This window comes from Lactuca saligna, chromosome 4 (assembly GCF_052625555.1).
Source record: "Lactuca saligna cultivar CGN05327 chromosome 4, ASM5262555v1, whole genome shotgun sequence".
NCBI classification, from domain to species: Eukaryota; Viridiplantae; Streptophyta; class Magnoliopsida; order Asterales; family Asteraceae; genus Lactuca; species Lactuca saligna.
In genome coordinates, this window is record NC_136420.1 from 201120867 (window position 1) to 201192955 (window position 72089).

The 72089-nt window shown below is 41.7% G+C and overlaps 1 non-coding gene across 1 annotated transcript; it reads left to right on the top strand.

The window, feature by feature from the left end:
- The first annotated feature begins 35367 nt into the window (after nucleotides 1–35367).
- Nucleotides 35368–35474, top strand: LOC145044525 (small nucleolar RNA R71). The gene has a single exon (XR_013681473.1). It is a non-coding gene; the product is annotated as a small nucleolar RNA R71 (small nucleolar RNA).
- The last annotated feature ends 36615 nt before the right edge of the window (nucleotides 35475–72089 follow it).

A 72089-nucleotide genomic window follows, 5' to 3' on the forward strand; every position in this document is an offset into this window, starting at 1 on the left:
TCACTATAAACAACGAAGTCTTCAAATCCATCGGGTAGAGAAAGTATCGGTGCCTCGCATAGCTTCTTCTTTAGCTTTTCGAATGCTTCTTTATGCTTCTCACTCCAAGCATAAGTAGCTCCTTTGTGGGTCAAAGCTGTTAATGGAGTAGCGATCAAAGAAAAGCCTTTGATAAACCTTCGGTAATATATATCCGGCTAATCCTAAAAAGCTTCGGATCTCCGTGGGACTTTTCGGTTGTTCCCACTTCATTACAGCTTCAATCTTCGTTGGATCAACCATTATCCCTTCTTGGTTGTCCACGTGACCCAAGAATTGGACTTCTAGAATCCAAAAATCACATTTGGAGAACTTCGCATACAGCTTCTCCTTCTTCAAGACTTCTAACACTTCTCGCAAGTGTCTGCCATGTTCCTCCTGGCTTTTCGAGTAGATCAGAATGTCATCTACGAACACTATCACAGATTTATCAAGGAACGGATTACAAACTCTGTTCATTAAATCCATGAATGCTGCGGGAGCATTGGTCAGTCCAAACGACATAACCAAGAACTCATAGTGTCCATAACGCGTTCTGAATGCAGTCTTCTCGATATCCTGCTCCCTTACTTTCAGCTGATGATATCCTGACCTAAGATCGATCTTCGAGAAATAGCTCGAACCTTGCAATTGATCAAATAGGTCATCAATCCTCAGCAACATAAATCTATTCTTTATTGTTGCCTTATTCAGCTCTCGGTAATCAATGCACATCCTCATGCTTCCATCTTTCTTCTTTACGAATAACACTGGAGCTCCCCAGGGTGATGAACTAGGTGTAATGAAACCTTTGTCCAATAACTCCTGAAGTTGCATCATCAGCTCCTTCATCTCCGTCGGTACTAATCGATAACGTGCTTTTCCAATTTGCGTTGTTCCTGGTAACAAGTCTATACGGAATTCCACTTGTCAATCAGGCAGTAATCCAGGAAGATCTTCGGGAAATACTTCCGGATAATCACACACAACGAGAATATTCTGCATCACCTTCTTTTCCTTCTTAGCATCAATCACGAATGCTAAGTATGATGTACACCCCTTGGTCAAACATTTTCTGGCTTTCATTAGAGAAATGATTCCAGAATTTACTTTGCATTTATCTCCATACACCATAAACGATTCCTTCCCTGGCGGGTTTACCTTCACTATCTTCTTCTTGCACAAAATTTCGACATCATTGGTGCTAAGCCAATCCATTCCCAAAACGATGTCGAAACCGTTAAGTTCGATAGGCAATAATTCATCGTGGAACTTATTCCCATTCAGATCAATTAAGATGTTTTTCATACGATAGCTAACAGGTACAAACTTGCCACTAGAAACTTCGACTAATAAGTCATTATCTAGTCTATCAACAGGCAAAGCTAGTTTCCTACCAAATTCATGTGAAATAAAGTAGTATTTGGCTCTAGAATCAAATAAAATTTGGGCAGGCAATGTGTTTACGAGAAAGGTACCTGAAGCGACATCAGCTTCATCTTTGGCAGCTTCCAGTGTCATCTGGAATGGTCTCGCCTTTGGCTTTGGTGGAATGTTGGGTCTAGCTGCCTCCTTCTTCTTCGGGCAGTCCCTCGACAGGTGTCCCTCCTCACCACAACCATAGCAAACCTTTTTAGAAAAGGTGCATTCATTGGCATAGTGCCCTGGATTTCCACACTTGTAGCATGTGGCTGCTACCTCACATTTTCCATGATGCTTTTTTTTACATTTGTCGCACCACTTCGCTTCGCCTCCACTTCCCCTCGAACCAAACTTCGAGAACTTGTTTATCTTGTTGGACCCTGAAGTTCCATCGAACTTCCTCTTTTCCCCAACTTCTATCCTTTCCAGACCCTTTTCCTTCTGCTGGGCCTCCACATTCTTAGCTGCACGAACAACCGTTTTCAGAGTGGTTGCCATCTTGACTGTCGGACCAAAGTCGGCAGGCAGTCCATTAGCAAACCTCTCAATCTTGGAGAGTTCTGTTGGCACTAGGTACGGAAATAACTTCATCTTCTCATTGAATGCAGTAGGATAGTCATCTATGCTCATTCTCCCCTTCTTCAAGTTTTGAACCTCATTGTTTAGATCAATCAGATCTATCTCTGAATAATACTGCACCCTTAGTTGTTCCAAGAACTCCTCCCATGACATTTTCAAGGCTTCTCCTCGTGGCATAGTATCTGCCAACAACTTCCACCAACTCAAGACTCCAGTCTTCAGTTGTCTAACCGCAAAGACGGTCTTCTGTTTATTGCTACAGTCGCAACTTTCAAATACCATCTCCATTTCGGAGATCCAATCCATTATTTCATCAGGCTTTGGGCTTCAAGAAAGACTTGGCGGGTTGGCGCCCAAGAAGTTCTTGTACATTCGCCCATCCTTGTTGTTTCTCCTTTCCGGATCGTTCCTTCGTTCTCCTTGAGTCCCAACTTGACTTATAATGCGACTATTGTTCCCTTCCTCCGATTGCTCGGGAATCAATTCAGGTTTCTCAATAGGTATGATAGGTTCATCCTTATTATCCTGCAACATCTGTCACATCTCATCCTTTTGTTCGGCTAACATAGCCCGAATCATGGCTTGCACCCCAGCCATTGTTATTGGTTCTGGTGCTGCTGCTACAACAGGTGCTTGCTCAATCACTGGCAGTTGATTCCAGTTTTCATCCGCGTTTCCAACGCCACTCCTTGTTCTCACCATTTTTGATCTACACACCTAATAAGGTGAAATTTAGATCTTCATTCACGATAAGATATTCAAATCATCCTTACCACTCCGAAACGATTACTTGCTAGTTCTAATATCGTATACATACGCTTAGAACCCTAAACACATAAACCTTTAGATCCGGTTGGCAACAAACCGTAGATCCGAACAAATAATATCATATATGGCAACATATAACATTTAGCACATAAAAGCATTTTAGGCAACTTTCCTAAAATAAACTAGTGCTTGCGTCTAAAATTTATCAAACACACATCTCATAATCTCCACTTAGCATCCTCAGCTTAAGTTTAGAAATCCTACAAATTCCTAGTTCGCTTAAACTAATGCTCTGATACCAACTGTGACATCCCCAAAATCACGGCCAAAAAAGACTGATTTTTCATTTATGCTTTTATAATAATTTCAGAGTAAATCCTTTTGATTTGAAAGAGTTTCGGAATTTGTTCCCAAAACAAAACATGATAAAATAATATTTATCAAAGCATTTCATCAAGAGATGCATTTTCATTTATATAATCAAAAGTCGGGATGTCATGTTCCGATACAAACCATAAAGCATAAACGATAACATTACAAGTCATTCAACAAATATATACATATCCAGACTTGTAAACAAAACAACTCGATGATTTATCCATCTTATGCCCTTGCGCCACTTCCTGTAATACAAATAAAACTGAGTGGGTCAGGCTTGGGAGCCTGGAGAGCATATAGGGTTTTCAACCCACAATAAATAAATTATATTTAATTTCACCAACCAATCACTATCCCGATTACCCATTCCTGTTATCCTCACTTTACATCCCTAAAACAACATCTATCTCAAGGGACCTAATCTAGGATTTTCATCGGGACGAACATCACTGCTAAGGGGTTTCCTCAACAATAGATATCCTATAGGCAACCATGAGGGGGATAGAGTACACCGATGAACACATCATTCACAACACCTACAGGTTACGAACCTGCTAGCGTTCCACAAGACTGTCTAGAAAGAGTCTGTGGTCGTTATCCATACTCCGTTGAATAACTAGATCAACAACAACATCGAGGCCTCTCATCTGTTTATTACACACCAACTATCTACCCAACATATTAGTAGATAAAAATATATATTTTCATACATAGTTTGAAACTTGTATAGCATTTTCATTCAATATATATTTCACATAACATATGAGGCACACCCACATATCACGTATTTCATAGAGTATAAATCGTATCTATCAGATAGAAGAAAGTGAATACACATTCACACACATAACCACAAAATTATACGCATAACACGTATTTCGTATAAAATACTTCATAATTATGCGTTAGAAGAAAGTAACTACACACTCACTTGATCAGAGGATGAGCGGACAGCACTACGGCTTACATAAGTAGTAATCCTCAGCAGATCTGGAAGATCTCCACAAAAATCGAACTTCTCGCGGGCAGAGCTTTGGCTCGGGAATCGCACTTCTCGGGATCTTCAGGGCTTCGAAACTTGCTTCGGGGCTCGGCAATATTACCGGGGCTTCGGGATACTTCTGGCACGCAAAACAATGCAAAACGGGAGAAAGAAGAGAGAAAAAGAGCAATTGAACCGGCTGCCCTCGCATTCTATTTATAGGAGGCTAGAGCCTCGGAGTACGCGGGGCATACGCCTTGGTCGTCATGGCTTACGTATCCGAAGTCACTCGAGTGCGACGCGGTGCATGCATCGGGGTACGCTAGGCATACGCGAGTACGCGGGGCGTACCTCGGATCAGATCGGTGATTGCTTCGGATATACATCCGATTTAAAGATTATATATATATATATATATATATATATATATATATATATATATATATATATATATATATATATATATATTAATTATTTAATAAACTTTGAAAATTCATATATTCTTCATACGAACTCCGTTTTCGACGTTCTTTATATCCATGCGAAGGTGAGACTACGCTCTACAAATTTCTTTTAAACTCCGTCAGCTAATTTTGACTTTATTTTTATTATTTATTTTTAATAGGCCGGGACAGAAAAATTTCGTTATAAATTTATAACTTCTTCGTTTGACGTCCGTTCTCGCCTAACTTTTTATCGCTTTGATACCAAAAATGAGATCTTCGATTCTCGTTTAGATTGTTTCGGCTAAAAACCGCTCGATCTCAAATCGAGTATTTCGGGCTGCACACCGCTAAGTCGAAACTTCAGAAAATCATAACTTCCTCATACGAAGTCAGATTTGGGTGTTCTATATATATTCAGAAACCTCGTTTCAACTACTACAACATTATCCAAAGATATCAAGTTTATTTCACACTTGAATTTTGACGCTTATTTTTATTCTTAATTAATCAAACCACACAATTAAGCATTTAAGCACAAAACACATAATACTCAAATAATACATTCTTATTATTTCAAAACGGGTTACAAAGGTTAACCTAGACTATTACATTGCTAAAAATGGCAAGCCAAGAAACATAGGCGTTAGAGTAATGACAAGTGATATGAGCACCTGCTTGATCAAGTCACGATCCGAGGGTACCATGTATCCTCTGGATGTCTCTCTCATCATTGGCAAACCGTAGTTGTGCTTCCTTTCCAAAGCTGTATCCAAAGTTAGCTGGCTATGGCACCACAAGCTCGCTCATCTCAACTTCAGATACATAAACGCTTTGGACACTAGAGAGATGGTCAGAGGACTACCTATTCTCAAGTTCAACAATGACACTCTATGTCCTGCTTGTGAATGTGGTAAGCAATCCAAATCAAGTCACCCCATGGTGATTGACTCTTCAATATCTGAACCAGTTGAGCTTCTGTACATTGATCTCTGCGGTCCATCAACCGTAGCCAGTCTCCACCACAAAAAGTATATATTGGTTATAGTAGATGAATTCACTCGCTTCACATGGGTTTTCTTCCTCAGACTCAAATCCGAAACACCACAAATTCTCATCAACTTCATCAAAGAAATAGAAATCTAGATCAAGCTACCAGTAAGATGCATCTGCAGTGATAATGTAACAACGTAAATTTTAAAAATAATTTTTCAATTCTATAAAACATAATTCCATTCAAGACAACCCAAAAAAATCCAATGTAACATGGTCATAATACAAAACATATGAATCCCAAGATCAATCATATCCAAATCCGCCTGTGTGTATGTACGAGTCATGCCGGCGCCTTCGTACGATCCTCACTAGTACCTGAAACACATTACACATTACATTGTAAGAAAAAAGCTTAGTGAGTTCCCCAATATACCACTTACATACATACGCCTTTCCAGGCCATACTCCACACGACCTTCCGGTCCATGTGTATCGTGGGACTTCCGTCCCAACCCGGTAAACCTTCCGGTCCTACCCGTGTCGACCTTCCGGTCCATAACTCCCTGACCTTCCGGTCCACATCATATTGCCTTCCGGCCCATATCATAATGCCTTCCGGCCCATATCAAGCATAGCATACATATCACACACATAGCGTATACGAAACAGGCAATTCATAGCATACAATGCATATATCTCATAGCATACCAGACCTTCTGGTCACACATAGGTATCCTTCCAGGTACAGTATAGTAAGACTCACCTCTAGTATCTCGGATGATCTCGCACACGAATCTACAGGTCTAGCCCCCGACTAAACACATGAAAAATATGCTCAATAAGAAATGGCTCTCAAAGGGTAGATTAAACCCTTTCTATGATCCTTCAGAAGGGTAAAAGATCATTTTACCCCTCCTTGACTGAAAAGTCCAACTATTGACCGAAATCCTAAAGGTCAAGGAAAGTCAACGATCACAGCTAACCCTGCTCGGCGAGTACACACTTGTCCTCTTCGCCCCTGGTTCTCCGTTGACTCACTGAGTCAACCCTAACTTCCACGAGTCGACCCAGATCGCGAGTTCCGGGGCAACCCGACTCAACTCGCCGAGTCCTACCATGGACTCGGCGAGTACATACCATGCACTCACTCAAATGACCTTCTGAGGTCAGATCTGTTCCTCTAATCCATAGATCTAGCCTTTCCAAGCACTATAATCATGTAAAGTCTCAATCTTGATGCACATGCAACAACCATATGACCAAATATGATGATTTAGCCCTAAATACCTTAACCTAAGGTCATGACCTCCATTGTTCTTCATAAAGCTTGAAGAATAAGGCTCTCTGGACCTCTATGGGTCCAGATCCAAAGTCTCATCTCTAGAAGGGACTATTTAGACCTCTAATAGACTTAGACAAGGGCACAAGAAACCCTAAAACCATCTTTTTTTTCCTAAAATAGAAGAAGGGTCAAAATAATACCTCAAATGAAATGGTCTTAGATGCAAATCCTCAGAATAGCAACCTCCTTTGCTTTCCCTTGGCTAGAACCTCCTTCTTCTTGCTAAACAACACCACAAAGGTCAAGAATGGCTTCTTCTCTCTCTCTCAAAATGCTCCAGCACTCTAGGGTTTCTTTTACTGGACTGGTGGCCACAAATGACGACCATAAGGGCCTTTAAATAGGGCGCAAACCTAAGAAATTAGGGTTTCATTAAACAGCATGGACTCGCCGAGTCCCTCATTAATCAGACCACTTCAATCGCGTTCCAGCTCGACGAGTCGGGGCTCCTACTCGCCGAGTTTCCCTCCAAAAATTCAATATAAAAGAATAAAATAATATACCTGGGAATCCGGATGTTACAATTCTCAGCCACTAGAATTAGACTTCACCCTCGAAGTCTCTCTTAGCAAATTAATCTGGGTACTACTCACGCATTTCTAACTCCAACTCCCAAGTCAGCTCGGACCCCTTCCGATGTTGCCACTGGACCTGAACCAATGACACCTCCTTGTTTCTCAAAATCTTGATCCTCCGATCCCGGATCGCGATCGGCCTCTCAACATATTTCAGGCTCGCATCCACTTGAATGTCCTCTAGGGGGACCACTGCCGACTCATCGGCGATACACTTCCTCAACTGAGATACGTGAAAGGCATCATGAATCTGACTCAATTCCGTAGGTAGCTCCAAACGATACGCTACTCTGCCCACCCTGGTGGTCACCCTGAAAGGACCAATATACCGAGACCCTAACTTGCCTCTCTTCCTGAATCAGATCACTCCTTTCCAAGGAGATACCTTCAGGAGGTCGAAGTCATCTACTTAAAACTCGAGCTCGGATCGTCTCCTGTCTGCATAACTTTTCTGACGACTCTGAGCGGTCAATAACCTCTGTCTGACCTGCTGAATTTGCTCTGTCGTCTGAAGCACGATCTCTGTACTACCCATCACATGCTGCCCTACCTCTCCCCAACAAATGGGGGTCCGACACCTCCTCCTATATAACAGCTCAAAGGGTGGCATACCAATGCTCGAATGATGGCTATTGTTGTAGGAAAACTCTGCCAAGGGCAAGTACGTGTCCTAATTCCCGCCGAAATCCAACACACATGCTCGGAGCATGTCCTCGAGCATCTGAATCGTCCGCTTACTCTACCCATCAGTATGTGGGTGGTATACGGTAATGAAGTGCAGCCTCTTACCCAACTCTTCGTGAAACTTCTTCCAAAACCTAGAAGTAAATCGCACATCTCGATCTGAAACAATCGAGATCGGAACCCCATGCCGCGATACCACCTCCCTCACATACAACTCTGCCATCCTCTCAGAAGAAGAGCTCTCACTGATAGCAAGAAAGTGAGCGCTCTTCATCAACCTATCCACAACCACCCAAATTGCATCGACACCTCTAGCAGTCCTTGGAAATTTGGTGATAAAATCCATGGTAACCTGCTCCCACTTCCACTCGGGAATCTCCAATGGCTGCAACATACCATGTGGACGCTGGTGCTCGGCCTTAACCCTGCGACAGGTCAAGCACCTCTCCACAAACCATGTGACATCTCTCTTCATACAGGGCCACCAATAATCCCTTTTTAGGTCCAAAAACATCTTAGTGACCCGGGATGGATCGAGAACCTTGACTTATGGGCCTCCTCCATCAAGATGGTACGTGCTCCGCCCACAAACAGTACCCAAATCCGGCCCTGAAAATTCATAAGTCCCCGACTATCAGTAACGAATTCTGATACCTGACCGATAACACGTTCTCTCTTATGGTTCTCCGGTCTAATGGCCTCAGCCTGGGCCCCTAGAATGGTGTCCAACACCGGAGTCATCACTGTCAACCTCATACAAACGTCTCGTATCGGGGCGCTCTCTGCCCTACAGCTCAAAGCGTTAGCTACCACATTAGCCTTTCCCGAGTGGTATAGGATCTCACAATCATAATCCTTTACCACATCCAACCATCTCCTCTGGCGCATATTCAGGTTGGGCTGATCCATCAAGTACTTCAGACTCTTGCGGTCCGTGTGTATGGTACACCGAACCCCATACAGATAGTGACACCAGATCTTGAGGGCGAACACCACAGCCCCCAGGTCCCAGTCGTGGGTGGGATACCTCGACTCCTGAGGCTTCAGCTGTCTCGATGCTTATGCTATCACATGCCCCCTCTACATAAGCACCGCTCCCAACCCGGATATCGATGCATCACAGTACACCACAAAATCCTCCCTCCCTTCCGGGAGTGGGAGCACCGGGGCTTCGCACAACTTCTAGCAACGTGTCTCAAATGAGCTCTGCTGCTCCGAACCCCAGGTAAAAGCGACACCCTTCCGGGTTATCTTGGTAAGTCGCACGACGATCTTGGAGAAATCCTTAATAAATCTCTGATAATAGTCGGCCAATCCTAGAAAGCTCCTGATCTCAGTGGGCGATCTCGGCACCTACCACCTCATGACTACCACAATCTTGGCCAGGTCGACCAATATCCCATTCTGGTTGACGAGATGTCCCAAGAACCGAACCTCTCGTAACCAAAAATCACACATGGAGAATTTGGCATAAAGCCTCTCCGACCTCAATACCCCGAGAATCTCTCTCAGATGCTCCTCGTGCTGCTCTCTAGATTTCGAATACACCAAAATATCATTAATGAATACGATCACTGACCGATCCAACATCGGCTTGCACACCCTGTTCATGAGATCCATGAACGCAGCTGGTGCGTTGGTGAGCCCAAAAGGCATCACCAAGAACTCGTAATGCCCATAACAAGTTCTGAACGCTGTCTTTTAGATATCTTCATCCCGAACCCTCATCTGATGATAACCCGACCTCAAGTCTATCTTGGAGAACCAAGACGCCCCCTGCAACTGATCGAACAGATCATCGATCCTCGGCAACGGATAATAGTTCTTGACCGTAAACTTGTTCAACTCCCGGTAATCAATGCACATCCGGTGTGAACCATCCTTTTTCTTAACAAAAAGGATCGGTGCTCCCCAAGGCGAGCTACTCGGTCGAATAAACCCCTTTCCTAGCAGCTCCTGAAGCTGCGAGGATAACTCCTGCATCTCTGGCGACGCGAGGTGATAAAGTGTCTTGGTGATAGGTGCTGCTCCCGGAACCAAATCGATATGGAACTCCACTTGCCTCTCGGGGGTCATACCCGACAATTCCTTGGGAAAAACATCCGGAAACTCTCACACTATCAGAACCTCATCAATCGAAACTGGCCTCCCAGCAGCCATTCGCGTGTCCAACACATAGGCTACGAATCCACTGCAGCCCTGTTGCAAACTCTGTCTCGCTCTGGAAGCCGAGCAAAACGCTGAACCACATCGGGTTCCCTCGCCATACATAGTAAGCACTCCCCCACTGGGATTTCGTATTGTCAACAACTGATGCCCGCAGTCTATAACAGCTCCAAATTGGCTCAACCAATCCATGCCCACTATAACACACACGTCCCCCGTCGCAATCGGGACCAGATCTATCCGGAACTCCACATCGAAGATCTGAAGGATACATCCTCGAATCACATCCGTAGCATACACTTCTCGCTCATCAGCTATGGAAACTCGCAGAGGTCGACTTAACGCCTCTCGACGGATGCTAATGTGCTGACTAAATGCCAAGGAAACAAATGACCGACTCGCACCCGAGTCAAATAACACCAAAGCAGGTACATAACTACACAAGAAAAGTACCTACACATATCATCATATAAGCATAATATCTCAAAAGAAAAGGTAAATACACAATACATACCAGCCACGACATCGGGCGCTACGGGGACCTCCTCCGCAGTCAACTGGAAAGCTCTCCCACGAACCTTCGGAGCCTCGGCCTTCACCGGTCGAACCTCGGTAACCCTAGCAGCAGGTGTAGATCCCTGTGCTGACCCCTGATGCAATTTTCGACACTCAGCCTTCCGATGGCCCGTCTGGTTGCAATGAAAGCAAACCATAAATCCCTTGGGGCAATCCTTGGCGATATGCCCCTCCTTGACACATTTGTAACAAGCACCCGATCAACAGACCCCCTCATGACCCTTGCCGCACTTCCCGCAAGTGTGGCCCTTCTGGCCTCCAGTCCTCGAATCAGCGGACTTGGTCCACTTGGCTGCCGGTTGAGACTGAGCCGGCCGCCGATCCATCCTCTGAGACTCGGCCTCCTCCCTGGCCTAAGTCTCCAACTTAATCTCCCTCTTCTGAGCATTTTCCTGGAGCTCAGCAAATGTCCGGAACATAGTGTTCGACACAAACTCCCAAATTTCCCTCCTCAGAATGCCCAAATACCGACTCATCTTTGCCTGCTCAGAAGACACGTGCTCAGGGCAGAACATCGCCCTCTCATGAAACTTTCGAGTAACCACAGTAACTAAATCATTACCCTGCTTGAGGGTCAAAAACTCCAGAACCAACCGTTCCCTCTCTACCGGGGGAACATACTCGTCTCTAAACATGGCAGTGAACCTCTGCCAGGTCACCGCTGAAATCTCTGCAAGAGTGAAGCTCGCCGCCACAAACTTCCACCAATCCTTCGCCCCCAAGCGAAGCTGGTTCAAAGCGAACCGTACCCTCAGATGCTCCGAACATGAACACGTATAGAATCATCCCTCAATATCAATAATCCATCTCATAGCAGCAATCGGATCCTCTGTCCCATCAAACTCAGGTGGCTTCGTGTTGCTGAACTCATGGAACAACAACGAGTCACCTCCCTGAGGCCTGGTAGCAGCCACAACTGCAGCAGTTGCAGCCTCAGTCACCGCGACGTACCGCTCATCGAAAGTATCTATCAGTGTGGTCTTGGTAGACCCAAACATCTCCGGAATCTCGGCCCTGATCACCGCATCCACCTCATCGCGGATCATCTGACGAGTCCCAACCTCGTCACTCACACCGCTCGCCTTAGGTCTGTGGCGAGTCCCAACCATGATGTCTCTCTCTGAAATATAACACAACAATATCAAAGACTCATTCGAGCATGCTCGCACTCAATAACTTATCCCTACTTGTTCCTTAGTATCCAAAGGATTCTTACTTAGAGTGCGCACTGCTCTGGTGTCTTCGGTAGTACGGGCCCTTATACTACCGCCTACACCGCATCAGCATTCACCCTAAGTCCTCCTCCTTGGATCCCAGATCACAAGTACTCTATATCTCACTGGCATAGGCTACCCTTCGGTAGACCTCTTATCAGCCCCTCACTGCTACCTACTCGCTCTCAAGCATCACATAGCAGCACAATCCTTCCTAGGCTAAGGCATCACAAAATGAGGCCACTCTAGTCCTAATATGAATACCTAGCCAACTCTAGCATACATAATATAACATATCATATCTCATAACACATAACGTAAGGGCATTTTGGGGGTTCACCATTCGGGCGCTGGCTGACCGTACACAATACTCTGCTCTGGTGGTCTCAAAATCTCTTGCTTTTTAGAAAAAATAGTTTTTATCGTTTGAAAATTTTCTCAAATCCTCAGTTTGAGTTCAGTTACGCCCGAAGGTGCATCCGAATCCCTCAAACCAAGGCTTTGATACCAACTTGTAACAACGTAAATTTTCAAAATAATTTTTCAATTCTTTAAAACATAATTCCATTCAAGACAACCCAAAAAAATCCAATGTAACATGGTCATAATACAAAACTTATGAATCCCAAGATCAATCATATCCAAATCCGCCTGTGTGTGTATGTCTACGAGTCATGCCGGCGCCTTCCCACGGTCCTCACTAGTACCTGAAACACGTTACACATAACATTGTAAGAAAAAATCTTAGTGAGTTCCCCAATATACCACTTACATACATACGCCTTTCCAAGCCATACTCTACACGACCTTCCGGTCCATGTGCCTCAGGGGACTTCCGTCCCAACCCGGTAAACCTTCCAGTCCTACCCGTCTCGACCTTTCGGTCCATAAGTCCCTAACCTTCCGGTCTACATCATATTGCCTTCCAGCCTATATCATAACGCCTTCCGGCCCATATCAAGCATAGCATACATATCACACACATAGCGCATACGAAACAGGCAATTCATAGCATACAATGCACATATCTCATAGCGTACCAGACCTTCCGGTCACACATAGGTACCCTTCCAGGTACAGTATAGTGAGAAGAATCACCTCTGGTATCTCGAATGATCTCGCACACGAATCTACAGGTCTAGCCCCCGCCTAAACACATGCAAAATATCCTCAATAAGAAATGGCTTTCAAAGGCTACATTAAACCCCTTTCTATGATCCTTTAGAAGGGTAAAAGATCATTTTACCCCTCCTTGACTCAAAAGTCCAACTGTTGACCGAAATCCTAAAGATCAACGAAAGTCAAAGATCACAGTTGACCCTACTCGCCGAGTGCACTAAGGTGACTCGGCGAGTACACGCCTGTCCTCTTCGCCCCTGGTTCTCCCTTGACTCACTGAGTCAACCCTAACTTCCACGAGTCGACACAGATCGCGAGTCGCGGGGCAACCCGACTCAATTCATCGAGTCCTCCCATGGACTCGGCGAGTACATACCATGCACTCACTCAAACGACCTTCTGAGGTCAGATCTGTTCCTCTAATCCATAGATCTGGCCTTTCCAAGCACTATAATCACGTAAAGTCTCAATCTTGATGCATGATGTGTGTCAAATGATCTAGTTTTAATCCTACTTTTAGTTAATAAATTCAGCACACAAAGGCAGTGAACATGTCTTTTAGTGGTATAGTTGGATAAGTAGGGTGTCGAACTCAAGGAACGGAAATTAATCTAATAACTAATTTTAACTAAGAAAGTAATAAAAATAAAGGGTTTTTCTCTAGTTTTACAAGACTAGAAACTTAAACATAGCACTTAAGCACTTAACTAACAAAAGAATTTAAGCAAATGACAAATTCACCAAATTTAATAAAGGGTTTCTGTTTAGGTTCAACCAATTCACTCCTATGGTTAGTTAAATGATAGATCAATTATTATTGGTTACCAACTATAGTGGTTAGGTTCATGTTCATTACTCCTAACCCTTAGACAATTAATCAATTCAAGTAGTGGCCAATTGTTTAAACTAATTAATTCCCTAGTTCAATTGTTTGGATTAAATAAGATTTGTAATTGGTTAATCAAGTTGGTGTTTCAATCAACCTCTTGTTTGTTGGTTTCTCAAACAAGCTCACACATTAAGTTACCTATTCTCTAATTAATCCTAGTTTCATGTTCATTATTCCTAGGCATATGATTAAGTGTTCACATAACATATGAGGTTAACAACTAAGAGATATTCATGCAGCTTAATTGCTTTCCAATTAACAGAAAATAGTTGTAATTAATGCATAAGGTTCTTTAACAAACTTAGTTTAATAAAATCACCAAATAACAATCAATCAAAAAGTATGATTAAACCGTAGGAGTAACTTGGTCTTCCCCAACAGAAACAAAACGAATTTAGTTCATAGTCATAGCAAAAACAAACTCAAAAACAAATTCAACTAAGCTAAACATGCTTGATTCCTAAAGTTAAGTGGAATGATTAACCTAAATTGCCTTGATTCTTCAATGGATTGAAGGTTAGGATTTCCCAGCTCTCCTAAAGGTTCTTCAATCGCAGGTGAAGCTCCAAAAATGCCAGAAGTCCCTTTCCTTCGTATAATGGTTTGGTATTTATAATTATCACAAAACAGGGTGTACTCAGCGAGTAGTAGACCCAACTCGCCAAGTAGATGCTTGTTATCGGTCTTATACGAGGAGTCTTGACTTATCTTCTGGAATATTCTAGTGTACTCGCCGAGTAAGCTCGCAGACTCGCCGAGTAGCCATTCTTTTGTCCCTCATTCTTCATTCTTTGGTCTCTAATTGCTTCTCCTTGTTCCCTTTCACTTCCAAGTATGCCTCTTGGACTGAAAACAAAATTTAAACACTATTAAGTACCTTTTGTCCACATTATACACATAAGTAGCTAAAATGGACTAAAAATGTGTGCTAAATATATGACTAATTATGAAAATATCAAAATACCTCACACTTGACTTTTGCTTGCCCCCAAGCAAAACTGAATTTTAACACATTAGAACCGCATATGACAACTCCAATCTAACCCAACCATTATGCCAAGACCGCAACGCATGCATTTGTGTCTAAAATTTTCCTAAATACCCCCATACTCTAAATACTCACAATCCTCATAAACATTCGCCCACTCACCCCGAATTATTATCATTTTATGCATCCCTCCGAATCCATTCCCAGAAAACCTCTTAACCTCAAGGTATTTTTTTGAGCAATCCAAGCATACATAATCTAGATAATTACAATTTATAATACCACATTGGAGCTCTTTGGAATTCTTCATTTCTTTGGCATTTGATCTTTGATCTCTTTTAAATTCGCCACTTTGTTGTTTGATTTTTGGTATCTTCAACTTTTTGAATTTCTTTGGAATTTTTGATCTTCTAATTTCATATTTGAGTTTGATGCTCCAAAAATTCTTCAAACTTTTCTTCTAAATTCATATTTGACTTTTTTTTTTCACTCAAAACCCTACATGCTTAAGCAGGGGCGCTCAACTTCAACCTTTATTGGTTAAAGATAACAATTTTCCTAGATACATTTCTGGTACACGATGCTAAACATATTGCATCTTTCAGAGCAAGGTCATGTTTTTGTCCCATGATTTCACTACAATAAGGAAGCCACAAATGCACTAGAACGTATATAGGCTCAACTAAACATTTTGGTATTCATGCAATCATCAACACAATTCTAACATAGAATCCTAATTGCTTTTACCAAAGTTTTCTAAATTAATTCCTAAGTAATATTTTTGGTATGCAACAATTTTTTAAAATTAGCCTAAATTAAGACTCTAAATTTTCTAATATGTGACCAACCCCCTACCCCACACTTATTTTATGCAATGCCCTCATTACATATTATGCAAAAAATAAAAATGCAAACTATAGAGAGAATTGGAATAAACTCCCCTGGGGTAGCAGTCAATAGGTTGATAACTCTTCTATTCAGCTCCATCTTCAACTAACTTTAAACATGGGAACAACTTATCCATGTCTTTGGTGTCATTCATCTTCTGTGGTTTGACAGCTCGAAAATATCAAGGAAAAGCTTCTTAGAAATCTCCAGTAACAATTCTTCACGAAAAATGGTCGAGTACTGCAGTGAAAATGCTCAACACAGCTCTGGAACTCGAAAAAATGTCAATCTACTCGGCGAGTAGTACCGTGTACTCGGCGAGTATCTCTTACTTGCAAATATTACGTGTAATGACCCATGTACTCGCCGAGTAGAAGTTGTGCACTCGGCGAGTAGGCGCTGTATTGCCAAAACTGATCCAGCTTGTGTTCTTCTTGATTCAGGTTTTGAATTTGAATAATTCATTGACCCTTTCTCTAAACCTTTCAGCAGCAACACCCTCCATTACTCTCATCTCTAACGGACTCAACCCTAAGGACAACATTTCGCACTCTTACTTGAACGTTCCTCACTTTCCTACTTCAACCTTGACCCTTAACATTTTAATATGCTTCCCAACCTTTCAATCCTGAAAAATGCAGACAAAAGTGAAAGCAACCAAAAGTCCTAGCAAGAAATAAAATCATCCAAGTTTAACAAGTTGTCCAAATCAAACACCACGAAAATAAATTAAAAACACAAAACAAACATTCTTCATTCTTCATCATCCATGTCGACTCCTCCAGCGCCACTTCCTCCTTCTTTATTTCTTCTTCTCATTCTTTCTTCCCAACTCATAATGTATGGATAGCCGGGTCCGGGTTTCGGTGCGATGTTCATTTGTTGGAAGAGGTATTCAAAAGATTGATTATTGTAGTTGACCCCTCTTCTAATGTCATCCAAGTAGCACCGGTACTCAAGTTGATTCCATCCATCATTCTCTTCTTCCACCGGAATAACCAGTGGGTCTTCCTGTACCCGCTCGCTTCTTTGTCTCACTGGCCTTCCCGGCTCCTCGGGGATAGCCGGCTCATCCGCATGAGGAATAGAAAAAGAATCACCAAATTTTTCCACAATCCTTGTCCTCCTATGTAATGTGGTGTTGAACGGAGGGGGATAAATGACCGTTAATGCCCTTGACTCTTGCAAATCTAGCACCCCAAATGACCTAGCAAGCCTTGTCACAAACATCCCTCCATTTATCTTGGAGTTCACCTTCTCCTTCACAGCCCCTTCTGCAAGATACTTGGCTATGCAATAAGGAAGGTTGCAGAAAACATCTGGAGTAATAATACTCCAAAGATAAAAGATATCAAGGGTCGGGACCTTGTCCCAGTCCTTCCTCATATTGATCGTGCTTGCAACGAACCGATGAATGAGCCAGTGGATCGGTGAACGTACATGACCCTCCTGTGCGGTAGATGGGATGTACACCCGGTTAGCAATAGTATTCCACCAGGTAGAGGCAACCACATCCTCGGGAAGATCTTTGTGGCAATTCTCTAAAAAGGCTTCAATATCTTCATTCAACATGGTGCTTTGCTCATAGATTCCAAGCCTCCATGAAAATTCTGCCATGCTGCATTGTCGCAGCTCCCCACCCAGAGAAAAAGAAATTACATTGGGATTGTAGTACTCACTATCACCTCGGAATGAGATGGTAGCAAAAAACTCCCAACATAACTTAGCATAGACCGGTTCTTGAATTTTGAATAGTTGTAACCAACCATCATATATGATGGTTGAATCCCTCAAAGTGAAATCTTTTACCAAATATGGTGTCAGCTCTTCTTCCAAACTAACTTTCCCCAACCAATCCCAATCCACTGCATTGGGTAAATAAATCTCCTTCTGTTTCAAAGCCTCCAACTGGTTTTTTGCATGGGCTTGAGACGACTTGGATGTGATTTGGCTGAACGAGAGCCACGAAATGTCCCCTTGGCTTCCCCCTCTAGAAGACTGACCCCTTCTGGACATGGTATCTACATAACAATATTAAGAAAGCACAAACAAACAACACCCATCAATTAAAATCGAAATAAACAGATTTGTATACCCTCCTAGTCGTCGAGTTCATGTCCTACTCGGCGAGTAGGATGAACAGCGGGACCAAAATCTGTCGAACACATATAGGTTGTCCAAAACACCCAATTTTTCACAGGGGTTTGCTGTACTAAGTCCAATAATCGCTAATCCAAAAGAAATTTCTCTTAACATCTCCTAATTCATGGTAAAATTAAAACCCTAGAATTTGAGAAAACCCCCAAATCCGATTTTAGACAAAACAGGGGCAAATCAGTGATAAAGCTTGAACCTTTGATGAGTTTTAAGTGTAAAGATCATACCTTTTCCCTTGAACGTCGAGGATTAAGCCAAAAATCGAAGAAATCACAGAAATCGCTTGAAGGAGGCTGTGCACAGCGAGTGTGTGGGTAAAATGGGTGAAAACCCTTATTTCTCAGATTTTATACCACCTGTGAAAGTTGGCTACTCGCCGAGTAGAAAAGATCTACTCGCCGAGTAGAACTGCATTTACGCGTTTTATGGCTTATTTTGGCAAGTACTCGCCGAGTACTCATACCTACTCGGTGAGTAAATCTTGCAGTTTGAAAAACAATTGTATTTTCTCTCATTTTTAACCCTCCACCCACACTCTAGGCATTGCTTGCCCTCAAGCAATTATATTTTTAGAAGAAGACGAATGAAAAAGATCCTAAAACAATTTAAAAAGAAAGTAAAGGAAAGAAAATGCAAACTCTAAACTCGGGTTGCCTCCCAGAAGCGCTTCTTTTTAAGGAGTCATTAGCTAGACTCCTCCCCCTCTATGTGGCTGCAATGCTTTCCAACAACATCAACTCTTCCATTCCTTCATTCATTGGGATTCCTTCTTCATACTTTTTGACCCTATGTCCATTGACCTTGAAAGGTGTTCCATCTTTTGACAATAGCTCTATAGCACCATGTGGAAACACTGTCTTCAACAGAAAAGGACCATCCTATCGTGACTTGAGTTTTCCCGAGAAGAGTTTTAGCCTTGAATTAAAGAGCAACACCTTTTGGCCTTCATGAAATTCTTTATTTTCCTTGATCCTCTTGTCATGCCAATTCTTAGTTTTCTCTTTATAGATCAAAGAACTAGTATATGCATCATTTCTAAGTTCCTCAAGAGCATTCATTTGCATTAACCGGTTGTTCTTGAGCTCCTCCATGTTGAATTTGCACATCTTTAAAGCCCAAAAAGCTTTATGCTCTATCTCCACCAGCAAATGACATTGCTTCCCATAAACTAACCTATATGGTGTAGTACCAATAGGGGTTTTGAAAGCTGTACGGAAGGCCCAAAGTGCATCGTCTAGCTTATCCTACCATTCTTTTCGATTCATCCCCACCGATTTCTCCAAGATTCTCTTTAAAGCTCAATTTGTCACTTCGGTTTGTCCACTAGTTTGTGGATGGTAGGATGTAGAAAATTTATGGGTTACCCCATATTTCTTTAACACCTTCTCTAGTTGGTCATTGGAAAAATGAGTGCCTCGGTCACTTATGAGAGCTTTCGGGACCCCAAATCTTGAAAATAACTTCTTTAAAAACCGCACCACCACCCGACCATCATTAGTTGGCAAAGCTTGTGCCTCCGCCCACTTGGATACATAATCCACCGCCACTAATATGTATTTGTTGCCTTTGGACATGGGAAATGGTCCCATGAAATCGATCCCCCACACATCAAATACTTCGCACACTTGGATACTATGTTGTGGCATTTCATTTCGGGATGAAATCTTTCCCACTCTTTGACAGGCATCACACGCTTTGACAAATTGGACTGCATCTTTAAAAATCGTGGGCCAGTAAAACCCAATGTAAAAGATCTTCTTTGCAGTGTAATGTGCTCCATGATGTCCACCCGTGGGCCCGCTGTGACAATGCTCCAATATTTTCCAGCTTTTATTCCCGAACACGCATCTTCGTATGATTCCATCTGCGCAGCTTTGGAAAAGATATGGTTCATCCCAAAAGTAATACTTTATCTCGGAAAAGAATTTCTTCTTTTGTTGACTTGTGAGATCTTTTGGGATGTATTTGCTAGATAAATAATTAGCTATATTTGCAAACCATGGTTCTTCTCCCACGGTCACCATAATGTACTCGTCCGGAAAATCATCTCCAACTCTATCTTCTTGCAATCGCGGGTTTTCAAGTCTTGACAAGTGATTAGCTGCTACATTCTCCATTCCATTTTTGTGTCGTATCTCTATGTCAAACTCTTGAAGAAGTAGCATCCATCGTATCAATCTTGGCTTGGCATCCTGTTTGGCAAATAAATACTTGATAGCAAAGTGGTTAGTAAAAACTGTTTTTTTAGATAAAACTAATTAAGGACGGAATTTGTCAAAAGCATACACCACAGCTAATAATTCTTTTTCCATGGTGGTGAAATTTTCTTGGGCTGGATTTAAAGTCTTGCTAGCATAATATATGGGTCAAAAGTGCTTATCAATCCTTTGACCAAGGACAACTCCTAATTCAAAGTCACTAGCATCACACATGATTTCAAATGGTAAATTCCAATTTGGTGCAATAATGATCGAGGCATTAGTTAATTTTTCCTTTAGAAATTCAAATGCCTCTAAACACTCTTTAGTAAAATTAAATGGTGCATCTTTTAAGAGTAATTGTGTTACAGGTCTAGTTATTTTAGAAAAATCTATTATAAACCGTCGGTAAAAACCCGTGAGTCCTAGAAAACTTCTTATGCCCTTTACATTAGTTGGTGGGGGTAATTTGGCAATGCTGTCAATCTTTGCCCTATCCACCTCAATTCCCAATTTGGAAACCTTGTGGCCCAAAACTATACCCTCCTTGACCATAAAGTGACATTTTTCCCAATTAAGGACTAAGTCGGTCTTTTCGCATCTAGCAAGCATTAGGTCAAGATTTGTGAGACAATCATGGAAGGAAGATCCAAAAACAGAAAAATTGTCCATAAAAACTTCCATGAATTTTCCCACCATATCGTGGAATATGGCTGTCATACACCTTTGAAAAGTCGCGGGCACATTGCATAGCCCAAAGGGCATGCGTCTATAAGCAAAAGTCCCACTTGGGCAAGTAAATGTCGTCTTTTCTTGGTCCATTGGGTCTATGGGTATTTGAAAATAACCCGAGAATCTGTCTAGAAAGCAATAATAACTATGGTCCGATAATCTTTCTAACATTTGATCAATAAAAGGTAAGGGAAAATGGTCTTTACGAGTGGCATTGTTTAGCTTTCGATAATCGATGCACACTCTCCAACCGGTTACTGTTCATGTCGGAAAAAGCTCATTCTTCTCGTTGGTTATAACCGTCATCCCTCCTTTCTTGGGCACCACTTGGACCGGGCTTACCCACGGACTATCGGAAATGGAATATATAATCCCCGCATCTAAAAGCTTGACCACTTCTTGCATATTTGGGTTTAGTCTTCTTTGGTGCTGCACAACCGGCTTTGCTCCTTCTTCCGGATTAATCTTGTGAGAGCAATAAGAGGGGCTTATTCCCTTGATGTCGGTGATGCTCCATGCTATGGCTCGCTTTCGCTTCTTAAAAACTTGCACTAGTTCTTCCTTTTTCAGATTTGGAAAGGTCAGAGGCTATAATGACTGGATTTTGATGGCCATCTTCAAGGAAGGCATACTCCAAATGTTCTGGTAACTTTTTGAGCTCAGTTTTTGGGTTCTGATTGTTGTACTCGCCGAGTGCAGGTAAGGGACTCGGCGAGTTGGTAGCTGCATTTACGAATTCTGCATTTTCTAAGGATGAACTCGGCGAGTAGATCGGCCCTACTCGGCGAGTAGAGCTATCAGATTGCTTCACCAATTCTTCAAACTCAGCTTCTTCCAGTAGCCTTTCGATCTCCATTAAGTCTTTTTCTGCATCAAATTCTTCATCAAAATTTTTGAACTTGCTGGAATCTTCACTTATGCATTCCTCCAATAATTCATCAAGCATGTCAATTGAGAATGTCGTTTCGTCACTGTTTCTTGCATACTTCATAGCTTGATCTACCCCAAATGTGACTGAATCTTCTCCTACCCGTAAAGTGAGCTTTGAGTCCCTCATGTCTACTATAGCACTTTCCGTATTGAAGAAGGGTCTTCCAAGGATGATTGGGACTTGAGGATCCGCCTCCATGTCTAGAATGATGAAATCAGTGGGAAATACAAACTTGTCCACTTTCGCCAATAAGTCTTCACATATGCCTCTTGGAAAAGTGACTATCTTGTTTGCTAAGTGAATTGCCATGTGTAACAACCCGAAATTTCCGTATCATTTTACTGTAACTTTTTCGTAGTACAATTCGCACAACCAATCGTCATTTCCATTTTGATTTCCGATCTTCCGTTTAATTAAGTCATTATTTAGTACACATTTAAAATGACTTAATGGGTGTCTTAATACATTTAGAAATCATTTTAGCACCCAACTTTAGTGATCGGAATATTTCTAGAAATTACCGTATCGGGTTATGGTAACTAAATCGGGTACGACCAAAAGACTCGTCTAACACCGGTATCGGGTAGAATTCCACCGTGTCCAAAACTTAAACACTATATAAACATGTTTAAGACTTCATTTGAAGCCTTTGGCCAATCTCTCACTAAACTCTTACAACCTCTCTCCTCAAGCTAGAATTAAGATCCAAATCTCAAGTTTTAAGGCTTCAAATCTTTAAGGCAACCTCCCTAACATGTTATTCAACACCTTTAGCCTTCAAATTGATGAATTAATTGAGTTTTGGGACCAAGAACTTGAGTTTACGACCAAGGAACAAGCTTGGGCCGTAAACTCCATTAAATGGGGTTTTAAGCCCTTAAACTCCTTCCTAAACTCAATTGGACTTTAGATATGGCTATGGGACTTCAAGATATGGACTTAGAACATTTGAAACTTTAATTTTGAGCCATTTGAAGGAGTTTACGGCCAAGACATAAGCTTAGGCCGTAAACTCATGTAAAAGGGGTTTTTCATGCCCTAAAACCCTTCCAAATCACTTCTATGGCTTAGATATGAATTATAGGACTTTGGTTTAAGCATTTGGACACTTGAAACATGAATTTTGGGAGACTTATGTGAGTTTACGGCCAAGGCATGTGCTTGGGCCGTAAACTCCCCAAAATTTGACATAAATCCAATTCTAAGGTGTTAGAAAGCCATCCAACACCACCAAAAGCCTTGGAATAAATCAAGGGACCAACCAAAAATACTTTAAGGGCCTAAAACACATCATTTGTGGGATTTATAAGAGTTTACAGCCAAGGCTTGTTCTTGGGCCATAAACTCCAAGATTTTTGGTGTTAGAATGCAAACTAAACACCCCTAAAGCCTTTAGATGAATTTTAGAAGTCCTTCTATGCAAGTTTTAGACCTTGAAACACTTTGTATGACCTTATATAAGAGTTTACGGCCATGAGGAGGGTCTCATGGGCTGTAAACTCCATAACACCTCTCAAATGTCCCATAAAACTCATGTAAAGTCTTGGAATAATCCTATTAATCACATGTGATTTGTTTTAACAACATTTAACACCATTTTCATGAAGATTAAGGAGTTTACGGCCAGGAGCCTATATTAGGCCGTAAACTCCCATAAAAATAATCATTTTGCTGATTTAAATTCATTCCAAGTGTTCCAAGGCAATTTAGATAATCCATTCTAGCAACCCCTATGTCAATTTGAGCCCTTAAACCATCAAAACCACACCCACATGAGTTTACGGCCGTGAACTCATGTATGTGTGTGTTTTATGGTTGTAAACTCTTTAAAATGTTTACTCTTGGGGAGTAAACTCAAGTCCCAAGTCCCTAGTGCCATTACAAGTCCGAAGATGTCACCCGGGTCACTCCAAACGCTTGTTTTGAGGTGTTTAACCTCATTGGAGTGTAATGTTCCATATAATTAGTGAATATATCTCTAATTGTATATATGTGGACATTATATCATTTTACATAGGGTCATCGCGAGTAATCAAACCCCGAACCGACTTATAGCATTCAAAACCGACACGTTTCCGAGTTCGGTGAGTTCATACCCCTACCCTTTTTCATTGTTTTCCACTGTTTTCAGGGGGGGAACACAAGCAGAGTACAACGGAATTCTTGTACTCAAAACATGTTTTCAAATGTGTGTTTCATATTCTTATGCTTTTATAACTGATATTACAACTGATAACAGATTGAACATATAGATCACGTAACATATATTTGTGAAATAAGTCTTTAAACTAGTATGTTTTACATGTATTTCACAAATGGTTTTCCACATTTTATCAGTTAAAAGCACAACATTAAAACATTTGAACATAATACCTCTACACTGTTTTGTCCTCGGTAACACTCCCCACACATATACGAGTGGAGGACTATCATATTATTACTAGTAAATTTGTTATTCCTGTATGATTGGAGACACGTCCTCGGAGAACACTCCACCCAGATTACGCGAGTGGAGGACTACACCCATAACCAGAATCTCTAGTATTTAGAGAGCGTGACTTGAGTGTATAGATCTATACGGGGCTGACTACCCCACACCTGGCTAATAGCTACAACCGAACCGAAATGGTTCAAGGGTGACGAAAGTCATAAGTATGTGGACGACTTATTGCCACATGTGGACTACTTATTGCCACAGGTTTCAGTCTATTGTATGGTTATGGAACTCGCAATTAGGATAACAGAGATTTACTTACAGTAATAATGGATTACTTTATACATCGTTTACATCTTTGACATCTTTTACATCTTTTACTTACTGTAACCAACATTCAGGAAGGTACGGGACTTTCCTGGGGAAAACATAGAACCTAATCACGATTACATCTTTTACATCTTTAACATCGTTTACATTAGATACATACATGCAGGAAAGCATGGGGCTTTCCTGGGTAACATTTAAATAACTAGAAAGAGTAACAAACTGGATAACATTACATCTTTTACAATTTGTAACATACAATAAGGAAAGTATGGGACTTTCCTGGTAACACATGATAAGTAAACAGAACAGTTCAACCAGTCAGATAACCAACTATACATTTTCACATGAATAAACATATTTTCAGTGTACAAACTTACTATACTTTACATTTGTGAAACAATAACCAACGTTAAGAAAATACAGGCTTTTCTTGGTGAACATAACATTTCAGATACAGAAAGGAAACCGATATATTTTCATAAAACAAAACCGCTTATGAACTCACCAGCTTTATGCTGATTTTCAAACCGCTTGTGTTCTCAGGTCAGCGTTAGAACAAGTACCCGAAGATCCTTTTGCTCGAAGACGGTGTATATGAAGATCCGTTCCTTTTGTTTATATATATAATGTATCACAACTGTACAAACTTTACTTTTGAAACAACTGTAAAACTTTTATTATGTAATGTAATGGTTGCTTTACTTTACTTACTATGTGCATTGGATTTGATACTCAACGTGGTAGTCAACCCCGGAAATGTTTTCCGCCTTTGGTTTTCGGGGTGTGACAGATTGGTATCATAGCCCTTGTTTATAGTGAATGAAGTATACCAAACCTTACATGGTATAAAACTATAAACACTAAAGGGCCTAAGTGCTCTAAATTAAAAGTATCTTCAAACTACAAGTATTTTCAAAAGTATATAAGTATACCGAACCGCCGTTATCCGTAACCACAAGTAGAACAGAACATAAGTAAATGGGTGTTGTGTACTACGGTTAAACCTGGGTAGTTATGTAGTCGTGTCTAGGGTCAATATAGCCTGGCCAACTATATTCATTCGAGACACGGCCAACATGTGCTTGGGAGTGACTGTGGTATGTGGCATGCCTAAAACTTACCCTAATATCCCAACATCGAATCATTGTCGTAAACAATTCATGAAATACTATGGGAGTATTTCTCGATCCCGATCCTCTGTAGTAATCCTCATTCGAGTAGTTTTCTGTGATTACTCTTAGCGATAAATTATCTGTTCGATAACTCTTTCCTGCTTTATCGCTTGCTTGAATCATATAACTGTCATATCTATCGATTCAATGTAGAGGACTTACCATCCTCTTTTCCTTGATCTTATTAGATCAATATGCCTCCCCGAAAGAGACCCAACTCAAAGAAGAACGACAATCCTTCTTCGCCGCCACCTCCTCCCCAGTTCAATCTAACATCGCTCCAGACGATGATGACCGCTGCAATGGTGGCAGCTATGTCACAAATGAACCCTGGTGGTTCAGGTGGTGGTACTCAATCTCAAAACCCTAAGGGTAGCCATGGACACCAAAGAGGGGGTTCCTACAAGGATTTCATGAATGCGAAACCAACATCTTTTAATGGCACTGGAGGTGTCATTTCCTTATCTCGATGGTTCGAGAAAATTGAGTCCATCTTTGAAATCTGTGCTTGTGCGGAGTCCGATAAAGTCAAATTCGCAGCCTGTACTTTCGTGGATAAAGCCTTGACTTGGTGGAATGGCCGAGTCAAATCTCTGACCTTACCCGTAGCCAATGCCATGGGCTGGGAGGCCATGAAAGAACTTCTCATTACCGACTACTGCCCCCGCGGTGAAATGCAGAAATTAGAGCATGAGCCCTGGAACCTGAAGATGAAAGGTTCCGACATTGCTGCATATACTTCCCGATTTGATGATCTCGCACTTCTCTGCCTGGGGTTAGTCACTCCTGAAAACAAAAAGATCGAAAGGTTCGTTTGGGGATTATCTCAACCAATAAAGAGTCACGTTTTGGCTGCTCGTCCGGATACCTACGATAGTGCCAAGACCTTAGCACAAATTCTGATTGATCACAGCGACGATGTTAAGGAAATCACTACCACTTCTGAGCCAACTCAAAGGAGTGGTGAAAAGAGGAAATTTTGGAAGAAGAAGAAGGGTCAATCTTCTCAAGGACCATCAAAGAAACAACAGACGATAGCAGTCCATGCTGCTACTACTACTCCTGTTGCTGCTGTTTCTGCCATGGGATCCACAGCCTCAACTCCTACCAGTAAATATGTTGGTAACCTCCCTCTGTGTGACAAGTGTAAATGCCATCATCATCCTGGTCCCTGTTGAGAATTGTCTTGCACCAACTGTGGTAAGAAAGGGCACGCAGTTCAATACTGCAGAACTCCTACCCAATCAGCCAACCAATCATCGGGAGCAGGTGTTAGTCAAGCCTGCTACAATTGTGGAGAAGTTGGGCACTTTAAAAGGAACTGTCCCAAGAAGTCAACTGCCGATAACACTGGAAGGGTTCTAACCATGGGACGGGAGGAAACAGTTGCTGATCCCACTGTTGTTTCGGGTACGTTCCTTCTCGACAACTCACATGCTAGTATTCTTTTCGATTCGGGTGCTCAAAGGAGTTTTGTTAGTCGTGCATTCAAACATAATCTAAAACCAAATCCTCAACCACTAACTGAAACGTTTACCGTCGAGATGGCTAACGGTGAGAAAGAAAGCGCTAACGATGTCTTCATAGGTTGTACGCTTACCCTAAATGATCACCCATTTCCTATAGATCTCATGCCCGTTTCCATTAAGAGCTTTGATGTTATCATTGGCATGGATTGGTTGAGTCCCAATCATGCTGACATTCTTTGTTACAAAAAAGCTATCCGTCTCAATCTTCCTTCAGATCAAACTCTCGTAATCTATGGCGATAAACCCAGTTCCAACCTTCATATCATTTCTTGCATCAAAGCTCGAAAGCTCCTTCGAAAGGAGTGTGTTGCATTCTTAGCTCATGTGATCAACGAGAAACAAGAAGTTAAAGCCCTCGCGAGCATCCCCGAAGCCTGTGATTTTCCCGATGTGTTTCCCGAAGAACTTCCAGGAATTCCTCCCGAACGACAGGTCAAGTTCTGTATTGACCTGATTCCTGGAGCTACTCCCGTAGCAAAATCTCCGTATCGCTTAGCTCCAGCAAAAATGCAGGAGTTATCCAGTCAACTCAACGAGTTGCTCAGTAAAGGATTCATTAGACCGAGTTCCTCACCCTGGGGAGCTCCGATTCTGTTTGTCAAAAAGAAAGATGGATCCTTTCGAATGTGTATCGACTATCGTGAACTGAACAAGTTAACCATCAAGAACCGATATCCTCTTCCAAGAATAGACAACCTCTTCGATCAACTCCAGGGAGCCAGCTACTTTTCTAAGATAGACCTTCGGTCAGAGTACCACCAGTTACGAGTCCAGGAGAATGATGTTCCCAAGACAGCTTTTAGGACTCGGTATGGACACTACGAATTCGTAGTGATGCCCTTCGGTCTAACCAATGCACCGGCTGTGTTCATGGACCTGATGAACCGGGTGTGCCGTCCCTTCTTAGACAAATTCGTCATCGTGTTCATTGACGAAATTCTCGTTTACTCCCGAAGCGAGGAAGACCACAAGCAACACTTGAGGCTAGTGTTGGAAACCCTTAGATCCGAAAAGCTATACGCGAAATTTTCCAAATGTGAATTCTGGATACGGAAGGTAACTTTCCTCGGTCACGTGGTAAGCGAGGAGGGTATTCATGTAGATCCTTCCAAGATTAAAGCGATAGAGAGTTGGTCGGCACCAAAAACACCCACAGAAATTCGTCAATTCTTGGGTCTCGCCGGCTACTATCGACGATTCATTCAGAACTTTTCCAAAACCGCCAAACCTTTAACCACTCTAACACAGAAAGGTGTACCCTTTTGTTGGAGTGATAAACAAGAAACCGCATTACAAACATTAAAGAAAGCCTTATGCAGCGCGCCTGTCCTGTCTCTGCCCGAAGGGACAGAAGATTCCGTTGTCTTCTGTGATGCGTCTAATCAAGGTTTAGGCTGTGTGCTTATGCAAAGAGAAAAGGTGATTTCCTATGCCTCTAGACAGCTGAAAGCACACGAGGTCAACTATACCACACATGACTTGGAACTAGGAGCAGTAATCTTCGCATTCAAGATTTGGAGACATTATCTCTACGGAACCAAATGCACGATCTTCACTGATCACAAGAGTTTGCAACACATCTTTAATCAAAAAGACTTAAACATGAGGCAACGGCGATGGGTAGAATTACTCAGTGATTATGAGTGTGAAATCCGTTACCACCCCGGCAAGGCCAATGTGGTAGCAGATGCCCTTAGCCGAAAGGATAGTGCAGGCCACAAAGTGAGGAACTAGACGATGACCATCCATTCCAACTTACCCATGCAAATCCGAGAAGCTCAATATACAGCCCTCCAACCCGAGAACGTGTCAGATGAAACCTTGAGAGGGATGGAAAAGAAACTTGAGATCAGAGGTGACGAAGTTCACTGTTTCATGAATCGAATCTGGATTCCCAAATCCGGTGGATTCAGGGAAATAGTCATGGAGGAAGCACACAGGACCAAATACTCTGTTCACCTGGGTTCGGACAAGATGTACCTGGATCTTAAGAAACAATACTGGTGGCCGAACATGAAAGCTGAGATAGCTACATTTGTGGGCAAATGTCTGACTTGCGCCAAAGTCAAAGTCGAACATCAGAAGCCTTCAGGTCTACTCCAACAACCCGAGATTCCCGTGTGGAAATGGGAGATGATTACCATGGACTTCATCACCAAAATACCCAAGTGTTCTAGTGGGTACGATACCATTTGGGTAATTATCGATCGTTTGACAAAATCCGCTCACTTCATCCCGATCAAAGAATCATACAAGATGGAGAGACTTGCGCGAATCTACATCCAGGAGGTAGTACGTCTACACGGTGTACCTGTATCCATTATCTCTGATCGAGATAGTAGGTTTACCTCCAGATTCTGGCAATCCCTTCAGAAAGCCCTTGGAACCAAACTAGATATGAGCACGGCGTATCATCCTCAGACCGATGGACAGAGTGAGAGAACAATCCAAACCCTGGAGGACATGCTTCGGGCATGTGTCATTGACATTGGAAAGTCATGGGATACACATCTATCCTTGATCGAGTTCTCGTACAACAACAGTTACCACACCAGCATTAGGGCTGCTCCGTTCGAAGCCCTATACGGTCGTAAGTGCAGATCCCCTCTGTGCTGGGCCGAGGTGGGGGATACACAATTAGCCAGGAGTCGAGTCCCCGACGGTGCTCTCACTGGTCCTGAAATCATCCGCGAAACCACCGAAAAGATCATTCAAATCCGTAACCGACTGAAAGCCTCACGTGATCGTCAAAAGAGTTACACTGATAATCGTCGGAAACCACTAGAATTCCAGGTTGGAGACCGTGTCCTGTTAAAAGTCTCGCCCTGGAAAGGCACTGTACGCTTTGGTAAGTGTGGGAAACTTAATCCGAGGTACATTGGACCCTTTGAGATCCTCTCCAGGATCGGTCCAGTTGCCTATAAACTTCATTTACCTCACGAACTCAGTAACATTCATCCTGTCTTCCATGTTTCAAATCTCAAAAAGTGCCTATCGGATGAAACCCTGACAATTCCTTTAGACGAGATCGAGATCAATGAAAACCTCAACTTTGTGGAGGAGTCGATCGAAATCATGGATCGAGAAGTCAAACGTACAAAACAAAGTCGCATCCCGTTAGTGAAAGTTCGCTGGAATGCCAAGCGGGGACCGGAATTCACTTGGGAATGGGAAGATTCAATGAAACAGAAGTATCCACAACTCTTTTCTTATCCATGATTTGTATCACATCTTATGTTCTAAACTTGAATTTTGGGACGAAATTCCCTTTAACGGGGGGATAATGTAACAACCCGAAATTTCCGTATCATTTTACTGTAACTTTTTCGTAGTACAATTTGCACAACCAATCGTCGTTTCCATTTCGATTTCCGATCTTCCGTTTAATTAAGTCATTATTTAGTACACATTTAAAATGACTTAATGGGTGTCTTAATACATTTAGAAATCATTTTAGCACCCAACTTTAGTGATCGGAATATTTCTAGAAATTACCGTATCGGGTTACGGTAACTAAATCGGGTACGACCAAAAGACTCGTCGAACACCGGTATCGGGTATAATTCCACCGTGTCCAAAACTTAAACACTATATAAACATGTTTAAGACTTCATTTGAAGCCTTTGGCCAATCTCTCACTAAACTCTTACAACCTCTCTCCTTAAGCTAGAATTAAGATCCAAATCTCAAGTTTTAAGGCTTCAAATCTTTAAGGTAACCTCCCTAACATGTTATTCAACACCTTTAGCCTTCAAATTGATGAATTAATTGAGTTTTGGGACCAAGAACTTGAGTTTACGGCCAAGGAACAAGCTTGGGCCGTAAACTCCATTAAATGGGGTTTTAAGCCCTTAAACTCCTTCCTAAACTCAATTGGACTTTAGATATGGCTATGGGACTTCAAGATATGGACATAGAACATTTGAAACTTTAATTTTGAGCCATTTGAAGGAGTTTACGGCCAAAGCATAAGCTTAGGCCGTAAAATCATGTAAAAGGGGTTTTTCATGCCCTAAAACCCTTCCAAATCACTTCTATGGCTTAGATATGAATTATAGGACTTTGGTTTAAGCATTTGGACACTTGAAACATGAATTTTGGGAGACTTATGTGAGTTTACGGCCAAGGCATGTGCTTGGGCCGTAAACTCCCCAAAATTTGACATAAATCCAATTCTAAGGTGTTAGAAAGCCATCCAACACCACCAAAAGCCTTGGAATAAATCAAGGGACCAACTAAAAATACTTTAAGGGCCTAAAACACATCATTTGTGGGATTTATAAGAGTTTACGGCCAAGGCTTGTTCTTGGGCCGTAAACTCCAAGATTTTTGGTGTTAGAATGCAAACTAAACACCCCTAAAGCCTTTAGATGAATTTTAGAAGCCCTTCTATGCAAGTTTTAGACCTTGAAACACTTTGTATGACCTTATATAAGAGTTTATGGCCATGAGGAGGGTCTCATGGGCCGTAAACTCCATAACACCTCTCAAATGTCCCATAAAACTCATGTAAAGTCTTGGAATAATCCTATTAATCACATGTGATTTGTTTTAACAACATTTAACACCATTTTCATGAAGATTAAGGAGTTTACGGCCAGGAGCCTATATTAGGCCGTAAACTCCCATTAAAATAATCATTTTGATGATTTAAATTCATTCCAAGTGTTCCAAGGCAATTTAGATAATCCATTCTAGCAACCCCTATGTCCATTTGAGCCCTTAAACCATCAAAACCACACCCACATGAGTTTACGGCCATAAACTCATGTATGTGTGTGTTTTATGGTTGTAAACTCTTTAAAATGTTTACTCTTGGGGAGTAAACTCAAGTCCCAAGTCCTTAGTGCCATTACAAGTCCGAAGATGTCACCCGGGTCACTCCAAACGCTCGTTTTGAGGTGTTTAACCTCATTGGAGTGTAATGTTCCATATAATTAGTGAATATATCTCTAATTGTATATATATGGACAATATATCATTTTACATAGGGTCATCGCAAGTAATCAAACCCCGAACCGACGTATAGCATTCAAAACCGACACGTTTCCGAGTCCGGTGAGTTCATACCCCTACCCTTTTTCACTGTTTTCCACTGTTTTCAGGGGGGAACACAAGCAGAGTACAAGGGAATTCTTGTACTCAAAACATGTTTTCAAATGTGTGTTTCATATTCTTATGCTTTTATAACTGATATTACAACTGATAACAGATTGAACATATAGATCACGTAACATATATTTGTGAAATAAGTCTTTAAACTAGTATGTTTTACATGTATTTCACAAATGGTTTTCCACATTTTATCAGTTAAAAGCACAACATTAAAACATTTGAACATAATACCTCTACACTGTTTTGTCCTCGGTAAAACTCCCCACACATATACGAGTGGAGGACTATCATATTATTACTAGTAAATTTGTTATTCCTGTATGATTGGAGACACGTCCTCGGAGAACACTCCACCCAGATTACGCGAGTGGAGGACTACACCCATAACCAGAATCTCTAGTATTTAGAGAGCGTGACTTGAGTGTATAGATCTATACGGGGCTGACTACCCCACACCTGGCTAATAGCTACAGCCGAACCGAAATGGTTCAAGGGTGACGAAAGTCATAAGTATGTGGACGACTTATTGCCACATGTGGACTACTTATTGCCACAGGTTTCAGTCTATTGTATGGTTATGGAACTCGCAATTAGGATAACAGAGATTTACTTACAGTAATAATGAATTACTTTATACATCGTTTACATCTTTGACATCTTTTACTTACTGTAACCAACATTCAGGAAGGTACGGGACTTTCCTGGGGAAAACATAGAACCTAATCACGATTACATCTTTTACATCTTTAACATCGTTTACATTAGATACATACATGCAGGAAAGCATGGGGCTTTCCTGGGTAACATTTACATAACTAGAAAGAGTAACAAATTGGATAACATTACATCTTTTACAATTTGTAACATACAATAAGGAAAGTATGGGACTTTCCTGGTAACACATGATAAGTAAACAGAACAGTTCAACCAGTCAGATAACCAACTATACATTTTCACATGAATAAACATATTTTCAGTGTACAAACTGACTATACTTTACATTTGTGAAACAATAACCTACGTTAAGAAAATACGGGATTTTCTTGGTGAACATAACATTTCAGATACAAAAAGGAAACCGATATATTTTCATAAAACAAAACCGCTTATGAACTCACCAGCTTTATGCTGATTTTCAAACCGCTTGTGTTCTCAGGTCAGCGTTAGAACAGGTACCCGAAGATCCTTTTGCTCGAAGACGGTGTACATGAAGATCCGTTCCTTTTGTTTATATATATAATGTATCACAACTGTACAAACTTTACTTTTGAAACAACTGTAAAACTTTTATTATGTAATGTAATGGTTGCTTTACTTTACTTACTATGTGCATTGGATTTGATACTTAACGTGGTAGTCAACACCGGAAATGTTTTCCACCTTTGGTTTTCGGGGTGTGACACCATGCGAATTGGTCTTGGTTCTGGGAGATCAAGCTTCTTGAAGAATGAATATGCCATGAGGTTTACACTTGCTCCCGAATCGGCCAAAGCATGAATGCTAGCCAAGTTGCCAAATTGGCAAGGTAAAGTTAAGCTCCTCGAGTCACCCCTCTTCTTTGGTAGCTTATTTAGCATAGCAGCTGAGCAGTTTTCATTGAGGACTACCTTCTTCACTTCCTCTATCTTCCTTCTATTAGTGAGAGGTTCCTTAAGGAACTTTGCATATTTGGGCATTTGTATGACAGCTTCGATGAAGGGTATGTTGATTTGAAGAGCCTTGATATGATCTAGAAACTTCTGGTACTCCTCTTCCTGCTTCTCTTTCTTAGCTCGGGTTGGGTATGACAATGGAGGCTGGTAAAGATTTTCAGGGGTCTGATCCTTCGGGTTTGGTAGTGGACTCGCCGAGTCCATATTTTGTACTCGGCGAGTAGAGCTATCAGATTGAAGATTTTGATTTTCTGCTTGATTTTCTACTTCCTCCTTCTGTGATTCTTTGGGTGCTTCATTCTAAATAGGGGCCAGAGAAGTGATTTTTTTCCCACTTCTTGTTGTATCTATATTTATGTGCGCGCCTCATGGGTTATTTTCAGTTTTACTAGTAAGTTCGCCCGGTGATCTTTGGTTCATTTGTTGAGCAAGTTGCCCTAGCTGCGTTTCTATGTTGTGGATAGATGCTTGCTGGTTTCTAAGCATGGTCCTTGTTTCTTGAATTGCAGCATCATGATCACTATATCTGTTTTCTGAAGCAGCTACAAATTTGGTGAGCATTTCTTCCAAACTAGGTTTTCTTTCTTGTGTCGGCTCCTCCTTTTGGTAAAAACCTCTTCCTTTCTGCCTGAACTTCTCCCCCTTAGCCTTCTTGTACTCTTCATAAGGGAGCCACTATTTCTTTGGTTTTCGCTAATCTTCATCACATCGGTCTCCACTTGAGTAACAAACTTGCACCTTCTTGATGCCATTTTCATCCAAGTCGCAATCTCTAGTAAGATGAGGCCCATTGCAGTTTTCACAACCCACCCGAATAGCATGGATCGGTTGATCCATTTTATCCATCCTCCTATCCATGGTTTTTAGCATAGCCATGACCGCGGACAAGTCTTCAGTAGCTGCATATGCGGCTCCCCTAGTAACATCATTTCTTGGGTTGTGGTATTCTCTATAGTGCTTAGAGAATTCTTCAATCAATTCCTTGATCACCGGGGGTGGCTTCTTTGTGAGCGGGCCTTGCGAGTCTAGTAACTGCCTGGTTGTGACACTGACTCCATCATAGAAGATGGAGACTTCTTGCTAGCTATTGAGGTCATGGTGTGGGAAATTTCTTAGCAAACTCTTGTACCTCTCCCAAGCTTCATATAGCAACTCTCCAGCTTGTTGTTCAAAGTTAGCAATGGCCTTCTTCAACTTGGCTATCTTGGAAGGTGGGCAAAAGTGATCAATGAATTCTTCTTTCATGTTGGCCCATGTGGTGACTGATCCGCGGGGAAGTGACTTGAGCCAGTCTTTTGCAGCACCTTTGAATGTTACTGGAAGCATGCGAAGTAGCTGAGTCTCGCAAGGCACATTTGGAACATTAAAGTAATCAGCTACATCATTGACTTCATCCAAATGCTTGTAGGCATCTTCATGGTCTTTTCCATAGAAAGGAATTTCTTTATGTAAATCTAGGATATGACCCTTGAGCTCAAAATTAGCAGTCGCGGGAATTGCGGGCTGCACAAGTCCCAATCCATTGTCACCGTGCATCCTCTTTTTCCATTCCCCCATGGGGATTTCATCAATGTTATCCATAATAGCTAACTCGTCCTAAAAATCGGATTCGTGCTTGTACGTATGTTCTTCTTCTTCCTCAGTCTCGTACTCGGCGTCCTCTTTAATCGGGTCTTCGATTGTCAAAGAGGCGTTGGATGCTCTTGATTTGCTGCTCTTCGTCTTGCTGAAAACGGACTTTAGGTTCTTAAGTGGCAAATTCTTTGAAGAAGCGGATTCTCCAACGGTTTTTTCTTTGCTTCTCCTTAGTGCGGATTTCGAATCTTCGAGAGGAGGGACCAGAGGTGATTCAGATCCTCGGGTCATCAAACAACTGCAAACAAACAAGAAAAAAAACGCGTAAAAAGAAAAAAAATGAAAAAGAATGAAAAAGTAAAATAGTTCGGCAAATAGTAGGCAACTCGCCGAGTAGGTGCGAATGCACTCGGCGAGTAGACTGTGTAAAAAAAAATTTAAAACTAATTAACAGACTTCTAAAAAGAAACTAATAACTCTAAAACCTAACCTACTTACTGTATTACTGAAAAATAACTTTGTGCAAGAAAAACTCACACAAAGGATCGATAAAATTAGGAATTAGACTTAATTTTGGAATCGTTCCCCGACAACGGTGCCAAAAACTTGATGTGTGTCAAATGAGCTAGTTTAAACCCCTTTCTATGATCCTTTAGAAGGGTAAAAGATCATTTTACCCCTCCTTGACTCAAAAGTCCAGCTGTTGACCGAAATCCTAAAGGTCAACGAAAGTCAATGATCACAGCTGACCCTACTCGCCGAGTGCACTAAGGTGACTCGGCGAGTACACGCCTGTCCTCTTCGCCCCTGGTTCTCCCTTGACTCACTGAGTCAACCCTAACTTCCACGAGTCGACACAGATCGCGAGTCACGGGGCAACCCGAGTCAACTCATCGAGTCCTCCCATGGACTCGGCGAGTACATACCATGCACTCACTCAAACGACCTTCTGAGGTCAGATCTGTTCCTCTAATCCATAGATCTGGCCTTTCCAAGCACTATAATCACGTAAAGTCTCAATCTTGATGCATGATGTGTGTCAAATGATCTAGTTTTAATCCTACTTTTAGTTAATAAATTAAGCACACAAAGGCAGTGAACATGTCTTTTAGTGGTATAGTTGGATAAGTAGGGTGTCGAACTCAGGGAACGGAAATTAATCTAATAACTAATTTTAACTAAGCAAGTAATAAAAATAAAGGGTTTTTCTCTAGTTTTACAAGACTAGAAACTTAAACATAGCACTTAAGCACTTAACTAACTAAAGAATTTAAGCAAACGACAAATTCACCAAATTTAATAAAGGATTTCTGTTTAGGTTCAACCAATTCACTCCTATGGTTAGTTAAATGATAGATCAATTATTATTGGTTACCAACTATAGTGGTTAGGTTCATGTTCATTACTCCTAACCCTTAGACAATTAATCAATTCAAGCAGTGGCCAATTGTTTAAACTAATTAATTCCCTAGTTCAATTGTTTGGATTAAATAAGATTTGTAATTGGTTAATCAAGTTGGTGTTTCAATTAACCTCTTGTTTGTTGGTTTCTCAAACAAGCTCACACATTAATTTACCTATTCTCTAATTAATCCTAGTTTCATGTTCATTATTCCTAGGCATATGATTAAGTGTTCACATAACATATGAGGTTAACAACTAAGAGATGTTCAGGCAGCTTAATTGCCTTCCAATTAACAGAAAATAGTTCTAATTAATGCATAACGTTCTTTAACAAACTTAATTTAATAAAATCACCAAATAACAATCAATCAAAAAGTATGATTAAAACATAGGAGTAACTTGGTCTTCCCCAACAGAAACAAAACGAATTTAGTTCATAGTCATAGCAAAAACAAACTCAAAAACAAATTCAACTAAGCTAAACATGCTTAATTCCTAAAGTTAAGTCGAATGATTAACCTAAATTGCCTTGATTCTTCAATGGATTGAAGGTTAGGGTTTCTCAGCTCTCCCAAAGGTTCTTCAATCACAGGTGAAGCTCCAAAAATGCCAGAATTCCCTTTCCTTCGGATAATAGTTTGGTATTTATAATTATCAAAAAACAGGGTGTACTCGGTGAGTAACAGACCCAACTCGCCAAGTAGATTCTTATTATCGATCTTATACCAGGAGTCTTGACTTATCTTCTGGAATATTCTAGTGTACTCTCCAAGTAAGCTCGCAGACTCGCCGAGTAGCCATTCTTTTGTCCCTCATTCTTCATTCTTTGGTCTCTAATTGCTTCTCCTTGTTCCCTTTCACTTCCAAGTATGCCTCTTGGACTGAAAACAAAATTTAAACATTACTAAGTACCTTTTGTCCACATTATACACATAATTAGCTAAAATTGACTAAAAATGTGTGCTAAATATATGACTAATTATGCAAATATCAAAATACCTCACACTTGACTTTTGCTTGCCCCCAAGCAAAATTAGATTTTAACACATTAGAATGGCTTCTTCTCTCTCTCAAAACGCTCCAGCACTCTAGGGTTTCTCTCACTGGACTGGTGGCAACAAATGATGGCCTTAAGGGCCTTTAAATAGGGCGCAAACCTGAGAAATTAGTGTTTCATTAAACAGCGTGGACTCGCCGAGTCCACTCATGGACTCGTCGAGTCCCTCATTAATCAGGCCACTTCAATCGCGATCCAACTCGGCGAGTCACGGCTCTTACTCGCCGAGTTTCCCTCCAAAAATTCAATATAAAAGAATAAAATAATATACCTAGGAATCCGGATGTTACAGATAATGGAACCGAATTCACTAATCATCCACTCAACAGCTTCTTGGTGTCTAAAGGTATTACTCACAACTTTTCAACTCCTTCTACACCCTAACAAAATGGAGTAGTAGAGATAAGGAACCGTACTCAAGTCGAGGCAGCCAGATCCATGCTCAACTTCGCACACCTTCCTCTTTACTTCTAGGCTGAAGCTGTAGCAACCGCATGTTTTGTTCAAAACCGAAGCATTGTGTGCAAACGCCTCAATAAAACACCATATGAGGGTCTCAACAACCGCAAACCAAATGTTCGCTTCTTTCATATCTTTGGGTGTAGATGTTTTGTGATCAACAACAGAGATCAGCTTAACAATTTTGCACCAAAGTCTGATGAAGGCATTTTTCTTGGCTACTCTACGAACAAGGTTGGTTACCGGGTTCTCATCAAACGTACAAGGCTAATCATTGAAAGCTTCGATTTGAAATTCGATGAATCTTACATCCGCAACGCCCCTCCATCCACTGAAACCACCACAATCATGGAAAGTGACATTCCTGCTTCTTCAGGTCCTTTAAATCTAGTTGAAGTCAATTATGACAATCTTTTCGACCCTGTTGAAACGGCGAAAATATCTGAAGCTCTTGTGTCACCGGATTCTCAACAACAACACGTTGATATTTCTGGTCCATCTCTAAGCGAAGTAGCATCTCTTAATACTTTCACCTCTACGGTTGAGGGGAAAGCTCTACTCCGGATCAAGCAACAACCATCGAGGTTCCAGTACTTGATGATGCTCAAGTTCCTATCCTCAGAAAATCATTACCATCAAATGTATATTCGGATTCGGATGATGAATTCATAGAGAACATTGACACTAGAACCGATTCAAGGATCATTACTTTTCCATCAGCAGTTCAAGGGGAACCTTCTCAGGTTTCAGAGGAACTCCCATCAGCAATCCAGGGGGAACCTCTCCAAACTGATCAAGAAAACTTCATTCTTGCTCCAACAATCCAAGATGACTCCGCAGGATGTTCTCAAATCCAGGGGGAACTGCCATCACCAACCAAAGAAACTTCTGATATTGAAGACATTCCCTCTACCGCAGCTGGTGATCATCTGATGCCTCATCTACATGTATGGACGAAGGACCACCCACCAGGTCAAATTATTAGCAACCCATCCGTAGGTATCCAGACTCGATCTGCCAAGGACTTATCTGATCATTGTCACTACGCATCATTTATGTGCCCAGTCGAGCCCTAATCGATCAAAGAAGCTTTATTGGAACCTGATTGGATTTCTGCAATGCAAGAAGAACTGGAAGAATTCAAATGGAATAAGGTGTGGCAACTCGTTCCCATACCGCAAGGCCATACTATTGTTGGAACAAGATGGGTGTTCAAGAAAAAGTTAGATCAATCTAGTGCGGTTATAAAAAATAAGGCAATATTGGTTGCAAAGGGGTATAGTCAACTCGAAGGTGTTGACTACGATGAAACATATGCTCCAGTGGCAAGAATGGAAGCCATTCGAATCTTTTTAGCATATGTTGCCCACAAAAACATCAAGGTACATCAAATGGACGTTAACAGTGCTTTTCTCAATGGGGAATTGAAAGAAGAGGTTTATCTTTAGCAACCTCCCAGCTTTGAAAGTATTGAATTCCCTGACCACTGCTTCAAGCTGCATAAGGCAGTCTACGGTCTAAAGCAAGCCCCTAGAGCTTGGTATGAGACTCTTTCTAAATTTCTTGTCTCTTCAGGTTACAAAAGAGGAGTGATTGATCCCACGCTATTTAGAAAAAAAATGGTGACCACCTTATGCTTGTACAAATATACGTGGATGATATCATCTTCGGATCGTCTGATTAAGGAATGGTGGATGAATTTGCTAAGCTCATGACAAAAAAATTTCAAATGAGCATGAATAGAGAGATTAATTTCTTTCTAGGTCTTCAAGTCAAACAAATTCAGCAAGGGATATTTATTCATCAAGAGAAATACATCGCTGAACTATTGAAGAAATACTCTATGGACAACTTTTCCTCAGCTAAGGTCCCTATGGCCTTCGATTATAAAATCTCTATGGATGCCTCTAGCGAATATGTGGATCACAAGACTAATAGAGGTATCATTGGCTCTCTTATGTACCTCACCGCAAGCCGACCATACATTGTCTTTGCAACAGGTGTATGTGCAAGGTATCAGGCTAACCCAAAAGTGTCACATATGAACACAGCCAAACAAATTCTCCAGTACCTAAAAGGAACCAAATCTCGTGGTCTATGGTACCCCGTAGGCAATGATTTCAGTCTTCAAGCATTTACTGATGCGGATCATGTTGGATGCAAACTTGATCGAAAAAGTGCCTCTAGAGGATGTCAATTTTTTGGAGGTAGAATCATCAGCTGGTCCTCAAGAAAACAAAGTTGTGTTTCATTGTCTACCGTAAAAGCCTAATATGTGGCTGCAGCCAGCTGTTGTTCTCAAGTTCTATGGATGAAGACACAACTGTTAGACCACGAATACAGAATGCTATGGATACCAATCTACCGTGATTCTGAAAGTGCCATAGTGGTTTCTCATAATCCTATTCAGCACTCCATGACAAAACATATTGAACAACGATATCACTTCATCAAAGACCACATTCTAAAAGGTAACATTGAACTCATTTTTGTCCCTACTCATGAAGAGATTGCCGATGTATTTACAAAAGCACTTGACTCTACCAAACTCAATGTGTTCTTACAAATGTTAGGGATGATGAATCCGGACCCTCAATTCTTCTTGAATTGATAGGTACCGTAGAGCATTCTTGTTCCGCATTGCGTTCATAACTGAAAGTCATTTATAATAGATGGTTTTGGTATATTCTGTGTACCGCAGTCTATGTACCGCAACCATATATTATATTTATCTTTCACTAGTCTTTCTTGTTATTACTAACTTTTTGTACAAGTGCTCTTCTCAGTTTCTCCCACTGCAGTCATCCATAATGGCAAAGGAGCCATCCGCAATGATGTGTACATCTGTAGTCACATTAATTGATTTTTAGACTGTTCATTCTTTTGAAAAACAAAAACATAGTGTGGTATTTAATGATCCTTCATTAAATAAAACATTAAATAAAAACATTCCTTTGAGAAACTGTCATATTCTTTTCTTTCTAAACCTTGTGTTAGACCTATTTTAGGTATGATGACAAAATAAAGATTTTCCAAATCAAATCCTTTTTTAATATGTCTTTTCCTATTACCCTAAACCATCAAATCCGTTACAACTTCCCCTTTATCCAATGGATTAATCTCTCCCCCACCACACATTACTCTAGACGTGATACAAAACCTGACATTTCATTAAATGCAGAGCCCTTTTCTGGTTAATCCCAAATTTAGTTTTTATCCCTCTTTTGTCAATCTGTGGCTGAGATTAAAGACGCTAATTCAAAAGATAAACCCAAACGTTTTTACCCAATTTCACTTAGGTCAAAAACGTTTCCCGCTTCATTAAGTCACTATAAAACCCCTTTCTTCTCCACAATGAAAAGTTTACGCTCTTTAAACCTTCACCCCTCTTCTACATTCTTCAAGGTTTCTCAAACTCACAACAATGGTGAAATCCGGTGTCTCAAACAAACAATCCAAGGTTTCTGGATCAGTGAACGGATCTGGTTCAGACTCTCCCACAATTGCTTCAAGCAATTTTTGAGCCATTTTCGAAGAACAACCTTCTTACAATTCTCCCACAAAACTTATGATCAAGTTTCTGAAAAACCACCCTCTATTTGGTCCATTCGATGCTTTCACAGATGTTGTCCCAATTTCAACCCTCTTCAAATGTGCCTTCTCCGCCTATCGCCCACTCGATAACCCCCAAGAATTTCATCTAAACCTAATCAATGATTCTATGGTTATTCTGTCCAAAGAAAAATTCCTCACCACCATTAACCTCCTTGTTCATCCCTCCATCAAGATATTCACCCCATCAATGGTGGACATCACTTCGGCACTCTATCAGATGGGTTATCAGAAAAAGATCAAAGGAATTGGCGAATTCAAGAAGAACCAATTGTCTGTGGTCTGGTAGTTCGTGTGCCACATTGTTATCCGCAGTCTATCCGGCAGAACCGGAGGCACGGATAACATAGGACTCAAGCTATTGGAACTGGTATGGAGCATATTCACAGGCCACGATGTGAAATACAGATAGATCCTTTGGGATGATTTTCTACAATACATTCCCAAAGAGATCCTAAGGCAAAACCCAACCAAACTTACCTTTGCTAGGTTCTGGTCCCTCTGCATTTCAGATCTACATGCGGACGTAGGGATAGACATGGGCAGTGACATCAACTTTACATATTCTCTCTACCCTCGATCTTGAGACTGCTAATGTCTCAGACCACATTGAGGCTACGGAAGGTATTGACCCATACCTTCTTATCCCGCCTTTTCCATCCGCAGTCGTTAACCCTGAAGGCACTGCAGTCCCTTCCTCTACAACTCTCTCTAATGTCTCACATTCCCAAAGACGTAAGCACAAAGTTTCTACTCTTCAAGGCCCCCGCAACACAAAGAAATTAGGAACTCCTAAAAAGGATGCTTCCAAACCCTCCAAACCTTCAAAGTAAAGGAAAAAACCACCCGTAATCACAACTATGGAACCAAGTCATCATGACTCCAGCAGTGATTCAGATGAGGATAACCAACCCATATCAATCCTCAAGAAACACAAAACTGATCCTTCTAGCCATATGCATGAACGGACTGATACCTCAGCCTGTCTACAGGCTCCGGTAGTCCTTGGGATGCCTGCACATCCATTCGACACTTCCATTTTCTTCCTTTCAGACTCAGAAAGTGAGTCTGATTCACAGCAAAGAGGAGACCCCCCCCCCCCCCCGTTCATTCCCAAGGGGATAATACTGGTTCTCTCCCTAAAGTCACCAAGGCTTCCCGACTGCATATTTTTTCTCCTGAGGAGTTGAACTCCATCCTCTTGAATGTCACCCAAACACTACAAACACCTTCCCAACCACAGGGCACTTCTTCCGCCCATGCCAGAACTGAGCCGAGGCCAAACATGACCATGGGTCAAGGAGACCAAGGAAGCTCAGGAAATCCTACTCTGCTTATATTAGTAACAGGTGGTTTAGGTACAGTGAGCACAAATGTGCAAGGATCCGTGAACACGAGTGATGCCTCGGTGCGATTTCAAGGAATTAATGGTGAAAATTCTAGTGATTCATGGAGCAAGTACCAACCCTCCAACAAGGCTGAAGCAAATAAGTATGCCGCTTTTCGAAGGGCATTCCAAGCACACAAGGATCAACAAATCAAACACCAACAGCTGAAGGAACAAGAAATACAAGCAGTGGCTAAGTATTGGGCAGATGCCATTAATAATGTCAATACCGTAGCCACGATCCTTAAAGTTCAAGATTGGATGACAGAAATGGATGAAACCTTCCACAAGACTCAGGAAGCCACTGCTGACCAACATGTCTCCAAAGTTCCTCCCACTCCCACTGCTGAAGGATCAAAAGATGAAGGACCCGAAATCGAAGTGAGTTCTAATCCCATCTTCGGTTTTGATGATGCTGAATTACAAGAGGTAAACAAACCCTCTCCTTCTAATGATGACCTCATGATGTTCGATGAAGAAGAATCCGGTGGTTCTCATCATTCGACCTCAAAAACCAAAGAGAAGAAGAAGAAGAAGAAGAAGAATGTTGTTCCAAGAAAAGAGTTTCTAAGTCTTCAAGCCAAGGTTGATCAAATCCTTGTTGCGGTCAAGCCAAGTCAACCGCAACCAGAAGATATACCTGGACCACAGTCCTTGATGGAAAGGATTGAATGCCTAGAAACACGAGAGAGAATGGTTGCGGAGCGTATCTCTCTAAAGGTTGAAATGGGGATCCGGTCCCTTGACAATAATCGTCAAGCTGACCATAAAGAATTTATGGCTGCTGCGGAACGCCTCATCTCTGAGGTAATCGCAATCAAAAGGGATCTTCAAGCAGCCATTGCAGATCAAGCCTCCCACTCTAAAAACTGATTGCGGAAACACACATTGCTTATGAGTCCGCAATTTCAGTCCTTCAAACTACTATCAACCGTCTGCAGAGATCCTTGTCTGCAAATTTCCATGGTTTTGAAATCCTTCATCTTACCAAGGAAATCCACAGGCTACTCATCAACCCCTCCATCCCAAACAATCAACAATTGGCTGAAGACCTCAAAGCTCAATTCCAAGAGGTGTATGCCAAGGTTGATGGCCTTCGTCAATGGCTTGAGGAGGCTCCGGGTCTGAAATCCTCAAGAGGGGGAAGTGAAGAAGAAGAAGTCCATGACTCCAATCACTCCATCTCTCCACAACATCAAACTCCCCCTATCTCTACAAAAAAAGTTCCTAAACCACAACGTTCACCGCAACCATCTCACCACACTCCACCTCATAACTCTCTAGTGCAACAGGAAAACACTCCTGAGAAACCAGAGACTCCTCCTCACTTCAAAAACCTTATGGAGTACATGTCCTCTCTAAGTTCAAATGACTCCCCTGCCACCACTCAAAGGAAAAGAGATTGGAAGGCAGCCAAACTGGTTGAAGAAGTTTGGAGACTATACGGTTTTGACACCATCATGGATGAGTCCTTGATAAATTATTGGATCAATCCACACCGTAGACTACTTGATGATGACTACACTCCCCACCTCACCTATGCGGAACCCCCTTCAGATGGCTACTAGGATGTCCCAATCTCTCCCAATGCCAGATACTTCACTGTATTTGAGCAGTTCGACCGCAGCCTTCCAGATGCCAAAAGACTGCCAATGGAGTTTGAGAGACTTAGCCAATTTTATGCTAAGCATGCCTCTCCTCTTGAGAACATATGGTCTAACTATAGACCATCCACAATCAAGAACTACAAGATCCATAAGTATATGAAGGCTGACTTCATCCAGTACACTCTGACCAGAAGGGAACACGATTATATCCGCACTCAGGCTGATTTTCCCTACATGAATCCGGAAGAAGTCTTTCTCATCGCTAATGTGTTTCAACACAAGTCTGAGAAGCACCCGAAGATGAAGATTGCACTTGAAAGGTCTAACACCTTTATGAAGGAAACAGTCTATGACTTTGCCAAGATCGACGCAGACATCCACCCTACTGTTTCCAAGAAAGTCGATCTGCCACCACTTAACCCCGCACCAATGCCTACCGAAGGCTATGAAGAAAGATCTTAAGGTGCAACCAACTATCCTGAACTTGGAGTCATTTTCAAAAGGAAGACTAATAATGTCAAATACTTCATTCCTATGACTGCCATGCATCGTCTCACCAGGAAGCAACTTGACATCTGCCGAAACGCAGTTGAAAAATCCAAGCATACTACTGCAGAAGTTAAGTTCGAGATCTTAAGAAGAATCAACTGGTTGGAGAACATCAGGAAGTTTTGGTGGATCCTGATCAAGTTTCTTAAACTTGATAGCTGATGAAAAGTTAAAGAGGTCACTTAGGGGAAATTGTTGAACAATAGAAAGTGACCCTCTTGAACTTCAGCTACCGCAGTCAAGCCGCTTCATCAGCAGTCACCAACCGCAGTCTCTATCTATCGCAATCTCTATCTAGATTACTTTACTTTGTCTTTTTTGTAATACATTCTATTGTCCAGTATGCCATGCATGGCTACTCTTAGAGTTGTAATATAGTGATCTTTTTGAGTGTCTATAAATAGATTTCATTCTCTTGTAATCTAATATCTATCGCATCTAATTCTAATACACATCTCTGAAGTTATCTTTTCTATCCTACTTATTCACTCTTCTTACTCTCATAATAAATCACAACCTCTCTTCGGAGCAAGTCTTTTGTGACTTAATCACTAAGTTTGATCTCACTTATTAACTTGGCTTGAATGCATTCCTCGTTATGAATCAGCTTAAGTGTATACTTGATATAACAATTGTTTTCATTTACATTTATGCAACTAACCCTCTAACATCTAACTATAAATATTATTGTTAAGCTTTTAGATCATTCGAGATTAACTATTCCGCAATATACTTGTTCTAACATTTGTTCAAGTGTGTCTCAAAGTTTTTCTCTCAACAAATCGTTACCATGTGCCTCGCATTGACGATTTGTTTGACCAACTGCAAGGGGCGTCTTACTTTTCAAAGATTGATCTGAGGTCCGGGTATCACCAGTTGCGAGTGTTAGAGGAGGATGTTCCCAAGACAACCTTCCGAACTCGTTATAGACACTACGAGTTCATAGTGATGCCATTCGGCTTGACAAATACGCCCGCAGTGTTTATGGACTTAATGAACCGGGTATGCCGTCCTTACTTGGATCAGTTCGTCATTGTCTTCATCGATGACATCTTATCTACTCTCGAAGTAAGGAGGAACATAGTGATCATCTACTACAAGTCCTAGGAACCCTACAAACAGAGAAACTCTACGCAAAGTTCTCTAAATGCAAATTTTGGATTCGAAGGGTCGACTTTTTAGGACATGTGGCTAGTGAAGAAGGAATCCATGTGGACCCTTCCAAAATTAAGGCCATTGAGAATTGGTCAGCACCGAAGACGCCTACCGAAATTTGTCAATTTGTAGGCCTCGCTGGCTACTACCACAAATTCATACAGAACTTCTCGTGAATAGCGAAACCCCTTAGAACACTGACCTAGAAAGGTGTGGCCTTTGACTGGGAAGAGAAACAAGAGAAGGCATTCCAAACGCTGAAGTGAGCCTTGTGCACCGTACCTATACTATCCCTCCCAGAAGGAATAGAAGACTTTGTGGTCTATTGCGATGCGTCAAATCAAGGGCTCGGTTGTGTTCTGATGCAAAGAGGTAAGGTCATCGCCTACGCCTCAAGGCAGCTGAACACACACAAGGTTAGCTACACCACACACGATCTTCAGTTAGGAGCAGTCGTGTTCGCTCTGAAGATCTGGAGACACTACCTGTATGGTACGAAAAGCACTATCTTTACAGACCACAAAATCCTACAACACATATTCAACCAGACGGAGCTCAATATGAGACAATGACGGTGGGTCAAGCTACTCAATGACTACGAATGCGACATTCGTTATCATCCGGGTAAAGCCAACGTAGTAGCAGACGCCCTAAGTCGGAAAGAATATTCTGGTCAAAGAGTCAAGTCACTGGCTATGACTATCCATTCTCATCTATCCACACAAATTAAGGAGGCTCAACTCGAAGCCATGAAGCCTGAAAATATGGTGGGTGAATCCTTGCGAGGAATGGATAAGAACTTGGAAGTCAAGGGTGGCAGAGCTTTGTATCTCATGGACCGAATCTGGACACTGAAACACAGTGGCATTAGAGACTTAGTCATGACCGAGGCACACAACACTCGATATTTCGTCCACCCGGGATCAGATAAAATGTATCTGTATCTTAAAAAGTTATACTGGTGGCCTAACATGAAAGCAGAGATTCCTACCTTCGTAAGTAAATGCCTTACTTGTGCTAAGGTCAAGGTCGAATACCAGAAGCCCTCAGGGTTATTACAACAACTAGAGATACCGGAGTGGAAGTGGGAGCGGATCACAATGGACTTCATAACCAAGTTGCCCAAGACATCGGGTGGACTTGATACCATTTGGGTCATCATCGATAGATTGACCAAATCCACACACTTCCTTCCCATCAAGGAAATTGACAAGATAGAAAAGCTTACAAGAACTTACATCAATGAAATCGTACGACTGCATGGTGTTCCTATATCCATTATATCCGATAGAGATAGTAGATTCACTTCGAGGTTCTGGAAGTCGTTACAAAATTCCCTAGGGACGAGGCTGGACATGAGTACGGCCTACCATCCACAGACCAACAGACAAAATGAGAGAACTATCCAAACTCTAGAGGATATGCTGAGAGCATGTGTGATTGACTTTGGGAAGTCATGGGATACTCACTTACCCCTTGTCGAATTTTCCTATAACAATAGTGATCACACGAGCATAAAGGTTGATCCATTTGAAGCCCTCTATGGGCGAAAGTGCAGATCCCCTCTGTGCTGGGCTAAGGTGGGTGACACCCAGTTAGCTAAAGGATGAGTTCCTAACAGCACTCTCACAGGTCCATAGATCAATCAGGAAACGATAGAGAAGATTTTTCAGATTCGTGAACGATTGAAAGCCTTTAGAGACCGACAGAAAAGCTACGCAGACAAGAGAAGAAAACCTTTGGAATTCCAGGTTGGCGACCGTGTTCTATTGAAGGTCTCACCCTGGAAGGGGTTGATACGCTTCGGAAAGCGTGGAAAGCTAAATCCAAGATACGTAGGGCCTTTCGAGATTCTTGCCAGAATCGACCCTATAGCTTATAAACTCAATCTACCGCGTGAACTCAGTAACGTACATTCTACGTTCCACGTCTTGAACATGAAAAAGTGTCTGTCCGATGAGACTCTTGTAGTCCCGCTTGACGAGATCGATATCAACGATAGTCTTAACTTCGTGGAAGAACCTATAGAGATCATGGACCGTGAGGTCAAGCATACGAAGCAAAGCCGCATCCCGATAGTGAAGGTTCGCTGGAACGCCAAGCGAGGTCCAGAATTCACTTGGGACCGCAAGGATCAAATGAAATTGAAATATCCTCATCTTTTCGTTTAGTTAATTGAAACTACTTAATTGCTTAAACTCTAATTTCGGGATGAAATTCTCTTTAATGGTGGGATGATGTGAGAACCTGAAATTTCTATCTTGTACAATAGACCAGTGTAATCAAAGTTAGACTCATTTTGCTATCTTTTTAACACAGTTTAAGGTCTATTTGAGTGTTCTAAACCAAGTACAACTAAGATAGGATCCTAGAAATGGGATAACACGATGCATATCAAGCACACTCGGGGAAAACACTCCAACACATGGAGTTTGCGGCCGCACACTTGAGTGTACGACCACACTCAAGTGTGTGCGGCCGCACACCCATTCCAGCCACACACTCCCACCTATAAATGCTACCCTTAGTCATTTTTGAGCACTTTTCCCACTCCTTCAAATCTGGAACACGTGTCTCTCTCAAGTACCATCCAAATCTTCATCTTGATCTTCGTAAAACTAAGTAATCCTTCCTTTGATTAGTTGATACATGAACTTATCTAGCCTTCTTCCCTACTTTGATCCATGAAAAACACATTTTGATGTTAGATCTTCAAAAACACCAAAAACACCAAGAACACATACTAAACTTTTTGGAGTTTAGCCATACTTCTAAGCCTCTAGATCATGCATACACTTATCATAGCTTGTTATATGCCAAGAACACTTGAAGATATGAAGGAAAACATGATTTCTCATAATCTCCACAGACACCATGTGTACGGCCGCACACACCATGTGTACGGCCGCACACACCATATGCAACCATACACACCCCTTTTAGGTCCTAAAATGGCAATGAACTCCATATAAGGCTAGAGCATGAAGTAAGAAACGTTCCTAGATGAGTCCTAAGGCCTTAAAATACATTTTAACACACTTCATGGGGAGTGTGCGGCCGCACACAAGCCATGGCCGCACACCCTGGCTGCACACACACACATAAATGGTGTATTTTGACCATAAACTCCCTTGTATAGCCATATACCCCTTGTATACAACCATATATGGTTGTAACACTTCAATATAAGTGTTTACTAGTCTCTAAGGTGGCCCGAATTCAATAATTAGTTGTTACAAGTACTAATGGTATACATACATATATATATATATATATATATATATATATATATATATATATATATATATATATATATCATTATATGGTTAATAGGATTCGCTTTTGCTCAAGTCCACAATTGACACTCAACTTCCTAAAACGATCCTATAGTCGTAACACTCACTACAGGTGAGTTCATACCCCTGAATCAACCTTTTAAATGTTTTTAAATGATTTTATGGGGGGGAATACAAGTTGAATCATGTTACTTATTATATCAATCACATGTGATTAATAACTAGCAAACAAATGGATTTACTATACTTTAAACTGTTTTGTCAACAAAACTACTTCAAAATGATTATCAAACCCTTTTACATGTTAAACTCTTTATAAAATTTACTCTTGATTCCAAACCTTTACTTACAATTCTATAAACTTATATATTTTCAAAATCATGTCTAGTACATATATAGTTATATAAGTAAGGTTTGAAGGACTTAAGACTGCTAACTCGCTTTAATTCCTGTTCCATGTTTGGTTGTGGACTTAGATTACTTGGTTATTTGTCCGAATGTCGTTTGATCCTTAGTTATATATTATATATATGTGTGGATATAAATCTTTTACTTCATTTCTAACACTTTTGAGTAGCAAAGGCGTATAAACTTTCTAGTCATTCAAACAACAGTTCTAGTAAACTATAATAGGTATAGTTTAGGGATATACTACTTACTAATTTCTAGTACAATGAAACATACACAGAGTCGGTTCATACATGAGTCGATACATACTATACACTATGCAGAGAGAACATACTATAGACTATACAGAGGGATCATACACTAGTACATACTATTCATAGACACTATATAATATACAACAGAACGTACTATGATGAGAATCAGAGAGAACATACACTACACTAGTACATACAATACATACACACTATAACATAAATGCGAGGCACTACTTTGGGGCATGATATTTGTCATGGCTCATCTTGTAACCAGAGTCTTCTGAAGGAAGAGCGTGAATTCCTGTATAGATCTATATTGGACTGACCGTCCTACACCTTGTTGCTAGCTACAGTGGGACCTGCAGGTCTTCAGGTGATGAATGTCATACCATTTCTACGTCTTCATGCGTTGTGTTTTACTAGGTCGATCAAGTATGGTTACAATTATATCACATTATACCTTAATTAACAATTGGTTTAAGGGAGTTAGTACCGCAGTAGTTACTATAACATAATACTACAATACTTCACTATTTCCCCCATTACATTTACTTTGTGATCTTCACATAAATAGTAATGTACAAACTATATTTTACTAATGATAGTCACATTTAGGAGGAATACTCACTCTTATAATGAACAAACACACAACACAGTTGATGCCTTGGTAGATGGCTACTTTTAGTAGAAAATATATGATTTTTTAAGAGATACAAACAATTACTACCAACATTAACAAACTGATACATTCAAACACTTACAAAAATTTTCATACAAACAATGACACTAAAACGCTTATGAATTCACCAGCTTTAAAGCTGATAAACTCTTTCAAAATAACTTGTATTCTCAGGTCGTTAGTAGACAGGTACCGAGGCCAGCTTGTGAGAAGATGGAGCACTTTCAAGACTCATCTTTTATTTTGATTCATTATTTTTGGTGTCTTATAAACTGTACAAAACACACTTGTCTTCAGATACAATATTAATGCAATGGATGATGTTGTTTGCTTGTTTACTATATTTTTGTGTTGTGATAGTATACATGACGTCCTCCGCCCCAGAACATTTCCTTCGTTCCGGTTTTGGGGTGTGACATTACCCTTATTTATTTATTTAATTATTTATTTTTATTTTAAATTTTGATCAGCCCACATTTATGCATACAATAACACAATAATTACCTTGAATACCTGAACCTAGCTCTCTCTCTCTCTCTCTCTCTCTATATATATATATATATATATATATATATATATATATATATATATATAGTATGTTTTGTGGTGTAGCTGAGAATTTAGGCAGAGTAACACTAGGTACTAAACTTATCCTAAGAGTGGCTATAATAACGAATTTCAGTGTTTCCTGGCAACTGACCAGTGTGACAACAAGGTATGATCTTATCTATCATAGTGGTTCAACATAACAACTAGGCATAATATTAGCTAAAGAGTTTGGGCAGAATAACTACCGGGCCTTATATCATCCTAATGCTATGGGCATAATTATCTAACTATAATTACTGATAACTATGTAAAGTTTCATTTTAGGCATGTATCCCCCCCCCAAAAAAAAAAAAAAAAAAAAAAAAAAAAAAAAAAAAGAGGTGTAAATGGGGCCATGAAACTCACTTGTGAGTTATGAAACCATTGATTTAGGGTAGAAGATCCACAAGTCCATCACTAAAGAGACGTTCGGGTGTCATTAACATGGACTTTTAAGAGAGAGAGAGTTGTTGAGGTGTGAGAAAGGATCAACTAAGATTTGCTACTTATAAGGGTCTTGAGTTGCACACCGCACAAATACGCGTGAACCATACGATGCTACCACATGTCCTCATCTCATCGTGCCACGTTATCACGTATCTCGATGTATCAAGTGTCAGGTGGGCACGAGAACGCGTGACGAGAATATTAAACTTTGAATTCTGTAACTCTCACGTACAAACTCTTTTTCTTACGATTTTTAAATATCCTTGTAGATATCGTCGATCTCTACAACTTTCGTTTTGGTTATTTTGTATAATTTTGGATTTCGTTTTTCGACTAGTTTTTATTATTGTTAAAACTCATATCTCCCTCATATGACTTCCGTTTTAAGCGTTCTTCACTCCATAATTCCTACTTTAAGTAGTACTACATTTGTGTAGTTGGCTACTTTCTTCAAAAGTCAACTAATCTCTATGTAATTTTTTATCGTTATAATTTTCTAAGTACAACATATATTTATTTACTATAAGTGTCATATCTTGCTCATACTGTGTCGACTTTTTACGGTATTTATATTTCTAGAATTTCAGTAGCGTGTAGAATCTAAATACGTTAACCTGTTCGCAGAGTGACACAACTTTTTGCGCACTTAATATTTTGCCAATGGTTTGATGTTAATAAGAATGATGGTTGAATTTTTTTGGTGTTTACAAGATTGTATTATCGTCTTTTTACTTTGCTATCGATGGCGGTTGGTGGTGTCTTGCCGGGTTTTCACATCCTCCCCTGTTGAAGGAAATGTCATCCCTGAAATTCAACTTGTAGTGCTTCACGTGAAATTACTTGGTTGGGAGTACCTTAATGATTTTAGCTTTCGAAAAATATCCCTATGGCATAGTCTTCGAGAAGTGTTATCTCTTCTTAAGGTTTGTTTTTGCGATGAGGTTGGGATTCGTTTTGAGTTTTGTTGGGTATTTTTTTTTTGGTTATTCAGTGGTTATGAAGTAGTTGGAAGTGTATTCCTACTTCTATTTTTGTTTTACACCAAGAGGAAATCCATTCTGTTGAGTATTTGAGATATTGAAATTGATTTGACATATTTGGTTATTTAGGGAAGCCATTTTAGGGTTAATCATTTTATGATTCCCTACGATGCCTTTACCGTAGAAGTTCTTAATCGAACTCTACTAAGGCATTGGTTTTATATTATGCATAGATTTTATATTTATGGTATATATTTATTGTTCCATATAAATAATTATTAGGTTTACTTTTGGTGTAAGCTTTTTACCAGATTAGGGTTTTTCTCTGTACATTCATCTCATAATCAATACAAGAAAAACCTTTATCAGATTACTTGCATATGTTGGTGATTGATTCTTGATTGTTCTTGATATTCCGCATTCGTCATCTCGGATTTTTTTTCTAACAAGTGGTATCATAGCGGGTTATTGTAGATCTCAACGATTTTTGCAAGAATCGATCTTGTTTATGGCAAAATTTTATCTTGAATCTCACCTTGTTCTTCAAGTTTTGTAAGTTTTCTGAAAAGAATAAGTCTACTACTTTGTTTTATTGCTAAATCTTCTTAAGATGTGTTATCTTATACCCATTCTATCATATGATTTGTTCTTAATTTGTGTTCTGGAAGAGAATTAGAAGAAAATTTCGTGATTATTCGAATTTTCGTGTTCAGAGCTACTTTATCTCTCCTAAAATCGTTTCGGATCTGTTTCTCTCACTAAAAACCCTTTCAAATTCGTTTTTCTCTCTCTAGAATTCTTATCAGATCTACTATCTCTCTCTTTAAGTTCTATCATTTGTTGAACATCTAATAGATGAAACGAATTTATTGTTTGACTCCATTTTAGAACTTGGATTAAAGGTTACTAAACCAATCTATGGTGTTAACAAAGTGACCATGTTTCAAATCAGTGGTCGATCTATGTTGAATGATATTCCTAAGTTGTATAATCTTCTTGTTGATAAGAAAATATATATACTCATTTATTAATTACCGTGAGTTAAGAGAGAATGAGACAATAGTAGAACAATTTCGTATTATCTATGAACATTTAGATCGAGAAAAGAAACATATGTTGAAGATGAAAAGGGCTGAAAAAGAAAAAGAAGAAGTTCATGTTGTTCTTCAAGTTTCTGAAGAAAAAGTGACTCCAGATGTTCTTGTTGAGGGGGAGTCAAGTGTTTCAAGTTTTTCAGAAAAGTCACAATCCGAATCTAGTTGTTCTGAAGATGAATCTCAAAGCAAATATTTGGAAATCGTGAAAGTAAAGACATTTTGTTCTATTGCAACAACAATTGATGATTTATTATGTTCTGATGATATCTTTGAAGGATTGGTTCCCTACAGAAAACCAATAATTCAAGATGTTCATATTTATCAGACTCCTAAGGATTGTGTTAAAAAATCTTCAAATGTCCAGATTCAGAAAGAAGAAAAAGTTGTTCAGATCTGAAATTTGTTTCTGAAGCCTGGTAATAAGAAAAGGAAGAACAAGAGAAAGAACAAGAGTAAAACAAAGAAAGTTTGGATGCCCAAGGTACAAGTGCCCAATGCTTGTGAAAAAGTTGAAAAAGCTGAAGTCAATAATGTTCAAAGAAAATTTCATTCAGGTGAATATGTTAAGAGTTGGAGAAAGAGAAAATAGTGGTCGATTAGTTTAATGAATTTTTTGGAATTTTTTGTTTTCCAACTAAGAAGCGGGTATTATTTTCAGAGGATGATAGATTTTCTTCAAACAAGTGGGTGTGCAAGAAGCCAACTTCAAAGTTGAACCTTAAATGGGTACCAAAAGTCCCATAAAAGTTTTGTCCTTTATCAAAAAAAAAAAAAAACGAAAATGGGGACAAAATCTTGGTGAAATATGGTGGATTTGGTTCAAAGATATGAAATTTTGTTAAAGGAATCAAATTTATTGATTTTTTAAGTGTTGGAATTAACAAATGGCTGAAAAAGTTGATTGTTGGGTGAAAAGTGACAAAGTGACATTTTCTGCAAAAAGGAAGCAGCCACCTGATACATTTCACCAAAAAAGGCACATGTCGTCAATTCACAGCATTCAAGAGGGTCATATTCGTTTTTATTGAAAAGTTAGGGTTAGTTTCGCTTGTATGCTTGTTACTGTGTTAGTGTTGTTTGTTTTTTTGGAAAAAAACTTCTTCTAACCTCTTATTGTTGCACGGCGCAGCACACGCGCAACACTTTTAATCCCGCAACTGTTTGTTTTTTTTGAAGTCTTATGAATCAAAAACCTATGCGCGTGCTCTCTTTGGCGCAACACTTGTACTGCCTCTTCCAACATCTTTTTTTTTTTTTTTTATTGTTGAAATTTTGATTATATGTTGTTAAAATTTTATTTCACATTTTTTTTTTCGTTTTTTTTTCATTTAATCTTGTTGAATTTATTTTTTTTATTTTTTTATATTTAATAATGATAATTTGATGAAATATCATTATTTTTTACTAAAATATCTTTATTTTTTGTTGAAATATCGTTATTTTTTTTACTGAAATATTATTAATTTTTACCGAAATATTATATATTATTTAATTTTACGTATTAAAAAGTTATTTTTAATTTATAAAATTAGTTTATTCTAATTTTTTAATATCTGCAATAATATGCAGATGTTAAAAAAACAAATACGTTTCTTTTTACAATCTGTAACCATTTGGTCTATATGAGACTTCTCTTTTAAAATCAAAAAGCACCTTCATTTCTTTGAAGCGGACTCAAAAACGATATCACCAGACAAGAAGCGAAAGTCAGGAAGGAAGGTAATATTTCACATTGGGTATGAAATTGAAGGGGACCTGAGAACTTTCGGTCCATGTCAATTTGAAATCGGAGCCATAAGGAGGGAACCTGCAATTGGAATTGGAGCGAACCTTGGAGTCAAAAGTCGAAGGTCATAGAAGCGAAACTCATAAGACACGAAACTCACAAGAAACGAAAGGCGAAACTCAGGAAGCAAGTCAGGAAGCGAAAATATTGAAGCGAAGGTTTCAGCACACTTCTGCATCGAAATCAATTGGATGTTCTGTGACGATTTAGACTCGGAATCGACTTCACAGGGTCTCAGTGGGTATTCCAATGAAATCTGGAATCGGAAATCAAAATTAGCATCAATCGGAGACTACATCACGTTCATCGCTTCCAATTATTCAGATGATGAAATCAATTCGCAATTAATCTCTAAATTGAAATTGTGTTCGGGGTTCAACAATCGTAATAATAACTGGTACTTGGAGTTACAATCGGAACTCAGTGCGGAATCAAAATTTTGGATGCGTAATTAATTTTCACTTTTGGAAGTCAAAGAAACGTCGTTCATTAGATTGAACGAAGAAGATGACTCAAGGTTTCAATTCCAGTCCCCGAAAACTAACAAATTTTACAGTTTCTACCCTCTTGGACGTGTTACTTGCTCCAGTGAAAAAAAAGGGTTATATTTTTGAATTTTGCCCCTGACTTTCAACATTTCACAGAATTTACCTAAGATTCTTAATTCTTTCAATATTTTTTGGATTTTACCACTTTTATCCCTTTTTTCCAAAACTTTTTCATTTCTTATTCTTTTTTTTTTTTTTTTTTTTTTTTTTTTTAAATCTTTCTAAATAATTGCTTCTTATTCTATTCTTTTGTCTAAATTTAAATATCGGAAAATACAAAATTAATTTTTGTTTTTTTTTTTTCGGTTTAAATTTTTGAAGATTGGGTTTTTGCTAAAAGAATTTGTTTCATCATATCTGACGGGTTTTGAAGATTGTTGGTGATTCTTCTTAACTTTCCGGATTCTCTCCATGGTATTTGTTGAAAATTCAAGGGGGAGTGATGATTATTCAAGGGAGAGTTCGTATTTGGAAGATTATTTTTATTTCTCTCGCTTTGAAGACCCCATGTACTGATAATTCTCACAAGTTAGGGGGAGAAATGCCAAGAAGATCGGAAATCGTGATCTTCATCAATTTCAACATCTAGGGGGAGATTGTTGAGTATTTGAGATATTGAAACTGATTTGGCGTATTTGGTTATTTAGGGAAGCCTTTTTAGGGTTAATCATTTTATGATTCCCTACGATGCCTTTACAGTAGAAGTTCTTAATCGAACTCTTCTAAGGCATTGGTTTTATATTAGGCATAGATTTTATATTTATGGTATATATTTATTGTTCCCTATAAATAATCATTAGGTTTACTTTTGGTGTAAGCTTTTTACTAGATTAGGGTTTTCTCTATACATTCATCTCATAATCAATACAAGAAAAACCTTTATCCGATTACTTGCATATGTTGGTGATTGATTCTTGATTGTTCTTGATATTCCGCATTCGTCATCTCAGATTTATTTGTAACACATTCCTTTTTTGTTTTACACTAAGAGGAAATTCATTCATATTTTTTTTTTACACTAAGAGAATATCCATTCCTATTTTGTTTGACACTAAGAGGAAACCTAAAGTTTCTACTGAATAATCATGCTAAAGGATACCTTGAACCTTTAGTTTTTCGTTTCACGATCTCGTCGTTTGTGTGTTTACTTCGAGTTGTGGCTTTCGGTTTCTTTTCTAAATTGTTTTATCCTAGGTGTGGTGGTTCTCCTTATAAGTTTATCTTATGTTAATGTTACCTTCAGGAACTTGGCCTATCTTAGTTAGCTCTTGTAGAGTTTTCTCGAGGTTTTAATCCTAACTGGTGTGGGTTCTTTTGAGATGTTGAGCATCTACTTAACCTAGTGGTTTGTCGTGAACCTCATAGTTTTGCGTTATCCTGAATAACCGAGTCTAATATATTTCCTGACCAAGTCTATGTGTAGTAGTTGTTTATCACGAGATTCAAATTCCTATGAATTTCTAGCCGTATGGCCCTTTGTGCTATAGACTTCTGGTTTTTGTTTTCTATCCTCGTTGTATAGTGGTGTGGGCATGGATTCATGGAGTGGGATATTCGCTAGGGTTACAATGTATCTTGCCCTAAAATGGCGTGTTCTAACTTAAATGGTTACGATCTTCTTAATCCTAAGAGGTGCTCAAGCCGTTGGGGTTCCATCTTTTTGTGTGCTTTTTTGTTCCTCAATTTCCTAGTATAGTTGAGTGGCGATATTTGTACTTATACTATTTTTGACCTAAGTTTTGTACTTTTGGTTTTCTTCTGTGGGTAGAGTCCTATTATTTATAGGTCATTCATACTTTTCTAGAGGCTGGAGGGTGCAGTTTTTATCCCCAAGATTCAAATCTTAGTGTTATACCAGTTGAGTGGTATACTATAGGTGATAATCTTAACCTACCTCTTTCTTAACATTATTGTGGGTTCGTAAGATGGTTTCTATTTCCTTTGCCTAAGGGTTTCAAGCTAGTTGCTCCTTTTTCATTGTGGATGGATTCTAACTGGTTTCTAATGAATTTATGGTAGACATTTCTAGGTTGTTATTTTGTTAAGGATATCTGCCTAAGATTTTTATGTTTTGGTTTATGTAACGACCGAAATTTCGAAACAATTAAAACTTTTTCAAAAACAACCCATTTTAATAACGTTGTTACAAAAAGATTTTCAATACATTATTTAACAGAGTATTTCCCAGGTCCATTTCATAAAACACTAACGTGAGGAACGGTACGATCACGCATTTGCCTTGCCACAGACTCCTGAGAACCTGAAAACATAAAAACCACAACTGTAAGCCCGAAAGCTTAGTGAGATACCCCCAAAATACCAACCACATATACGCCCTTCCAGGCCACAACCTTCCGGTCCAAAACATATCGCCTTCCCGCCCATAGCGTAATGCCTTCCGGCCCATAACACATAGCCTTCCAGCCCATATCATATCGCCTTCCGGCCCGCAACATAAAAAGCATACATATCATGACAGAACATAAAACAACCATGCGCATAACATGTAATCATATAACAGTTCACAGTTAGCAAATCGATCAACAGATCACATAACATATCATTACTCTAACCAAGATACCAGCCTAGCCGATCACTAGCATAACATCATCCTACGACTCAACCAACATACTAATTATGCACATACACCTTTCCAGGCCATGACCTTCCGGTCCACATCGCATTGCCTTCCGGCCCACAACATGTAATGCCTTTCGGCCCATAACGTAACGCCTTCCGGCCCATATCCCGCAATATCATACAATAGACAAATTACTCGGATTTCCATCCGATAAAAAGGGTCGGCCTTGGTGCCTTAAACCCTATAGATATAGTGAGGCTAACTCACCTTGAAACTGCCGACTGAACAGATAACCCGAACTAATCCGATCCCTGATACGATCTCCACCACTGGACAACCACCAATGCACTGAACTCAAAACCATAATCAACAATTACCAAAATAATCCCTGGAAACCACTGGTCAACCCTTGGTCGAAGACTAGGTCAAAGTTAACCCCTGACTGACCCTACTCGCCGAGTCAACCCTATGACTCGCCAAGTTTCCAACTCCAAACTTCACTCAATCCGCGACCTAACTCGCCGAGTCACCCCGAGACTCGCCGAGTCCAACAACTCTGAGTCCACTTGCACATAACTCACCGAGTCATCCCTTGACTCGCCGATTCTTTGACTCAACCAGAAAATATTGGGACTCTTCAACAAGACTCGCCGAGTCCAAGAACAGACTCGCCGAGTCTAAGGTTATCTTCAACCTACTCACCGAGTTGTTCATCCAACTCGTTGAGTTCCATACTATCTTCATCCAACTCGCCGAGTTGTTCTTCCAACTCGTCGAGTCTCAGCTTGTCTTCAAGCAACTCGTCGAGTCCACTCATGTGACTCGCCGAGTACCACCGGTCTGAATCCAAACAGAAGCGTTCCAGACCATCCAATTGATCCAAAACATAGATCTAGCATCCTACAACTCATCCATCACGTAAAGTGGCAATCTTTACGTGAATCCAAAGAGATCTATGCATTTTGCACATTAGGGCTATGGTTTGGGACAAGATAGCTTCATCCAACACTCAACACATGGACTTTCCTGCATTCCAACTCTCCTCCATTCCAGATCTGAGGTAGCAACCTCAGATCTAACCTCTAGATGCGAATATCACCCAAGATAAGCTTCCCTCAAACCCCAAAATGAATCAACAAGATAACAATAGCCTAAGAACGAGATATTACCTGAAAAGAACGCCCCAACCTGCAAGGAACTCGAATCCAAGCAAAGCCCCTTGCTCCACACCTTCAAACTTCCAAACTTTCTTCAACAAAAACTTCTCCAAGCCCCAATCCACTCAACAATGGTGCCTCTCCATGATTTTAGGGTTTCAGGGACTCAAAGGGTGATAAAGAGGCTGGGGAGGAAACATAAGGCTCTTTATATAGGGCTCAACCCCGAGAATTAGGGTTTTCTCCACTCAGCGCCTACTCGCCGAGTCCATCTCAATGACTCGCCGAGTCGTCTATTTAACATGCAACCAAGTCGCGACTCTACTCACCGAGTGCATCCATGGACTCGACGAGTCACTCTTTCCCAAATTACACTTTTAGCCCTTCCACTCAACTCTTGAAATTTCGGGATGTTACAATTCTCCCCCACTTAAATTAGGCTTCGCCCCCGAAGCCTACAACAATACAACTCCAAAGATGTTCCCACAACACGCCATCTGGCCTTAACCGGACCAGGTCCCACAAGGCATACCCGTCGAAACTCGAACACACTTTCCCTTCCTTTACGGTGTCCTAACCACCGTCTCGAGCCGGGCACCGACTGTACCCTCTGATAATCACACTCAATAACTGAGAATTACCCGAGATGCATTACTGCCCCAAATCTCAATAATCACTCGACCCATAAGGGTTAGAAAACTATGAACCGTCGGATCCCCGATCCGAATCCCACTTTATCCATTCCGGGACGACTGAGAGACCCATTCTCAATCTCAGAGCAACTCTCACGAGTTCTCCCCTTGCAACCGCATACACATGCTGAACTAGTCCTAACACCCTCAGGTTGGGAAAACCTGATACACTGATAATATCCTCAAACATCCCCCGGATAAGCCACTAATACATACCCCATACCCTGATCAAAATCACACTGAGAGTTCAAGACTCTCTCCCTGCATCCTTTCCGAGCCTCTTGGCTCTACACCTGCGGAATTCCCTTCACAACCTCAACAGGCATCCAAACCGGATAAGCTCCTATTCCACTACCGTAAACATGCTGCTCAAACCATCCTCGAAGTACTCGTTTCATAACTCTGCTCTACCATTTTTACTTCCGTGAACTTGCACTCCCTCTCGGAGTTACACCTCACTCTCTCCTCCTTTACCAAGGAATCCACTCGACCACAATGTCACTCCGACAAGTGCCACGGTGTTCGCCCAATGCTACACCACCCCGTTCATAGCGTATCCACTATCCATCCAACACACATATTCTGACTCTCATCGCAAGGACTCTCAAGCCCATGCACTATCTCAACTTAACAAGATCACTACCCGGGGCCAGACCTCCCAATGTACTCACACTGCAACTTACACAACCGATATCCTCAAACTGATTCAATAATGCCTGCCGGGTCTTCAGCATGACTGGACCGTATTACCTGGCCTTCAGCCCATTCTAGACCTGTAACAGCCCGGAATTTCAGGTATTACTTTAAAACTATTTTGGGACAATTTTAGGCAGGGACTCGGCGAGTTGGTGCCTGACTCGCCGAGTAGGACCACAGGCTTGGTCGCGGGTGTGCGACTGGACTTGACGAGTCCAGATATGGACTCGGCGAGTCGACGCTGTTCAGCAGAAACCTTAGCCGTTTGGTTTGGATCGTATATAACGCCTCTTAGGCCGTCATTGTCCGTTTTTTTGGCCGATTGTGAAGAACCTAAACATCTGTGGACGTCTAGAGGAGAAGGGAGGGCTATTGGGACCTTGAAGAGATTGTTAGGCAAGAAGAGGAAAGGTTTTGGCCAAAGGAAGATCAAGGGGATTGAGTTCTGAAGTTTGGGGACACAGAGAATACGTTTTTCAGGTAATACTTCAGATCATTCCTGTTATTTTGATGTGTTCACGGATTTAGGGTTTATGAAACCCATTTGGTGATTAGATAGGTTATAATGTTGTTACCCAAGCGTTTATACCCCAGTAATAGAATGTTTAGAGGTCCAGAAAGTTCCATGATTGCATATTTCGGGACCATGCGTATTTCAGGAAGCAGTTGATCGACTGCATGGCATGGACTCGCCGAGTCCAATGATCAGACTCGGCGAGTAGCTTGAAGATCCACTAGGACTTGCCGAGTTGTTCTTCAAACTCGACGAGTAGCTTGAAGATTTACTGGGACTCGCCGAGTTGTTCTTCAGACTCGGCGAGTGGAGTCGGGGTGGCCCCGCGATTCTTCCACGAGGATCTCGTCGAGTCAAGTGGGGTACTCGACGAGTAGAAAGGGGAAAACAGGGAAAGATGGGGAGGACGTCTAGACTTGCTGAGTCGCCCTTGCACTCGACGAGTCCGGTCAAGTTGACCGTTGACCAGAGTTGACCTGCATGTAATTTCGTAGGGTCAGTTGTCTTGAATGATAAGAGTATTAATAAGGGTATATGGTATTGTAGGGAGTCTGCAGATCGGTGGATCGAGTGGGAGTGGTTTCAAGGGTTGATAGTTTACATTACTACGAGGTGAGTCTTCTCACTATACTTCACCCGGAAGGGTTTGACTGTGAGACCGGAAGGTCGTATATGATATGTGTTATTTATGCTATAAATAGAAAGGTAGTTGCTATGCATGATATGTATGTTTATACGGGCCGGAAGGCGACATGTTATGTGACAAAATGGTCAGGTATGATGTATGATATATGTGCTATGTGTGTATATTAAATGTATTATATGTTGTAAATGTTATGGGCCGGAAGGCAATATACTATGGGCCGGAAGGCAATATGATACGGGCCGGAAGGCAATATGTTATGGGCCGGAAGGCGATTATGTTACGGGCCGGAAGGATATCTCGCCTCGTGAGGCTTTAGCTGCCTCGATGCATAAGCTATCACATGGCCCCTCTGCATCACCACTGCACCCAGTCCCGAAATCGATGCGTCGCAATATACGACGAAGTCCTCCATCCCTTCCGGGAGAGCTAATACCGGGGCTTCGCACAGTCTCTGACGAAGTGTCTCGAAGGAAGTCTGTTGCTCGGGTCCCCATGAGAATGTAACACCCTTCCGGGTCAATCTGGTGAGCGGTACCGCGATCTTGGAGAAGTCCCTAATAAACCTCCGATAGTACCCCGCCAACCCAAGGAAACTCCTGATCTCGGAAGGTGACTTTGGTGCCTCCCAACTCATCACTGCTTCCACCTTGGCCGGATCGACCAATATCCCTGCCTGATTAACAACGTGTCCAAGAAATTGGACCTCCCGCAACCAGAAGTCACATTTGGAGAATTTTGCATATAGCTTCTCCGACCTCAGTACCTCAAGGGCCTCCCTCAAATGTCCCTCATGCTGCTCTCTAGTTCGCGAATACACTAGGATGTCATCGATAAATACGATCACAGACCGATCCAGCATCGGCCTGCATACCCTGTTCATGAGGTCCATGAACACTGCCGGGGCATTGGTGAGCCCGAAAGGCATCACCACGAACTCGTAATGCCCATACCGCATCCTGAATGCTGTCTTCTGGACGTCCCCATCCCGCACTTTTACTTGATGGTACCCCGATCTCAAATCGATCTTGGAAAACCAAGATGCCCCTTGCAACTGATCGAATAGATCATCGATCCTCGGTAACGGATAGTGGTTCTTGACCGTCACCTTGTTCAACTCCCGGTAATCAATACACATCCGGTGTGAACCATCCTTCTTCTTAACGAATAGAATTGGTGCTCCCCACGGCGAGCTACTCGGCCGAATGAATCCCTTCCCCAGCAACTCCTGGAGTTGCGAGGACAACTCTTGCATCTCTGGAGGTGCAAGACGATAAGGCACCTTCGCAATAGGCGCAGCCCCCGGAACCAGATCGATACCAAACTCTACTTGCCTCGCAGGAGGTACTCCCGGAAAATCCTCGGGAAAGACATCTGGAAACTCGCGCACCACTGGAACCTCCTCCACTGTCCTCGGTCTCTCGGAAGCCTCCCGCGTATCCATCACATACGCCACGAAACCTTTACATCCCTGCTGTAGGCATTGCCTCGCCCTAGCGGCCGAACAAAAAGTTGATCCCGAACGGGTACCCTCGCCGTATACCGTAAGAACTCCCCCACTAGGGTCTCGTATAGTCACCAGCTGACGCTCACAGTCGATGACAGCACTGAATCGGCTCAACCAGTCCATGCCCACGATGACACAGACATCCCCCATCGCAATAGGAATTAGGTCAATTGGAAACGCAACACCGAAAATCTCTAGCACGCATCCCCGAAGAACCTCCGTGGCACAAACCACCCTCTCGGCCGCAATAGAAACGCTCAGAGGCCGACTTAACGGCTCACGACTAATGCCGATATGCTGACTAAATGCTAACGATACAAAGGATCTACTCGCACCCGAATCAAATAACACTAGAGCAGGCATAGAGTTCACAAGAAAAGTACCTACACATACATTAACATAAGCATAAAATTTCGACTTTAAAGTAAATACGTGAACTATAGCATACCTGCCACAACATCGGGCGCAGCGCGGACCTCTTCTGCAGTCAGCTGAAAGGCTCTCCCGCGAGCCCTCGGGGCCTCGACCTTCTCCGGTCGGGTCTCAATAGTCCTGGTAGTCGGTGTAGATCCCTGACGAAGCTGCGGGCACTCGGCCTTCCGATGGCCTGTCTGGTTGCAGTGAAAGCAAACCATAAACCCCTTAGGGCAATCCCTGGCAATGTGTCCCTCCTTGCCACACTTGTAGCAACCACCAGCTCGACACGCCCCCTCATGACCCTTGCCGCACTTTCCGCAAGTGCGACCCTTTGGACCTCCCATCCTCGAATCAGCGGACTTGATCCGCTTGGCTGCCGGCTGAGACTGAGCCGGCCGCCGATCCACCTGCCGAGACTCGGACGCCTCCCTGGCCTGGGTCTCCAACTCGATCTCGCGCTTCCTGGCGTTCGCCTGAAGCTCAGTGAAATTACGATAGGTGGAGTTTGACACAAACTCCCGGATATCCCTCCTCAAAACGCCTAAATACCGGCTCATCCGTGACTGCTCCGAAGACACCAGCTCTGGGCAGAACATCGCCCTCTCGTGAAACTTCCGTGTGACCACCGCAACGGAATCAGTACCCTGCTTAAGGGTCAAGAACTCCTGAATCAATCGTTTCCTCTCCACTGGGGGAACGTACTCGTCCCTGAACATCTCGGTAAACCTCTCCCATGTCACTGCTGTAATCTCCGCTGGAGTGAAGTTCGCCGTCACGAACTTCCACCAATCCTTCGCTCCCAGACGGAGCTGGTTCAAGGCGAACCGTACCCTCAAGTGCTCCGGGCATGAGCAAGTGTAGAAGCACCCCTCAATGTCGGCGATCCACCTCATCGCAGCAATCGGATCCTGCGTCCCATCAAACTCAGGGGGTTTCGTGTTGCTGAATTCCCGGAACAACAACGAATCGCCCCCTTGCGGTCTGGCAGCAGCCACAGCTGCGGTAGCGGCAGCGGTTGCAGCATTAGTCAGTGCGGCGTACCGCTCCTCGAATGTCTCCATAAGTGTGGTCTTAATAGACCCAAACATCTCCGGGATCTCGGCCCGGATCGCTGCAGCTACCTCCTCCTAAATCATCTGACGAATATCCTCGTCACTCACAGTGCTCGAACTCGCCCCATGACGTGTGGTAACCATAATGTCTCTGAAATACAACATAAAATTATCAGAGACTCCTCCAAGTACAATTGCACTCGATAACGCAGCCCTACTCAGTCTCCGATATCCAGGGATTCTTACTTGGGTCTTCCACCGACCCGGTGCCTTCGGTAGTACGGGCCCAATACTACCGGCCACACCGTATCAGTATTCGTCCCAAATCTTCCTCCCCAAACCCCGAATAATGAGTACTCTACTTCTAGTACGCACTATCTACTTGCACGCTACCGAATATCTCATATAAATAATCTCCCTAGACTAAGGCATCACAAAACAGGCCATTCTAGTCCTATCATGTATACCTAGTCTTCTAGCATGCATAACAATTCATAATTCAGTGCATAACATAACATTGTAAGGTATTCTGGGATATTTACCGTTCGGGCGCTGGCTGATCGTACACACTGCTCCGTTCTTGTTTACCACTTTTCCATTTATAAAAATTTATGTCTTTATTATTTTTAAAAGATTTTTCCTCAAATCCTCGGTTTGAGTTCAGTTACACCCGAAGGTACACCCGAATCCCTCAAACCAAGGCTCTGATACCAATTGTAACAACGCAAATTTTCAAATAAATTTTTCATTTAAAATAAAGTGATTTCATTCAAACAAAAGTATTTATTCCATGTTCCATATCAAATACATATATAAAAATCCCCAAGATCTCAGATAGCAGCAGTGTGTATGCATCATGCCGGCGCCTTCCCACGGTCCTCGCTAGTACCTGAAACACATACATAACAACTTGTAAGCATCAATGCTTAGTGAGTTCCCCAGTATACGACTTACACACATACGCCTTTCCAGGCCCTGACCTTCCGGTCCACAATACACGCATGACTTAGAGTTGGGGGCAGTAGTGTTCGCTCTCAAGATTTGGCGTCACTACCTGTACGGGGTTCGTTGTACTATATACACGGACCATAAGAGTTTGAAGTATTTGATGGATCAACCCAACCTAAATATGCGACAGAGGAGATGGTTGGACGTGGTTAAGGATTATGACTGTGAGATCCTATACCACCCAGGCAAGGCTAATGTGGTAGCCGATGCATTGAGTCGTAGGGGGGAGAGCATTCCATTGCGAGATGTATGTCTGAGACTGACGGTGATGACCCCGGTATTGGATGCTATTCGTGGGGCGCAGGCCGAGGTTGTGAGATCCGAGATGCAGAAGAAAGAGAGGGTCGTTGGGTTAATTTCAGAGTTTGTTAAGGATGGACGGGGACTTCTGACGTTTCAGGGTCGGATTTGGGTACCATTCGTGGGCGGTACGCATACTATTTTGATGGAGGAGGCTCATAGATCGAAATTCTCGATCCATCCCGGTGCTACGAAGATGCATTTGGACTTGAGGAAGGAATATTGGTGGCCTTGCATGAAGAGAGACGTCGCGTGGTTCGTTGAGAGGTGTTTGACCTGCCGTAGGGTTAAGGCCGAGCACCAGAGACCGCATGGTAAGTTGCAGCCCTTGGAGATTCCTGAGTGGAAGTGGGAACAGATTACGATGGATTTCATCACCAAGTTGCCGAGAACTGCCAGGGGAGTCGATGCAATTTCGGTGATTGTGGATAGATTGACGAAGAGTGCACACTTCCTTGCCATTAGCGAGAGTTCATCAGCGGAGAAGTTGGCGGAGCTATACGTGAGAGAGGTGGTATCTCGGCATGGAGTGCCGATCTCGATTGTTTCAGACCGTGATGTATGCTTCACTTCCAGGTTCTGAAAGAAATTCCATGAGGAGCTGGGTACTAAATTGCATTTTAGTACCGCATACCATTCCCAGACAGACGGTCAGAGCGAGTGAACGATTCAGACATTGGAAGACACGCTGAGAGCGTGTGTGTTAGACTTCGGGGGTAGCTGGGATGCGCATTTGCCTTTGGTTGAGTTTTCCTACAACAACAGCCATCATTCGAGCATTGGTATGCCACCTTTTGAGTTGTTGTATGGTAGGAGGTGTCGGACTCCCATTTGCTGGGGAGAGGTGGGACAGAGAGTGATGGGCAGTACAGAGATCGTACTCCAAACAACCGAGCAGATTCAGCAGGTTAGGCAGAGGTTATTGACCGCCCAGAGCCGACAGAAGAGTTATGCGGACAGACGCCGGTCCGAGCTCGAATTCCAGGTTGGCGACTTCGTTCTCCTAAAGGTTTCTCCTTGGAAAGGAGTGATCCAGTTCAGAAAGAGGGGCAAGTTGGGACCCCGGTTCATAGGTCCATTTCGTGTAATTGCAAGGGTAGGTCGGGTAGCTTATCGGTTGGAGTTGCCAGCAGAGTTGGGACAGATTCACAATACCTTTCACGTATCAAAGCTGAGGAAGTGTATAGCCGATGAATCGGCAGTGGTTCCGTTAGAGGATATTCGGGTGGATGCGAGCCTGAATTACGCCGAGAGACCGGTAGCTATCAGGGATCGGAAGATCAAGGTTCTGCGGAACAAGGAGGTACCTCTGGTGTTGGTTCAGTGGCAACACCGGAAGGGATCGGAGATGACTTGGGAGCCGGAGCGTGAGATGCGGGAGCAACATCCGGAGTTATTCGCAAAGTGAGACTTCGAGGGCGAAGTCTAGTTCTAGTGGGGGAGAATTGTAACAGCCCGGAATTTCAGGTATTGCTTTAAAACTATTTTGGGACAATTTTAGGAAGGAACTCGGCGAGTTGGTGCCTGACTCGCCGAGTAGGACCACAGGCTTGGTCGCGGGTGTGCGACTGGACTCGGCGAGTCGACGCTGTTCAGCAGAAACCCTAGCCGTTTGGTTTGGATCGTATATAACGCCTCTTAGGCCGTCATTGTCCGTTTTTTTGGCCGATTGTGAAGAACCTAAACATCTGTGGACGTCTAGAGGAGAAGGGAGGGCTATTGGGACCTTGAAGAGATTGTTAGGCAAGAAGAGGAAAGGTTTTGGCCAAAGGAAGATCAAGGGGATTGAGTTCTGAAGTTTGGGGACACAGAGAATACGTTTTTCAGGTAATACTTCAGATCATTCCTGTTATTTTGATGTGTTCACGGATTTAGGGTTTATGAAACCCATTTGGTGATTAGATAGGTTATAATGTTGTTACCCAAGCGTTTATACCCCAATAATAGAATGTTTAGAGGTCCAGAAAGTCCCATGATTGCATATTTCGGGACCATGCGTATTTCAGGAAGTAGTTGATCGACTGCATGGCATGGACTCGCCGAGTCCAATGATCAGACTCGGTGAGTAGCTTGAAGATCCACTAGGACTCGCCGAGTTGTTCTTCAGACTCGGCGAGTAGCTTGAAGATTTACTGGGACTCGCCGAGTTGTTCTTCAAACTCGGCGAGTGGAGTCGGGGTGGCCCCGCGATTCTTCCACGAGGATCTCGTCGAGTCAAGTGGGGTACTCGACGAGTAGAAAGGGGACAACAGGGAAAGATGGGGAGGACGTCTAGACTCGCCGAGTCTCCCTTGCACTCGACGAGTCCTGTCAAGTTGACCGTTGACCAGAGTTGACCTGCATGTAATTTCGTAGGGTCAGTTGTCTTGAATGATAAGAGTATTAATAAGGGTATATGGTATTGTAGGGAGTCTGCAGATCGGCGGATCGAGTGGGAGTGGTTTCAAGGGTTGATAGTTTACATTACTACGAGGTGAGTCTTCTCACTATACTTCACCCGGAAGGGTTTGACTGTGAGACCGGAAGGTCGTATATGATATGTGTTATTTATGCTATAAATAGAAAGGTAGTTGCTATGCATGATATGTATGTTTATACGGGCCGGAAGGCGACATGTTATGTGACAAAATGGTCAGGTATGATGTATGATATATGTGCTATGTGTGTATATTAAATGTATTATATGTTGTAAATGTTATGGGCCGGAAGGCAATATACTATGGGCCAGAAGGCAATATGATACGGGCCGGAAGGCAATATGTTATGGGCCGGAAGGCGATTATGTTACGGGCCGGAAGGCAATGTATTGTGGACCGGAAGGTCAGGGCCTGGAAAGGCGTATGTGTGTAAGTCGTATACTGGGGAACTCACTAAGCATCTATGCTTACAAGTTGTTATGTATGTGTTTCAGGTACTAGCGAGGACCGTGGGAAGGCGCCGGCATGATGCATACACACTGCTGCTATCTGAGATCTTGGGGATTTTTATATATGTATTTGATATGGAACATGGAATAAATACTTTTGGTTGAATGAAATCACTTTATTTTAAATGAAAAATTTATTTGAAAATTTGCATTGTTACAAGACCGCTCAACTAGCATTCATCATTCCGAGCTATCGCCCCTGGAAATCCTCCCATGCATACCGTTCTTGCCCTCTAGGGGGGTTCCAAACTCTAGTTCCATCATACATACTCGATCCCGGCCTGCTCCCAGGCCTCCACATTCAAATGCTCTAGGTCTGTATCCCACCCTGCATGCCTGACACTCGCTCCTATCAGCCTATACTCTGGGCTTACAGAACACTGCTGAATCCCAACAACTAAGCACTCTAAAATACTCCTCAACCACCCAGAGAGTTCTCCAATTCTACCCCACTTATAGCACTGATTAACAACCGATCGCCATCACCAACCATCCAGAACAACCCTGTACAAAGACACACTTACACGCGGACTGCTTCCCACAAGCATAATCAACCTTAACGAGATCTCACATCAACACTGATTAACCCGCTCGAAAGAAACTCAAACTGTATCTAACCACCCCTCGGAAAGCCGATGCTACCCGACCTTCAACACAATTTTGCATCTCCACTAATAACCCTCACGAATGATAACCAACGAAAGCACAAAACACCAAACTATAACCATACCAAACCCTCAAGGAACAACGGATACCAAGACAAAAACCCAAATCACAAATCCATAATCATGCCAAACCCTCAAGGAACAACGGATACCAAGACAAAAACCCAAATCACAAATCCATAATCATGCCAAACCCTCAAGGAACAACGGATACCAAGACGAAAACCCGGATCACAAATCCATAACCATGCCAAACCCTCAAGGAACAACGGATACCAAGACGAAAACCCGGATCACAAATCCATAATCATGCCAAACCCTCAAGGAACAATGGATACCAAGACGAAAACCCGGATCACAAATCCATAACCATGCCAAACCCTCAAAACGACGAATACTGCATCAAAAATACACAAAGATACCGACACAAACAATATACCACAATAATCGCAAGATAACATGACAACCAGAAAAAACATACCCGCAGCGGCATCCGACACTGCTCTGACCTCCTCTGCCGCAAGCTAATAAGCACGACCCTGAGCCCTTGGGGGCTCCGCTCCACCCTGACCTTCTCCTGAAATCCTCAAAGTGGCCGGTGCTGGAGCCTGCACCAGTCCCGCGGAAAACTGTGGACAATTGACCCTCATATGTCCAACCTGATGACAATGATAGCAAATCCTCAAATCCCGAACCGGCGCTGACCGCCGACAATCCCTCGCATAGTGTCCCCCTTTCCGCACTTGCGGCATGCACCACCGGACCT